This window comes from Phoenix dactylifera, chromosome 13, assembly GCF_051530095.1.
Source record: "Phoenix dactylifera cultivar Ajwa chromosome 13, Ajwa_hap1_PhDact_Kaust_v1.1, whole genome shotgun sequence".
Classification (NCBI taxonomy): Eukaryota; Viridiplantae; Streptophyta; class Magnoliopsida; order Arecales; family Arecaceae; genus Phoenix; species Phoenix dactylifera.
In genome coordinates this window covers 24,568,730-24,623,940 of record NC_143202.1, presented here as the reverse complement: position 1 = coordinate 24,623,940, position 55,211 = coordinate 24,568,730, and the positions used below count along the sequence as shown (strand labels likewise).

The 55,211-nt window shown below is 39.5% G+C and overlaps 1 protein-coding gene across 2 annotated transcripts; it reads left to right on the top strand.

Annotated features, from left to right (window-relative positions):
• The first annotated feature begins 15,491 nt into the window (after positions 1–15,491).
• LOC120112144 (agamous-like MADS-box protein AGL11) lies at positions 15,492–54,565 on the top strand. 2 transcript variants are annotated; one of them, XM_008783757.5, is made up of 8 exons: positions 15,492–15,601; positions 16,860–17,058; positions 50,242–50,323; positions 52,660–52,724; positions 52,904–53,003; positions 53,254–53,295; positions 53,394–53,435; positions 54,229–54,565. In XM_008783757.5, exons 2-8 carry the CDS (start codon positions 16,877–16,879, stop codon positions 54,418–54,420), a joined length of 705 nt encoding a protein of 234 aa, XP_008781979.1. In that variant the 5' UTR covers positions 15,492–15,601; positions 16,860–16,876; the 3' UTR covers positions 54,421–54,565. The 2 variants fall into 2 exon arrangements, with proteins under 2 accessions (XP_008781979.1, XP_008781978.1); XM_008783756.5 differs by having other exon boundaries at positions 15,502–15,638.
• The last annotated feature ends 646 nt before the right edge of the window (positions 54,566–55,211 follow it).

Sequence of the window (55,211 nt, the reverse complement as noted above, 5' to 3'; positions counted from 1 at the left end):
TAACCTAGGATTTGCTATCCTGCAACCAAACGTGGCCTAGAGATGCTTTTTGCCCTTCATTATGCTTCAATTTAATGGACTTTCAACCAAAGGAAAGCATCAGAGAGAGCACTAATTTATGTCTGCTTACCTTTCTGCTTTTTTGCTGAGTTCTCTTTGTTATCATACATGAAGAAATCCTTCTCCCTTCCATGATTCCATCCCATCGACCAGTAGTTGCATTGCTGACACAGATTGCACTTCTTTGTAAATAAACACCTAATTTGTCTGTGATGCGACATTGTGATGGATCCCATGGTAGATAGCTGCAATTCCATGCTGATTTTGTTCAGAAAAATGTTTGGCCACAAAGTCATATTCTCTGGCCAGGAATAAATTTTGTTTTGATATGTCAATGCCTACTTTGAATGATATCTATGCGAAGAACTTTCATGATCCCTGCTGAGGGCAAGCACCAGCATTTAGTATTTTCCCAACCAATGGACCTCCTGAATTAAAGCTGGTAGAAAAGATCCTGCATCAATCGGCTGCTGTTGGTCATCTAATGGCCAACTGATGTGAAATGCAGGTTACCATTCTGGTCCTACAGACTGCTTAATGTAGTCCTGTCATCCTGTGGTCCTTCGAGCTTTAAGCATCAGTAGGAATTATTCTTTTGACATCAGGAATTTGTGGTGTGGATAGTTTTTGAATATATGGAGTACTATTGACCATGCATGCTTCAGCCTTCAGCTGGCAATAGAGAGAGAAACTGGCCTACCAAACGGTGCTGTTTAACACCTTAATTCACTTAGGCATATCCTCGTCTCTTCGGCTGAATCTCAATCCCACAACTTTTCTTCATACTTAAATTCTTTTTTATTTTTATTATTATAATATAATTTTAAAAGCTCGAGCTCGGTGCTTGACTCCTTGTCAAATAAATATACGGATCGACAGGATACGTGGCATGCGAATTTTGATGTGTTTGGTGATGATTATCACCTTAACATATGGTATGGATGAAATATTGTGATGTATGGTTAATAGGTATGCTTGACTTTAGACTTATAGATGATATTTATAATGAATGATTATGGATTCTCCAACATTGTGTATACTTCTATTTGGATGAGCAAATGTATTGTGCAATATGGATATTGGATAGGCTGTGTTGGTTGTACAGAATTTGGAACGAGCCCAAAAATAAATATTAAGCTTATAATTTGAATTGTTAATTAATTACAGGTTAATACTTTCTGCCACCAAAAAATGTTTGTTGCCAATGCATTCCAATACATTCTGCGACCAAACTATTGGTGGGGGAAGATAGACATTCAGTGACCATTTTTTGGTAGCGGAAGACAAACATTCCACGACCAACTATTTAGTCGGCGTTGAAATTAGTGACAACAAATTTGGTCGCTGAAAATTTTCTTCGGCAACCAAACGTTGGTCGTTGTTGGTGTACCTTAGGTGACCACACAATATTGGTCGCCAAAACCTTTCAGTGACTAGGATTCGGCGACGAAGGGTATGCTAGTCGCGAAAAGGTTTCGGCGACCAAATATGGTTATTCGGCAACTAGAATTTTTGTCACTGAATATGTATTTTCTTGTAGTGTATATGTAGATTATTTAGATAGTTTATTTTTTATTGTGAGTGATCCAATTGGGAAGAAGGAAGATTTTCTTCAATCTATCAACTTTTGGATCTTTTAAAAGAAAACTAGAAAAAGATGAAGAAATCTTGAAAATAGGGCTTCAAGTCCCATTTTCTTTCATTGATCCTCTACACCTCTTAAACTGAGGTATATAGCTCCTATTTATAATACTAGTGAGGTCCCTCCTTTCATAATTTGGGTTGGATTCCTCTCCTATTTCGAATAGCACTAGATATCCTAAAATAAATATAATTAATAAAAATATTTTTTAAAAAATAAAATTTTTGAGGAGGTAGATCTCGACTTCTACATCAACTCTGCCTTCTGTTGCTCTGCCTGATTCTTCTCGGATAGAGAGCTATGTCTGGCCAAAGTTTTACCCGAAAAGGAAACTTTTAGTTTGACCAGTCCGTTTCGAGGCCTAAACGATAAAATTTCGGCCTGATTTAACCTTTTAAAAAAATAAAAATAAAAGAAAAAGCTTGTAAGTGACATTTGGTATCACTTTCAAAATTTTATTTCTACTTTTTTTTATTTCTAAAAGTATAAACATGTTCATAAACTTAAATATATAAACACATGTAGTGGTAATAGTAGTGGACGTTGGTGGCAGCAGCAGTCGTATGTAATGAAGGCATTGACAGTGGTGACGGTGTAGCGGAGCGAATAGAAGACAACAACGATGGTGGTGGCGGCAACATCAGCATCAACAGTTGTAGTGATATCACTGAGAGTGGTAAAAATCCATATATTTTTTTAAAAAATATGAAAATAATAATTTTATTAATTTTGAGAAATAATAAAAATATTTTAAAAGATAAAAATAGAATAATAAGATCAATCCAACGTAAACTTTCCTGCCCTTCATTTGTTTTTCTTGAGCTTCAGCTCACACCAAACCAACTAGGAGTTAGGATGGGTTCGAGCTTTTCCTACCCTCCATTTGAACCTGTCACCATCCTGTCTTATCACCGTATTCTTTTGTGGTTTTATATTGAACTCGGCCTTCAGCTTCTGTGCAATTGCTTGGGACCATGACCTCCAGTTTCATTCTTTTGTGCTCTGCCCCCCAAGAAGCTTGTTCAAGGCCCAGATGATGCTTACCTATTCTTAGAAATCGAAGTGACTCTCTCTCTCTCTCTATCACTCTTTTTCTCTCTCTAAACTAACGTAAATATATGCAAACTAATATAATTATATACGTTTATTTTTATATACGTAAATTCCCTCCTCTTGATTTTGATGGTCATTTTATTTTTAGTTCTAGTCCTGTATACATTTAAGTTCATCTATATACAAAACTAATATAATTATGTATAGAAACAGGTTACGTAGAAAGCAGGCGTTACTGCATGCACAAAGCTAGCCTAACCTTGTAAAAGACTCAACATAAATGTAGCTGTGAAACAAAGAATAGGGTATTAATTAAGTTCCTTTACAACTAGAAAGATGTTCCAAGTTTTAATCCCTTATTTGACCACAAAATGTAGCTAATAATGCTTCATGGTAGGCCATGGCCCAAAAGAATCATGGGCCATAATCGTATCACAACCCACCTACTATCATTTAACTAGCACTTTCTGTGTTTCAGGATTACTTCAATTTGCACAAAACATCATGTAACAACGATATAATGGCTGATTTAATTGTCGAATAACAATCGCCACCATTACCATTATTCAATGGGGTTGAAGTATCTTGTGGCCGTTCTACTTATACATGGATCCCTACTGTATAATGGGAAAAGGTTTTGTGGATGAACTCATGTGATGTATAAAACAAAGTCTTTTTATTCATTTTATTAACAATGTAATGACCTTTTAAGTAGTTCAAATGATGGGGACCCGGGCAAGTGGATTGCTTGTAAGAATGGTGTTCATAAGGGGACTAGAAACCAAATATATGCAACCAAGAAGAAAGGGATTCATTAGAGCTTAATAGCTTTTATATGCTTTTCCAAATTGAAAGGCATGCAATATCTTGGAGAGGGTAGTGTTCATAGAAGATTTCCTTCCGAGAAAGATTCTAGAGCTCCTCTCCGACTAAATACGTCAACTTGGACTTGATTTTCCTGAGATGCCAAGAAGTCCAAAGATCTTGAAAATTAGAAGACCATCCTTTAATCTTAAGCTGCGTCTTTAAGATGAGTTTGAGGCTTCTGTCCGTTTCAGCATTATTGTTGCACATAGGGTAGCCTAAAGAAGAACCCCATCCTTTTCGTGCTGAAATCTCTTCTATGTGCAACTTATTTTTTAGAGACAATCATATTGAAACATTGATCTTTTATGGAGCCGCTGCCTTTAAAATGGCCTTATAAAAGGGCCATTGGCCGCATCCACACCTGTATTAATGTGTGAGCTGCCGTTGTACCAAAAAAAAAAGAGGGGCCATAAGATACCTCCTTGGTTAATAAATTTATAGAAAGAGTCCACCGTATATGCTCCACACCATCACATCGGCAATTCTTGATGGTCTAATAGATTCCAACATTTGTGACAAGAGCGCCGGTTCTTTGGTTTCTCCTAGGAATAGAGGACCAAACAGCTTGATACACCATTTCATCTTTTTCCAACTCCATTGAGAGGCCAATGAGGTATTGACTTTCACTAGCTCATCAAATAAGTATGCAAGATTAAGGAACAGCACCCACCCATGCATTTTCCCAAAATGCCTGATATTCTTGTTATTGCCTAGTTTGAAAGAAGTGCAATGCCAAAGTGCATTGAGGTCCCTGCTTATATCCTTCGAAACTGGCGAAATATTCTACAAATACTAAAACAAAAATAACTTTTGGCAGCAAATTGCTTGTGGCATTTCTTATGATAATAATATAAGTTGTAGCTTGGTGGATAAGTGTTTGCTATTCAAACTAGGGATCACTAGTTTCAAAAAAAGCCACAAAAATACAGGCAAAGGGACTTACAACATTCTTTTTTTTGCTTATACTGGCACTTAAAAATGCCACTAATAACTATTTTTGTGATAGCATAGTGCCAAAGTTGTGAAGGCGCTACTTCTCCACTTTGAATGTGTATTAGGCCTAAAGATTAATCTATTGAAGTGCTCTCAGTTTGGAATTGACTTAGACAAGGATGAAGCCGAGTACACTCGCCATGCTTGTGAATCTTATAACCCTATCTTGGTTTGCCTTTTAAGTGATTACAAACTCTCTAAACAATATTGGTTTCTGCTTGTTAAAAAAATTGATAGGAGGCTTGCCTCTTGGAAGGGTCAATTGCTATCGCATGGTGAGAGCCTAGCCGCCATTAATTCAGTGCTAATTGCACTCTTTTTATACTATAATTATAAGTTCGGATCCTCGACAATGCATGTTTTGCACCATGGAGATCTGTGCACGGTTGGATGACGCGCGTCATGTCGCCTATCTCGAAAATGGATGGTTGTTACCTATCATGTTGCTCCTGCCAACCATATCCGATAATGCATTGCCTTCCCCAGTGTAAAGCACGCACTCGGTAATGTTTGTTTTGCCAAAACACTTCTTCTTCTTCTTTTTTTTTTTTTTTTTGTGATACAATGATGACTCACACATAACGGGTGTGGGTGTAGCTCATAAGATCAAGAAGGATAATAGAGTATAATGGAGATGGAACCGAGGAGTGGTCATTCTAGATGAAGCCTCCGAAATGCTGGGCCGCAAAAGATGCTACCCAATTAAAGAGCTTCTTTTGAAAGGCAAAGAGATACCAACCTGCGTGTGCGAGAGCAATGATAAAAAGAGGCGAGCTTTCTTTTGGAAAGGCCGGTGGTTTCCATTGGCCCGTGACCTCGAAGGTAGCCTAAGAGAGAAAGGTGTCCTCGGCAACAAAAACCTCAAGGATTGGAAGAACTCCGTGCATTCCAAATGGGCTTGGAGCCACCTGCTTGAGAAACATTTCCAATGGCGAACCAGTGCTCACTCATTATAGCCGAGAACTCGTCAGTTTGCACGGCCTCTCACCCATCTGGAAGAACATCGGCAGAAATATGAAGCCATTCTGCATGCAGCTGCTTATCTTCCAATATAAGAACCGAGAATATACTAGTTTTGGGAGGATCATTGGTTAGGGTGCACTGTCTTAATTCTTCTTTTCCCAAGCCTCTTTAAGCATGCAAAGGAAATAGATCGAGGGAGTTGAGGTGAAAGCTGGATCATGAAGCTGACAAGGAACATTCACAACTGATTAGATTACTCAACCCTATTCATTAAGACCTTGGAGGGTGGCGGACCAACCTCTCTAGAAGTCAACTTCTGAAAAGGTTACTCGATTTCTTCATTCTATAGCTCCATCAACAATGGTGGTCCATACTACAATTCCTTACAGAAAGTAACAACTGCGAGAAGATCAAAATATTTAACTGGTTAGCTTTGAAGAAGAGAATTCATACCAAGGAATATCTTCTCACCGAGAAGGGTTGGAATGTTAATCCGTAGTCTGTCAATCACCTTCTCATCCCTATTCATTCTCTGCAGAACATATGGTCTACTATCAGAATTGAACATGTTTAAAATAATTAAGGAAATGAAACATCTGAAATGTGTCTTCGATATACATTCAAACACTCTTTATTTTATTTTTATCTTTTGTATATGTTATATCTATCCATAAACTAATATAATGGAGGCATCCCTTGAAGCTAATATATTGGCCATCATATAACTGTATAAATCGTCGCCTAGAATATTAATTATGTGGAACTTTATGTGAATGGCGCCTAATCATTGCATATAACTTCCAGACGCATGAAACAATAACCTCAAAAGCTTATACACAAATTGTTCTATTAGAACCGATCCCCCGGTAAAGCTGCTCGGATGGTCACAACAGAGAGAATTAGGGAAAGCATCGAGGAAGGCCAGATTTAAGTCATACATGCTGCATTCTATTAAATTGGACTGTGCTTTTAGTGTTCCAAGGTGAGGGATCCATCGCTCTCTCTTCTGGTACATATCTATATATCCAAGGGGAGGAAAACAACCACCCTTGTATATTCTCTTACCTTCCACTAGATAAAATTTTTATGTTGCACAAATGGATGCATAATTATATGTATGCAATTCTTTTGCTGATAAGGTATTCCTCTAAAATCGATTCTGCCTTGGGTCCTTTATTAAAGGGTCTTAAATACAAAAGCTAATATTTTAAGCAATTTAATTTCGGTTTCTTTTATTGGAGAGGCGTGTTCAGCTGAAATGGTTGGAAGGAAAGTTGAAATGGAAGTTTAAATGACCTTACGAGGGGAAATGAAACAGTCACAAAACTGGTGAAAGACTGTTCATGGTTAAAGTCCAACTTTTTCATTTCCCCGGTTTGGAAGAATTATCACAGATGTCTCTTAAGCTATCAGATCTTTGAGCACTGCCTGAAATGTTCATGAAGTAGTTGGCTTGTTGACCCTCCTTGCTACGAAGCAAAGGGTGTTTTGAATGCATGAAGTTTGGAGTGTTATCTGGCTTTGTTGAAATCTTGCTCTCATCAGTCATTTAGCATAGACATCACTTGCTTTGAGATAGACTTGGAGAGCCATACTAATTTTCAAGAGAAATAATAGCAATATTAATTTTCTAAGGTTTGGTATCATTTCATGAGGTCCTCTAAAAAGAAATGCAATTTTGCGATATGATAAGCCGATGCACATTGCGAGGACAAGCATGCAATTTTGTGTATGGTCATTTCTCCTTGTTGATCTTTTGTAGAAGAACTAATTGAACTTCTGTTGTTCATGGAAGAGGGAGACCTATACAACTACTTAATTCCATGTTTAAAAATGGAAATTTTGGAGGAATATAGTGTGTATTGTCAGCCAACCGTTGGTATGATCCTGGCCAAATTATGGATCTAGGCCAACTTGGAGAAGGTCCGACTGAATGTGAGATAGGAACTGTGTAATTCATAAATCAAAACACAAGATCACAAGCCAACATCACACCTTCTCTATATTATCTTCTTAATGCGGCAACATAATGGTTTGCATCTGAGATTAGGCCTGTGTGCTTTCTTAAAACCAAAATACAAGATCATAAACCAAAATACACTATCCCTGCTTTAGCTTCTTGATGTGGCAATATTATCTTTTGCATTTGAGCTTAGGCCTGTTTCAATTTGACCTCTTGTCAACTACTTAAAATTCATCTGAAGGAGGACATGCAATAACTTTATTCAGAATTAGGTAGTATATATCAAGTTGTATGTGCACAGGCAAGGTGAATATAAGTTTTTTTTTTTTTTAAAGTCTAGATTACTAGAATTATTTATTTATTTATTAGAATTAGATCACTTAACTCTGTCATTGTCATATGTTCATATATCTAGAAGACCATCATTAAAATTATTACAATCAAGGTATGTTTTGAGAAATTTAGGCTTTCTTCAAATTTAGCAAGTGGATGCAAAGAGCTGGAAGGCATGACTAGGAGATTTTGTTCTTGTGGATTCATAACATGGCATATGCCTATGCAGATATGCCTTAAAAACCTAATCATTAGCATGAATTTTATTTCCATTTCTGGGTTTGGAAATAAATCAGATAATAATCATCCACAGCATTACATACACAAATAGAAAATATTATTTTTTATTTATAAATTTTGCACAGCAACCTTAAATTCAATTTACATTCGGCACACACCTTTGGTGCGCATGCCAGCACACGTGCATGCAAACACACAAACAGCACACGCACGCACGCGCACACACAAACACATGCGCGCATAGAGAGAGAAGATCTAGTACTTTTTTTTATTGGTAACAAGTATTCACTTGTGGCTAGTAGGGTGGATGGACATTTTACCATAGCACTAAAAAAGAAGTGTCCCATGGAGGGAATGTTCTACCTCTACCCTAAGCCCCCACAGAGCAACAAAGGGAGGTCACTAGCACTCAAATAGCATAGTATTGCCACATGTGCAATAAATGAGAGGGGAGGAAGTATTGGAGCCATCCATCTTAATGAATGGGGATATCTTGCATGAAAGTCTTCTCCACATGGGTCATCTCCAAGGCCATGACCCACAAAAAGTAATGGGCTTCCATATGCAATCAAGTGGTAGAAAAGCAACTATAGACATGCATGGGAGAGAAGCAAAAAGAAGTGGTCCATAGAATGAAGCGTAATAAAAGAATGTAGCAGGGTAGTTAAATGGTAGTAAATGGAGAAAAGTAGATGGTATGTGGTCCAAAGCCTCCACCATACATGACACATAGTGTGCGCAGAAAGAGAGAGAGAGAGGAGAAATTATTTCCTACACTGTATGCACCATGTAGCCGTGCACGCCACCAATCACAACTGCTCATTTTTGTGAGCCTTATTCATCAAGCACGTATCTTAGTGCGCTGCTACAAAAATGAGCAATTATGATTGGTGGCATGGGTGGGGGGTGGGTCAAATGACTAAGATGATTTAGATGTGGAAGATTCGTTGTTTGGGTTCACAAATAACAAATCAAAATTGAGCTTTTATTTCTAGGGGTGCAAAAATAAAATAGTGCTAAATTTTGTTGTTGATTTCATGCTCATATCTGAACAACTGGAGTCAAATATGATTAAATGCTTCCAAGAGAGAGAGAGAGAGAGCAGGAGGAAGCCATCTTGTGGTGTCCCACATTATAACTCAGGTCAGTATAAGACTTTATACCCAAATAAATATTGGGACCGCATAGAATCTAATTTGGGATTCAATTCTATATTTGGATTTTTTTCCAATTTAGGAATTCTTACCATGGTAGCAAAGTTTTGGACACATGGACTTGATTAGAGTAATTGGAAGAGAAACAGGCCAGCTCACCTCCAAGAAAGCGGTGGTCCTAACTCCTAACTTTGATAGGGATGTAGCAGCTGTACTTTGAAATTATTTCGTTTTTCAGTAGTAGCATAGGTGCTTGAGAAAACATATTGAAAAACTTTTATCCAAAGAAAAAATTTATTAGAGAAGACAATGACTACTAAACTACACTATCATCAACTAAGAAAGTTAAATGCAAAGATCGATGGTATGAAATTCCAGTAATAATGGTCATTAAATTGGCTTTCAAATATGACTGGACTTAGTTTGATCGCTTTCAATTTGATATCTGATGCCTATGATTTGAGACTTTCATGCCAAAGCATCATTGTTAGCACATAAGAAGTACAAACACAAAGTACTCTCTCTCTCTCTCTCACTCACTCACTCATTCACTCAGTCGCATGCACACATAGGGAAAGAAAGAGAGATTGGAGGTCCAAAGAAGATCAAAATGGGAAGAAGAAAGTAACATCTATCAGCAAAGTAGGGTTTCCCAAGGCAAAACTGATGGTGTAATGGTTGTGCAGTGTTCCACATGCCCATCTCTTTCAGCATCTCATACAATAACATATTAAGCTATATGAGGCAACAAGAAAACTTACAGGAACATAAAGCCATTTTCTGATGATCTAGAGAGCCTAGCTACAACATATTGGATATACTTTTCACTGCCCACAAGCAGCATCTTGGTTTTCTAGACTCCAACTCCGATTAATCCCAGCAGGACAAGCACTCTTGGATGAGTCAAGGATCAAGTCTCTATAGTATCTCTTTATAATATGCCTCACTCATAAGAGGTAGTTGCAGAAATTAAGATGGATATTATTTCCAATATAGTTATATAGAAACTTATCCCTCATTGTAACCATCACAAGCATATCCCATTATCATATCAGAAGCTTGTGTATTCAAATAACAGATTAGCCCTTTGACTTTGACTTTAGTTTAGAGTTTAGGCATTATTTTCTCCCTTTGGTTCCGAAAAAGAATAAAAAAAAACACATGGACAAGTTAGTGCAGACTACATCCGGATGGGCTTAGATTGGATCAAGTCCAACATAACAATCCGATTTAACTTGAGTATGTATGCAAGATTTGGGCATTGGTACGACATCCATCTAAAAGATGACATGTTATGTTAGATCTCTCCTCATATTTGCTCTAAAAAGTTTAAAGTTAATCCAACTTCAACCGTCGTCAAGATTAGGAGCACCTTCACTACTTTTTGTTGGAGCAGCAGTTGCCACTTTTTAATGGCAAGGTTTGGATATACTTGCTAAAGTGAGTGGAATAATCTTCTCAAGACTAATCAAAACTATAAATGCAATACATGATCGTTTGGCTCCATATTTTTGTGTGTGTGTGGTGGGGGGTGGGGTGGGGTGGGTGTGGTGTGTGGGGAGGACTTCTTAAGTGTTTGAATCAACAAGTATAATTCTAAATTACTTTTTAATGAACAATGTCAATGTGATCAATACAATATAATTACATTATAGATTTGTAAAGTATATATCAATTCATAATATGACTATAAATCCTAGAAGCATTCCAAGATTCCCGAAATTCAATGTGATAATATTGGTAGAATGTCCAACTTGGCAACATAAAGAACTTATTTATATGAGAAGGACCTCAGCTCATGCCGGCCTTCAAGAGTTTAGGCTATTCCTAAATTCTCATAATTTAATAGTTTCACAGCAATAAAAAAGTAAAATATCGAGATAGATAGATCTTCTTCTATAATAATTTATTTTTTTGGAAAAGTTAAATTTGTTTTATAGAGAGCTCACTGAGATTGAAAGGTTGGAGAAACATGAAGAAGTTTTGTTGAAGAGTTTTGGGAGTTTCTGTGATGGACGAGTCGACCCCAGGCTATCTCGAGTCGACTTCTAAAGATCATGAGTCAACCCTAGCACAAATGAGTTGACCCCTAAATAGCTGCAGACAGAAAATAGAAAGCAATCAAAAGTAACCCTCTCACGAGTCGACCCTTGAAGATCACGAGTCGACTCGTTTGTACCTAACAACAGTAATGGCTAGTTTTTTGTGAAACCAGAACAACCATATTCATTTCCAATGGCTAGAAACAGCTCTCCAATAACTTTTCAAGCTATAAATAATTTCAAATTAAATTAGAGAAAATGATGGATTAAGGAGATTGAGTGGATGAGGTAAAGAAAAAAGAATACAAGTGAACACTACTTCTTGGTCTTCAGCATGAGGATCAATATGAGAAGTGGCCATTCAAAACCTCTTTCCACTTCAGAGTGAGCGTCCAAAGATCCATAGAGAGAAAGATCTTCAACTGCCAATTACTGAATTCCATCACAAGTTCAAGAGCGAACAAGAAAGAGAAAAAGGAACAAGCTGAATTCTATTCACCAAGATTTCAACTTTCAGAGCATTCAAACTTAAGCTTCAACGATACTAATCCAACCTTTGAAGAGGTTATTTTGTATGTATCTTCTATTTTCTTTTGTGCATAAAATTAGAGAATCTCATATAGGGCTTTTGGTGTAATTGACACCATGAAAAATCAGCTGGCTTATAAGGTTTGGCTGTACCTGTGCAACAGCTAGATTGCGGTTGGCTGCCCTGAAAAATCGATTATGTTTTGTTGAGCTTGAAACTCAGCAAGGAGTTCCTAAATTTTGAAACTTGGGTCGGTCTAGTTGTACCGAAAAAAACAACTTGGTTTTTAGTTGATTTCCGAAAAGAATCAGCTAGGTTTGGTTGTGAGCCTATAAAATAATTAGACTGTAATCTTGGAAGGATTATAGTAGAAATTTCTAAGAAAGGTATCTTGGAGAGTAGATATAGGTGTAGGATTTGCATCAAACCACTATAAAATCTTGGTGTTTGATTTGTTTGTGCTTGTTCTTATTTCTGCACTTATTTTTTACATTCATTTCACTGTGCAAACTAGTGTTTAAATCAGTTTTATTTAATCATTGTCTAAGTTTGTAAAAAATTCTAAAAAACTCAATTCATCCATCCTCTTGGGTTGTCATCTTGGGAACACGGCCCAATCAAAATTCTTGCAAAAAAATATTATCTTTGTGAGGGCCATATTGGATGTTGCAAAAATATTGATTATTTGTGAGGGCAAAATCTAACTCTCATAAAAGATGTGATGCCAACATTTTAGTGAGGTCTGTTTATATATTTGCAAGGGCATCTGATGTTGTCATAAATAATTTTATATTTGACTAACTTTTTACAAGGGCCTTCATTTGACCTTGAGCAAACTAATATTAGTGAGGGCATAGTTTAGCCTTCATAACAAGTTGGTAGCAAAAGGCCCTGCTTCTAGTAGTAGCCTAAGTTGGAGATAAATAGTGGAAGTATTGCTTTCAAAAGAAGAATTACCAATTATTTTCAAATGTAAGTGAGAGAAAAAATGATGTTCAAGTTACGACTCTAGGTTGATTTTTTATTCATCAAGATTTTTCTCAATTATTTTCCTTTTGGATAAGTTGCTTCCCCCTTAATTTCTTCATGAGTTTCTCTAAATTCTTTCCATTTGAAAAAGGTGTTCTCCTCATCAACTTCTTCACAAGTTTTTTTTTTCTCACCAAGTTCATTTGGTAATTTTGTTATGCTTGCTTCTAAAGAGGTGCATGCCTCGATAATTTTGAGAGGAGGTAGGATCATTCATCAGTTTTTTTGTAATTGGCTTGGTGGACACTTTTATATATAATCCTTTTTATTAGAAAAGTTGGAGGTATCACTTTTCTTCTTTTTCTTGGAAAATGGTACGCTACTAAGTTATCTTTCGAAAGTTCATGTGTGTACCAGAGGGAGACTTTGCTACTCAGTTGTTATTAGATTCTAGACAAACCAACCAAATTAATAGGATTAATAGGAGCGAAGAATGGTAATAACTTAGAATAAAAAACAAAAGTAATTTTTGCACATATAGCCTCATAAATATATGAAATAACATGAATATCTTTGTATACTTCATAAATTATTCTTTTTGCATATATACCCTCATCAAAATCCAAAACTACATGTATACCGTTGAAGATTTACTACTTATATGTATACCTTTATAAATTATTTTTTGTGCATATACCCTTATAAATTAGTTTTCAATGTGTGTATACCTTTAACATAATAAAAGAATATGCAAGCATGGTAATTTTAGCCGACCAATCAAATATCTAACCCAACCTAACCCTAATGGTGCAGGTTTTATCTGTCCTATTTAAACTTGGGTGCAGATATAGGTTTTAGATATAATACCTGAAGCAAGTTTAGGCCGGATATAGGTATGCTCTGCCCCAAACTTGACCCGATATAAGATAACCTTAATCCAACCCCTCCACCCCTTGGTTCACTTGATAAATGATAGCCATCACGACCCCGTTCACCTCGGTCGTCCCTCCTCTCTTTACTTACAAAATTATTATTGTTTAAAACTTAGAAAACATATGTATTATATGAAGATCACAATAGTCAATTTTTTTGTTTGTTTTATTTTTAAGCCCTCAATAAATTGGAGTTATATATGAATTATTTTTTATTAGAATATTTTATAGTTATTGATATGCACTAAGATTCTCTCTGTTTGAATCAAAAATTGGGTAATAAGCGACTAAGCTATAAGCTTTTCCCATTTATATAACTGTTATAAGAGCACACATATAAATAGTAAATTTGTATGGATATATAGATAAAAGAGAAATCGTTTATAAGTATATACATACAAATAGTAAATTTGTAAGGATATTCATATAATTTTAGACATTTATAAGAGTATACATGCAAAAAATCTAAAACAAAAATAATGGTAAAAAAAGACGTATACTACAAATGTAACTAATAAATTTTATTGCATTTATTGGGATATTACTTTACTGCTTCTCTTAGTCTTCCTCTAACCTTCTAATTGATTCTCTATTATTTTGTCCTTTAGAACTTAAAAATTATATCTTGAAGTTCAATAGGCCATTTTTAACTACAGTTTGTTCTACCAATCTATCTAATATCAAAATATCATGCAAAAACAAGTCTAAACACAAAAAGTAATAGAAGAAAATTATTATTGCACGAAGTTGTTAGGTTAGGACAAGGGAGTGTATCAAAAATTGGGCAGAAAAAGGTGGAGTTAAGGGTTGCAATTTATGATCCAACTCAGGAACAACTCACTTTAAGCAAGTTCAGACTTAATAAATATAGATTTGGGTCATAATAGGTCAGCCTATCTAAACCTATTTATTAAATGATTTTGATTTTTGTTTAGACCTTTAACTTATTTAACCCATTTAATAATTAAATAGAATCATGACACACCCATTTAGCCTATTTGTGATATGTTTAATTAAGCTGTTAAAAATTTGCTTAACTTGTTTGTCCTATCTATTTCGACCCGTTTAATATGTCTAATTCATTTAAATTCATTTAATCTATTTAAAATCTATTTAACCTCTTTAATTTAACTTAACTTATTTAATAAAAAGGTTTTGGGTTACTTGGTTAATCCAAAAATTAAGGGCACTGAAAATGGTTAAGAACTTGTGGTGCAGGTTTAAGAACATTAACGCAACTTCCCCGTCCAAGTGAAACCCGCAATGGGTGCCACCTTCGCTATGATGGCTGATGTGATATGAGCCAATCCAGGCCGTCCAATCAGTACTCCTTTTCCATTCCCAATGCTGTATACCCATTTTTAACGGAATTCACCCCGAAGCCGGCCGAAGCGGGATGTCCTGGTCTAGCCAAATAGGTCACGAGGCCCAGCTGTACGGCTCTGATGCACCCTCTCATCAGACTTTGATCGGTGCCGGTTAATCCCAACGAAGATCCTGAGGAACACCAGAACATACCATGGCACGTGCTCGCGGTCGTTTTCCGTCTCCGCGCCCCTTTCACGCTTATTAGCTGGTTGGTGTTCCATAGGAACGATCTAACACAACAACCGGATCCAATAAAGACAAATAAAATATCGGATGGAATTGTTTCCATTGGAGGTTAAAAGAGGGTACCGGATAAGTTAAAGCGTGATGGGAGGTATAGGAGAACTGAGGGTGGGGGTGATTAAAAGGAGAACACCGGCCATCTGGTCTGATGGCAGCGGCCATGCAGTGGCTTTTCCTCTCCCACTTCCTCCCCTCGGAATTCACGGAAGTGGAGTTCCCCTGAAAGATCGAAAGAAACCAGAAACAAAGGGTGAGAGTCTCGATTCGGAGGTGGATTCCGGAGTATTGTATGTCAATCCTCCAGTTGTTTTCTTCTTTCTTCTTCCTCCTCTTTGATGTAGAGAAGTCTCAGTTTCTAAAACATCTTGGATTCCGGGTGTAATCTTCAGCCTCTTCTGCTATTTTTCCGACAGAAGACCCTGTCCGATCTTCTTGGTTTTCTTGAAATGGATTCATATCAGCGATCTTTTTAGAGCCGAATGATTTCTTTGTTGTTCCTTGTTTCTTTCTTTCTTTGCAGCTTTCCTTTTCTCATATGTTAGTTCTTTTGAAAAGGTTCGGCTTAGTATTTGTTTCAAGAAGTCGATTTCTTTCTGGGAGAAGGTCGGGAAATTTCAAGAAATCGAAGTCTTTTTCTTGAGTTGATATTTCGAACAGATCCGATTGGTTCTTGAGCATTTCCTTCGTTGTGATCTTTGCTTCATTACTTCTTTCTCTTCGCTGTTTTATCTGTTCTCCCTCTCTCTCTCAGTGTGTGTGTTTTGAATGAAGAAAAAGTTTAAGAAATACAATTATTACCTAATTTAACTTCATTTATTTATTTATTTATTAATAGTCAGGGAAGTTCTTTAATGTAGAATGTTCTGTATGACGCTAGATGGCCGTAATTATAGTCATCATATTTATCACCAGATTGATAACGAGAAGTTTTTTTTTTCTTCTTTTCTGAGAAAGATAACATAGTAGAATTTTTATAAAGTGGTTTTACAAGATTAGCTCTTTTCATTTCCCTTCTCTTATATCAATGCTAAACGTAGGTTCTTGTTCATATACTGAAAAGAGAGAGTCGTTAAAATTATTTTTTGTAACAAATCTTGTTTCATAAGCTTATAAAAGGAAACAAATTTCAGTCGTTACTTATAAAGAATCCAGCAGAATCGCTGCATTCTTCTTACTTGAGAATAATTAAATAATTAATTAATTCATCGTTTAATGTTCACTGTGCTACAGATGATCTGCTCATGAATATGACAGTTTAATCTAGCATGGGTTCAGAAGTTTGTTTTCTCCTTTTTTTTTTTCTTTTCTTTTTTTCTTTGCTTTTTCATGTTTTCTGGCCATGGATTTAGCTAAAAGTGGCTGATGAAGATGCATATATTCTAACGTTAGCTCGTGGATGAGCATAAAGGAGGACAGATTGGTTCTATTTTTGCTTTGGCTTCAGTTTTAATTTGGTTATCAAGATATGTGACAAACCCTAATTCTTCTTCTTGTCATCCTAAACACAGTAAAGAGTAAGGAGGTCATGGGGAGGGGTAAGATTGAGATCAAGAGAATTGAGAACACTACAAACCGCCAAGTGACCTTCTGCAAGCGAAGGAATGGTTTGCTGAAGAAAGCCTATGAACTATCGGTTCTTTGTGATGCGGAGATTGCCCTTATCGTCTTCTCTAGCCGTGGCCGCCTCTATGAGTACTCCAATAACAGGTGCGTTTATGTGGATGTGAGGTGATTTCTCTCATTTTCCATCTATATATTCCTTTTTTCAAAGAGATATCTTATGGTCTAAATTAATATTGAGTGATATAAAACAAAAGGAAATCTAATTAAGGATCACAGTATCAAGTTGAAATATTTTATTTATATTCCTTTTGGTTTTTGTTTTAAAAAATAAAGATTTGGTGAAAATTAATGCCCAACTCCAGGAGTATTTTCTCACTCTTTCCCATAAGTAATGTGGTGATAGATATTCTTCTTAGAGATAATTTAGCCTTTCTGTCAACATCGTTTTCTTATGTATTATTACATGGAAAAGAAAATGAATTGAAGTAGATATGGATCTGAAGTTGAGAAATCTTTCTTAAGGATTTTATGTTGCCAGCTAGTCTTGATTTAGTTTCCAGCCATGTGCATAACATTTACTTTGTGCCTGTTCTGGGGAGAAGAGAAAGGGAAAGCCAGTCATCAATCTTGATCTCATGATTCTTTGCAGGATTTCTTGTGGAAGCAATTGTTAGATAAAGAAGACATGATATGAAGTAAAAGTAGTTTGTTTCTTCTAAAGTAGAAAATATTTGTTTTTTCCCTTCTGTGGTCGTCTTAGACATCTTGCTCAGTTACGTATGCTTGTTTTGGCTGGAGAATTTTCTATATCTTCTGATGAGTGGAACCATTAATTGGTGTTTGTAGAAAAGGATTTTCCTTACCTTTTACCTTGCACAGTTGTTGTGTTTTCTTGATTAAGTTTGCGGCTTCTATGACATTTCCAACCTGTGCTTCAGCCGGCCATTTTAAGGTCTGGAAGTCCTCATACGTTTGGCAGTATCTTAAAGAAAGTTCTCGTTAGCATATGAAGAAAAACTAGCTCACCATTCAGGTCTAGAGCCTGGGCAAAAGAGAGGCTACATAAGGTGACATGTTTAGGGTTATCTTTTTCCCTTTCCTTCCTCTTTGCCCTTTCTCCTCTTGTGTAACTGTTTTAAACTTGGCCTGGTAAACTTTGCTCTCTCTCTCTCCCTCCCCCCTCCTCCCTCTCTCTTCTCCCCTTCCCGTCTTGCATAACTTTGTGTTGGGTTTCAGTGGTTTCACTCATTTTCGCCATTTCCTCTTTTGGAAGTTGAATTCCTTCTGATGACATGGAAATCAAAAGTAGTCCTATAATTTTTTTTTCCTATTTCAACAGGAAGTGATGGATCAGGTGTGATGCTTAGACTAAATTAGTACAGAAGGGCCTTCAGTAGCTAGATCACCCCTTGAATGGACCAGATACTACTTACAATAGCAATTAGTCCCAAGATAGATTCCAAATCAGAAACTTGTAGTTCACCCAATCATTTGGTTACCAACAGGGTTTGCTCACTTTACATTTTTAGCTTACACACTAGATCCTTGCTCTCCCCTTCGTCCAGATGGTTGTTTCAAATGTTGTTCTCACTTCCCAGCATCATTATCTCATCGAAACCTTCAGTAGTTTGGTGCTTCTCCGAAAGCCACTTTCTAGGTTTTCCCTAAAAACTCCTGCAAGGTTAGCTCCAAAACCCACCTTTTCCAACCTCTCCTCCAACTCGTCTTTGAATCATGGAAAACCCTAGACAGTTGTCTCTGAGCATAAACCCTGTTATTTTTGTTCTTAGGGTTTCGCCACTCTTAGCACCAAGATAGAAACTGTGGCCGCCTCCTGCCCGGTTTCTCTTGTGGTGCTAGAGTCTAAAACCTTTCCCATCTCTTCCGGGGACTCTCTTTTTCTCTCTCCATTTCTCTCCCTCCTTGTCCTTTCCTCTGGGGGGGGGGGGGGGATGCATTGCGAGTGACACATCTGGGCTTAGTGATGATGATTGCTTTGAACGGAGAGAGGACTTTGCGCTTTGTGGTTGGGCAAATCACTGGGCGTGGGTTGTTTCTTGGACCCTGCGCCATCACGTCACTTCCGAGCTTGTGGTGCCGTCTGCCCACTTGTATTCTCCGAAGGCCGTACCTTGTCTTGTTTTCCTTTTGGCAAAAACCTTATCCCCGTCGCTGAGTTTTACGAGGGAATTATTGTAAACAAGACGGGTGACGGGTTTCAAGTTTTCTTCCACAGGGGAAGATACACATTGAAATATTTATTCTTCCCTGGTTTTAAGCATACCAATGTTATGTTTCTTTATGGTATATATATACACACGCATGTATTTGGATTATAATTAGTTTTTCTGGCCAGCAATCTTAAATCGACCCGCCATGTCAGTGTTTTTTACAGGCGAAGGTGAGCCCTTGATTTTTTTCGCCCCGCCCTTAGTTTGTGATTCTTTTCAAGGTTTTATTTCTGTCTAAAAACCTCGTCTTCGACTGCTATCTTATCGCTACTCTTCATAGTTTACCTCAAAGTTATCTTCTTTCTTTAAGTTACATCCTTGGCATGAAATCTTTGTAATATATCAAGTTCCGATAAATTTGAGAGATGGAGAATGCATTAAAGAAATAGATTGTATTCTTAGGTGATTCGTGAGTCTTTGGAAATATGTCGTTCTCTTTCGACTTTAAGATATCTGCTGTGAGCGGCTGGGTTAAAGTCTCTAACCAACCTCATGGTCTAGGAAAGTTCAGATGTTGGGCACGATCGTTGGTATAAGAAGGATAGCATATTTCCGTGGAAGTCCACATATAAATGAATTATGATATGCATGGCTCATGACAAGGGTGAATAAGTTTCAAGCTGATATGCCGACAGGTCAAGTGCTTTACATAGATTCTTGCAAAAGAAAACCATTTATGGCTCTGTGAGGTGGTCGTCGGAATTGATTTGTTTGACTTTGTATTGCTTATTGTCTGGATTTAGACTTTGCACTTGGCTGCACGTAAAGTAGTTTGCAGTAGACTATCATGAAAATTTATTTTGCGTATACTGCTATTTCACATACTTTAAACATCTACTCAGGTAGTATGAAATTTAAATTCTTAATTTATTTTTTTTTGTTTTTTCTGATCTGCCTGTCACCTTCATATATAAAGTCATCCGCGTCTCCTTCTCAAATGTCAAAACCCCTTGCACAATTAGTGCTTGGCAGGATATAATTTCATTTGGAGATTGATTTGGACTATTGACAGGAAGAATTATTGAAGATGGCATTCACAATGGATCTCTGGGAAAACTTAAGGATCTATAATGTAGGATGATTCATGATCCTAAAGGTCATCGCTGATATCTTTTTGAGGCTTTTAGTCCCTTAGCCATGATGAAAGATATGACAGGGATATTGATCAAAATTTATTGTGGGAAACAATTTGGAAGTAACTGAAGGATGATGAAATCCATTTAAGCTGCAAAGTCTTAAGTTCTTTCTTTGAATCTTAAGGCTTCTTTATCCCTGGCAGATTCGCTACCTGGACAGTACTGATGGACTAGGGACAATGTGAGATGGAGGAGGTATCGGTGCTTATTATATTTTTTTGATGTCGGCTAGTGTTTATTATATTTTTGTGATGAACTGTTTAGATATTGTGTTTTATAGACTGACTTCATAAAAAATGTGGAGACTTTTATAATAATTGAGAAAGCTTTAGCAGAATCTGACAGAAGGGAAAGGGTGTGGGGGGAGAAGTTATGTAAAGGATTAGCTGAAGAATGACCTAAAATTTGACAACTTTTAGGGCTCGTTTGATTTGCGGAAAAAGAAAGAAGGAAAGTGTGGTCAACGAAAAAGTAAAAAGATACCTCTTACTTGGTTAGAGTTTTCAAAGAAAAAAGATGGAAAAGTTGTATTTCTGTGAGAATATGATTCCCACGTTTCATGAAAAAGTCTTTTTCATGAAAAACATGAAAAGTTACTTTTTCGTGATCCGGAAATCAAAACATTTTTATTTTTTTCCAAAAAGCCCCTTCAACATCAAATCAAGGATTCTTATTTGATCCAAAGCATTAAAGACCTAATTTTTATTAAGGGTATGCTAGGGATTACACATAACTTTGTTAGAAAAGTGGATGGTCAACCAAACATAAGCATTTTGAAAATCTGTCACTTTTTCATAGTCAACCAAATGTGCCAGAAGTACTTTCCTAGGCATCCTTTTTTCAGAAATCAACTTTTCAGGAATCACATTCCTATGAGGAAAAATACTTTCCGCGAACCAAACGAGCCCTTATAGGGTTCTAGATGATGCCAAATGAAAGGTAATGCTAAAAGATCTAGGGACAAGATTTCCACTTATGCACTACAAACCAAATGTAAACCACTTCTTAGATGTCTTTTAAGTCCTAGTGGAATTTTAGATGATTCTAGTGATACTAGAAAGGTAGAAAATTTGAATGTTCATCCAAGAGAGAGGTGGAGGATGATCTGAATTATTCAACCCCAACCTCACTCCCAGTGGATAAGGAACTACAAAACTAAATACAACTAACTCATATCAAGAACATTAAGCCCCTGATCTAAGCAGTGGATCCTGCCAAAGGAGCAATATTTACCACACAGTCAAAATTCGAAAAGCAGTCCTCAAGAAAAGATAATGAATACCGGCCCAAATAAATTATACAACCCAAGTTCGAGGAAATAGATACACCCTTCATAAGTTTTCCCTTGTATTAAGTTATTGGTGGTAATACCTCCCTTCTAATAAAAAAAAAAAAAGTTTTCCCCTCGTATTCAATGGGAGAAGGGTTCTTTCCGCAACAGTTTCATTGCTCTCATATGCCATATATTACATGTCATTGCTCTCACCAAACCTTCATTATGCTAGTGGCTCCAAATAGACAAGTGCAAATTTAGAGAGCTCTTAGGAAGCAATCATGCCAGATCAGGACAATAACATGCAATAGTGAGAATGTAGATTAGAGTTCTTCTTCCATATCTCTTGATTCTTTCTTTCTGACATTCCAAAGCATTACAATTGTCATCTTTCCGCATACACTTTGATCCTAAGATGACCTCATGTTAGAAAATGAAGGGTCGAAAATTGTAGTTGTAAGAAAACTAGAAGGTATTTTAGTGGGGATAGTGTTTGGAAACTAGAGAGGATTTTTTCTTGGAGCACTTCTCTCCAATTTATAGTAAAATAGATTGGTTTTTCTCTCGGATAAAAGACACTACTTATGTAGGATATTTATAGGTAGATTTTACATGAATCTAGAAAACCCATTCGTGAACATATATTAATCTCCACATCTTCCTAGGGTGTCTCCATATCTTTCCAGGGTGTCTCCACATCTTCCTAGGTAGAGTAATACAATGTATAGTCTAGGTACATGATAAGATACAAACATTCATGTATTTAGTATATTCTAGAATTTTTGGAAAAATCCATCAACTTTAATACTCCTCCTTGATGCATATTTTGGAGACTCCAAGCATGCTTCTCAAAAATTGAAACTTGTCCCTTGGAAGTGCCTTTGTGAAGATATCTGCTAGTCGTTCTTCAGTTTCACAATACTCTGAATATGCAATGACTTCTCGTGAAAAGTGATACTTTATTGCAATGACTTTGTCCGGTTGCGGTATACAGGATGTTTTGCCATTGCTATAGCAGACTTATTATCACAATAGATCTTCGTTGAACCTTGTTGTTGCTCTCACATGTCCTCCAATATTCTTTTCAGCCATATAGCTTGATATGCTGCTCCGGCTGCTGCTACGTATTCTACTTCTGTAGATGATTGTGCCACTGTATCTTATTTCTTTGATCCCCAAGAAAAAAATCCTAAGCCAAGGTTGAAGCAATAGCCTGATGTGCTTCTCATGTCATCCACCGATCCAGCCCAATCATTATCAGTAAAGCCAATTAGATTTGAGGCGGAAGTGGACTTGTACCATATGCCAAAGTTCATTATTTCCTGCAAATATCTAAGTAATCTCTTTGCTGCTCCATGGTGAACCTAGCTTGGATTTTACATGAATGTAGATAACAAACTTGTAGTATACATAATGTCCGGTTTTGTGGCAGTCAAATAAAGTAACCTACCAATTAAGCTTCTGTAAGCTGAAGCATCTGCTTACTTGGTCCCATCCTCTTTCTTTAGTTTCTCATTGGGAACTATGGGAGTAGCAACTATTTTGCACCCATACATCTTGAATTTCTTTAACAAATCTTCCATATATTTTCTTTACAATATGAAAATACCCTCTTCTTCTTGGTTAATCTCCATACCAAGAAAACAGTGCATCAATCCCAAGTCACTCATCTCAAAAGTATTCATTATGTCTTTCTTAAATCCTTCAATCATTGCTTGATTATTTTCAGTAAAGAAAAAATTATCAACATATAAAGAAACAATAAGAATATTAGTGTCACCTTGTAATTTGATGTAGAGAGTTGGCTCACTCTCTCCTCTTGAACCCTTGATCAATGAGGTAGCCATCGATTTTGCTATACCATGCTTGGGGTGCTTGCTTGAGCCCATATAAAGCTTTCATCAAGCGTAAAACTTTTCCTTCTTCCGTCATGGTTTCCTCTTGTTGGTCAACATAGACTTGTTCTTTTAGGACTCTATTTAGAAAGGCCATCTTCACATCAAATTGATAATTTTTTTTACTTCTTCTAAGCTGCAAAAGCAATAAGAGCTCGTATAGTATCTAACCAAGCGATTGGGGCAAATATCTCATTGTAGTTAATCCTAGGTTGTTGAGCATAGCCCTTAGCAACGAGCCTTGCTTTGTGCTTTTGTATCGAGCCATCAGGATTAAGCTTCATCTTGTAAACCCATTTGACCCCAATGATCTCCTTGCCAGTAGGATGATCTACTAACTCCCATGTCTTATTTTTTCAATCATTATGATTTCCTCCTCCATGGCTTTTACCCAAACTTCTTCCTTTGATGCAACTTCAAAATTTCCTGGTTCCAAGACAGTGAAATTGTGTGTTTCATATATATCTCTTAGAGCTCTTACCCTTCTAGGTGGAATTTTGGATGAAGAGACATCTTGTCTTGGAGTACTGGATACTGAGGAGGATGCTTGTGATGAGGTTGGAGTCGTCATTGGGCTTTCTGGGTCTTCTCTAGCTTCATCTTGAGCTTCGGGTCTTCTCATTAATTTGAACAACTTCTTCTAGTATAGTGATTGTTCTTCTCTCCACCTTGTCTGCTTCCTAGTTCCAGGCGGCTTGCTCATCAAATTTTGCATCACGATTGGTGGCAAGCTTCTTGGTCATCAAATTGTACACCTGATACCTTTTTGATTGGGAGCTATATCCAAGAAAGATACCTTTCTCTGCCTTTTCTTCCAATTTGAGTCTCTTTTCTGATGGAACATGGATGTAACATATACAGTCGAACACCTTGAGATGGCTGGCTGAAGGCTTTTTGCCACACCAAGCTTCAATTGGAATCTTTGTTGGACATCTGTTGAGCAATAAACAGAAGTATAGACTGCCTTTGCCCAAAGCATCTTCAGCAATTCTTTCTCCATTAGCACCGTTCTCACCATTTTTATGAATATTCTATTCTTCTGCTCTGAAACTCCATTTTACTGTGGAGTGTATGCAACGGTCAACTAACGCTCTACACTTTCATCTTTATAGAATTTGTCAAATTGGTTGGAGTTGTACTCCGTGCCTCGATCACTTCTCAACATCTTGACGTTGTGGCTGCTTTGTTTCTCAACAAAATTTTTAAATCTTTTGAAAATATCAAAAACTTCCGATTTTTTTTTGAAAGAAATAGACCCATGTCATTCTCGTAAAGTCATCAATAAAGAGAATAAAGTACCTATTTTGACTTAGAGAAGGTGTTCGCATTGGGCCACATACATCGGTATGAACAAGCTCCAAAAACTCCTTAGCTCTCCATGCATTTTCCAAAGGAAATGGTTGCCGGTGTTGTTTTCCAAGCATACAACCTTCACAAACTCGAGATTTCTCATCTCAGAGAGGAAGATCTCTCATCATCTTTTTCTGATGTAACAGTCTCAATGCATTAAGATTGAAATGCCTAAACCTTTTATGCCATAAGACTGAAGCATCCACTTGAGCCACCATAACCTTCTCCTTTGGATAAGTCCAATGAATCAGAAAATTTCTATTTCTCCCCATATTACCTTCAGCAATTTCTTGATTATTTTACAAATCTTATATTTTGCAAAAACTTCTCGCAAAATGTACAGAATAACCATTCTCCATCATTTGGCCAACATTTAGTAAATTTTGATCAAGACTGAAAACTAGGAGAACATCCTTGATAAAGCTCGTACCTTTCTTTGTCTCAATTGCAACAGTGCCTTTGCCTTTTCTCTCCACCAATTCGCCATTCTCCATCTTGACTTTTGTCTTGACAGTCATTTCTATATTGTAAAAGATACTTTCATCATTTTTCTCTTCCGTAGCAGCTTGGCATGCTCCTTCTCATCTTTATCTTCTAAATTGTTAGCTTGATGATTAGTTTTATATTGGCAAACTTTCTCTTTATGCTCGAACTTCTTGCAATTTTTGCATTGTGGCTTTCCATCATGCCAGCAATCTTTCTCTAGATGGCTTGTCCTTTTGCATGTGCCGCATGGTGGGTAGTCACCTCTCTTCTCTTTTCCTTTTGAACTGCCTTCCTTTTAAGACTTATCTCCTCCTTTCGAGTTTCCTCAAAATTTTTTCTCGCCGTCCTTTGATTATGGTCTTTCACATTGAGCTTGGACTGAAAGGTGCTCTCAAGTGTGCCTTCATTTCACCTATTCAATCTTTGTTCGTGTGCTTGTAGGGAACCCATCAACTCCGTGATTGACATTGCTAACAAGTCCTTAGATTCTTCGATAGCTGCTACTGCTGGATCATATCTCTTTGTGAGACTGATCAAGATCTTCTGTACTATTCTTTGATAGAGAATATCTTTCCCATAAGCTCGCATCTAATTGACGATCTCTATCATTCTTGAGCAATAATCTTTAGCAATCTCAGAATCTTTCATTCTGAGATTCTCCAGTTCTCTTCTCAAGCCTTGTAATTTGATAACTTGTACTTTGGTGTTGCCTTGAGACTCCTCTTGCAACATCTTCCAGGCTTGCTTTGAGGTTGAAGCTCTCATGATCCTTAGAAAGATTGCAACACTAACTGCTTGTTGGATAATGAAAAGCACCCTCACATCTTTTTGCTTGAGATCTTTTAGCTTTGTTGTTTCTGTTGCTAAAAAAGAAGTACCTTCTGCTGGAACGGCAACTCCTTCCACTATGATATCCCAAAGATCTTGTGATTGAAAAAATGTCTTCATCTTGATACAACAATAATCATAGTTGTCACCACAAAAATGGGAACTGATGGTGAAGATGATCCAAGAGTAGCCATAACGCCCGTTGTAGCCCAACCTGGCTCTGATACTACTTGTTAGAAAATGAAGGGTCGAACATTGTAGTTGTACAAAAACTAGAAGGCATTTTAGTGGGGATAGTGTTTGGGAACTAGAGAGGATTTTTTCTTGGAGCACTTTTCTCCAATTTCTTGTAAAATAGATGATTTTTCTCTTGGATAAAAGACACCACCTATGTAGGGTATTTATAGGTGGATTTTACATGAATCTAGAAAACCCATTCATGAACATATATTAATCTCCACATCTTCCTAGGGTGTCTCCACATCTTCCTAGGTAGACTAATACAATACATAATAAGATACAAACATTCATGTATTTAGTTCTAGAATTTTTGGAAAAATGCATCAACTTTAATACCTCAACTTCTTAGAAACACAACTCATTGCTCAAGATTAATTTTCAAGTGATGTCTAAAGCTTCTTCCTAGCCTTCTCATATTATGGACCCACGTTGGAGAAAGAAATGATCCACCTCAGAGCGATCTTCCATTCAAAAATAACTTCCCCGTAAGCCTCTTTGTAAGTTCTCAATGGCCAAGACTATCTTCTATATCTGCAGAATGCCTTATCCTTCAGCGGTGCAGAACCAGCTTTGGAGACTTGGGTAGCACAAATACTGATCCCACAATATTAAGAGACTTCAGATTACTATACAAGGAAGCACGAGAAGGTCCCCTTCCACATACTACTTCCATTAGTCGAGCACTTTTCGTGTTTTTGCTTCTCACTCATCTAATAAATCCACAAGTAAACTTACTTCTCACCCATCTAATAAAGCCACAAGTAAACTTGTCTAGTCCGTCTTCCACAATGAATCCACAAGTAAACTTGCTTCTCACTCGTCTAATAAATCCACAACTAAACTTGTCTAGTTCGTCTTCCCTAATCCGCTGATCCATCCGAACCAATCTGCACCTCACGTAGAAAACTAATATTACTTGAAATATTTCTCCTTTATGTCATGATCTATCATATGCCCTATCCTTGGAAGTCAGTCCCCCACTAACGTTTTCCAAGAGCAGAATCTCAACCTTTTTTGATTCCTTCTACTAACAATCTTCCACTTCCCTGATGACAAGCTATGACAATATTGGCATTAGCACAAATGTCATCCAGTAACATGGATTTATAGGTGGTGGAAATAACAGAATTCATCTGCGTACAATGACTTGATCAGATCTGTATTATATTGCATGAAATGAGAAATATACTAAACTTGTAATTATCCATGAATTACAAAAATAATCTTAAGTATTTGCAAGTGGAATACGGCTAGATCAAGAATGTAATTATTGTTAAGCTTCATTATCATTGAAGTAGGCATTCAATTATTTAGCGTAATACGTGTAAATTCTGTAAGGAATTTTACTTCTGAAACTGTACTGAATTTCTTGGAGCAATCACTTATTCCACCTAGGTAGACTAGCTACCTTTTCTTATATTACATGCATTTCTATACTTGTGTTCGAGTGAGATATCCAGAATACGTGTCAGATAATGTGACATGGTGACATGAACTGTGATATCCATTCTTATTCCTTCCATCAAAAGAATAGAAAACTCCAACCGTGTCCTATAGAGTCCTCAACCTCATATATCCACTAATAATTTAAACATGATAATGCATCATAAACAGTGAAAAGCATGCCCTAGTACTGAACACCAGGGGAAGAACACAAGCCTGCCATCTGATACTAGCAGATATAAGGAATTCAGTCCTCTTTCTCGAGAATATCTTGCATCAGAAGTTGTTTATCTGATATTCCAATCAGACTGAAGAGATGTCTGCCATGCTGCAAATCTCCCTTCATAAATCTATATAATGGAAATTGATTGCCTTGTTGAGCGAGACTTCTTAACTCCTTTTCAGTATCACTCTTTTGTTTTGATCTGCTCTAAAAAATATTTTAGCACCAGTCCTTGTTATCCTCCTTCTTTATATTTTATATATATATATATATATTACGTAGCGAGCATCCCCAAAAAACATGAGTGAAACTGAAACATTACGTGAAACCATGTGTCACATCAGCCTCAACTTCAGTATCACTCTTTTGTTTTGATCTGCTCTAAAAAATATTTTAGCACCAGTCCTTGTTATCCTCCTTCTTTATATATATATATATATATATATATATATTACGTAGCGAGCATCCCCAAAAAACATGAGTGAAACTGAAACATTACGTGAAACCATGTGTCACATCAGCCTCAACCCTATGGCCCGGCGTAGCAGTCGCGCGTATGCACGTGTGACGTGCTACTCGGCACGTGGCTCGAGGTTGGAAACTGACGTTAGACCTATCGTTTATTATATGGTGATGCACCATCCCTTATTAGTAGTATTACCGTATAGCATCTGGACTTGTACGTACCAGTATTATTCTCTGGTGTTCGTTTTAGGTAGCATGAAGGATAGCCTTTTTTAGGTGTATAAGATTTTGAGAAACTAGAGTCTAAGGTTTCACCAGGATAGGTCCAGCCACATCTGATTAACTTAGACTCCAATAAAAATGTATGCTTATCTAAACTAAAGTCCCGTTGGTGGAATTAAGGAGCTAACAAATTACTTAACCTGGTCGGCAACAACTGTGATCTTAGTTTGTTGGCACCTCAACTGAGAGTTTGTCCTTGTAGAAAATTCGAGCTTCAACTAAAAATTTAAGTTCGAGTGCTAATAATTTCATTTTGCATGCGGTGTACCTCTGCTAATATGAAAACATTTGGTTACCGATGCAGAAATGGTTGTTGCATTGTCCATAATGTTAATATTTTAACTATATGACTAAATTAGATTGAAAGAAACTATGAATATTAGTGTGCTAATAATTTCATCTTGGGTGCGATGTACCTTGCTAGATATGATGACCTGTGGTTCCAAAAGAAGGAAACGGTTGTTGCATTGCTCGTGTTTTAAACTTTTGAACTGCATCCACAAATGGCAATACTAGATATAAGAAATGTTAGATCATAGATGAAATTGATTTAAAGAAACAAGAACTAGGCAGCCAAATGAATCACACCCCTCCTTCTATTAGGGAAGGTTGGTTTTGTGTTTGAATCTCAGCCGATGTATCTCGGATTATCTGGACTTTCTTAATATACCTCGGGAGGATCTTTCTCCCTTTCTCCACCAAAGCATTTTGTCTTCTTGCATTTTTTTTTTCTATTTTTCTTTTTTTTCTTTGTGAAAGATTTATCGTATTACTATCAATTAGTACAAAAGCATTCCTTTTTTGAGAAATTTGGTGGCCCACCAACAGGGTTCAAACCATGTCCCCTTCCCTTGGGAGAGGGACCCCAATAATTAAGATAAAGCTATTGAGACATGCTTGAAATTTTTTTATGTGAGAGATTATTCCTAGCAAGGTTCAAATCCTAAGCCAACTTTTGAAGTAGAAAAAAGAGTTTAACAAAATGCTAGTCAGACTTGTTGCTTGTCACGCTCCGAACCCAAAACAACAATATCTAACCAACAATGATCTTAATTCATACCAAACAACAAAGTTGTTTCAATTATAAAATTTGATCATCCTATCAGTATCAGTAATGCTCTATCTAATCATCGTTCTGCTCGTAATCTCAATAATAGCTATATATTATGCAACTTGCAACTCTGAAAAAGAGAAAGAGAAAGAGAAAGAGATTGTGAGCTTTATAGCCCAATAAAAATATCCACACATCCACACCAACAAAATAATAATATAAATTTGAAAACTACAAGAAATTGTTGCACATATCATGAAATCACAAACCAACTATCAATAATATCCGAATAATAAATATAAGTATGTACATCAAATATCAATAAAAATCCAGCAACTCAAGAATGATATATCATATGATATCTCATAAATCTTCATTAATACTTTCAATATTTTTCATTCCATTTTTGTTTAACTTGATCCGAATCAATTATCTTTTCGACTTTGGGGCAAATTTCGATTACGTTTCCAGCCCGTGACGAGGCAACCAACAGAATCACATTTCCAGCCTATGACGGGGCAACCAATAGTATTACATTTTCAGCCTGTGGCAGGACAACTAGTAGTTTTATATTTCTAGCCAGTGACAGGGCAAATAGTAGGTTTACATTTCTAGCTAGTAATGGGGCAAACAATAGTTTCATATTTCTAGCCTCTGACGGGGCAAACAAGAAAGGAAGAAGAACAATCTGCACCACCCACCTTCAAACTCTTCAAATTGATCCTTTACCGTGGCTATCTTCCCAACCACAGTCACACAAATACAGGGGTCCTCAAGGGCGCCGTAACTCGGCCTTTTTTTGTCGGCTGCTGCCGGCAGAACTCAGAGAAAAAGAGGTCGAACCGCGACAATTCTCGACGATTTGGGTGGAGAAAATCAAAGGAGGAAGAGAGTTAAATAGGCAAGGTCCTTGAGTCCAATTCGAACTCAGACTTCCCTTGGAGAGTCACTATTTCTGCCAGACAAAAAAGGAAGATGAAGACTCTTAGCCGGGGGCTTCTTCCCCGATCGCCCATGTGCCGAGCATTGGTTGAGTTTTGGGCCTAGTCTATTCGGGCCAGCCTACAAGCCCCACAGGTTGGGCCATGCTAGGTTGCTACATTCTCCCCCGTTAAATAATTTCGTCATTGAAATTTACTTACTTAAGGCTCAAAATTTGAAAGTACTCAACCATAATGTCATCCTCGAGCTCCCAAATTGTCTCCTTTTTAGAGTGCCTGCTTACAAGATTTTGAATAGTTATAGAATTCACAATACGTATTGAATTCTCTTGATTTTTACTAAAAGAAGACTAACATCCCAACATTGGATTAAGATGCCATAGTCCTTTGCCCAAGAAATTAATTACTCTTGATTAATTCTACATAGAAATCATAATCGGCTAAACATAAATAGAAGTAAATTTTAGCATCAAATGCTCCTCATAATCTATAATCCTCGTTCTTCTCTTAACTTTGCCCATGATTTAATAATCAACCTTTATCCTAGAAAAACCTCAAACCGTTTCAAATAAATAGATTAACAACGTGAGTAAGAGATCCATATTAAAACATTCCAAGTCTAAGCCTAACCAAAGAATCATCAATCTATTAACGCTAAATTAAAAATGCCCAAGATTCTCCCAAGAATTGTTAACAATGGAAGAACCCACTAGTGAAAATTATATAGCTACCTTCAGATTATTCATAGAATCAACAATGTTCTCCTCTACTATAAAATTAACTCAAGTCTTCCATCCTAATACCTTTTGGATTAAAGTATTCTTGTTTCTAACTAGTTTCAAAATAACTCAAGCCACCACTCTTCCGCTGTGCACTCTGACCTAACCTAGCAGATCCTTTAAAACAGCTAAATAATTTTCGACCAAAATATTATTTCATATTAGGACTAAGAAAATTTAACTTTCAAATTTTCAAGTACAACTAGAGCAAAATCTCTAGATCTCTTTATTTTCAATTATATAAAGTGTACTTACTATAACTAACTCTCAAGCCATTAGTCAAGTTTAATGACACTACATGATCTCCACGACCTTTTTAGAATCCAAAATATCTAAGTTTAATTTAAAGTGGGTTAATCCTAGGTTCTCTTAGCAATTTGATTAGATAAACTATATCGAACTTTCTTCCATCGAATTTACTTCAAATTCAATGGGTTAGGAGTCTTTGAGCCAATATCACTATGAGTAGAAATTAACTCTATTAACCTCTAAATCTTTTTTCACCAAGATTCTTAATATCCATCTTCAAACCTATATATGATAACTCATATAAGCATCTCAAAATTAAAGTCTCCACTCAATATTATATTTTACAATGACAAAGATCCCTAGTCAGATCATAAACTTAGACTTGAAAAAAATCCAATAATCTCCCACAATTATCTCCCACAATTATGAGAAAAATCAAGTAGCCCGATCCAAACATGAAAATTTAAATTACTAGAATTTACCATCAATTTGCATACTCTATGGCCTTAGAAATAAAATTAACCCCACCAAAACAAATTCACCTATTTGCAGTATCCAATTTGTCAATTCTAAATACAATCCACATATAGATTTAACCTCAAAGAAGAATCTGCTCTAATGCTACGAAAAATTTTTCTTAACTCACTCCAATACTATTAAAGATCCATGCACAAATTTCACTCTAATCATTAGCAGCAAAGCTAAAAGTGCTATAACATCTACACCTATATCAAGTTTGAACTTTCAAGTTATTTAACAATATCTGAACAAATAAACATGGTATAGTATAACCTACTAATACGACATACCATAGTTAATCTTTCTATACTTTGGTTAAAATTCTCTTATCACGATTAGAGACATAAATCATCCAACTCTTCTTTACTCATTGTATACCAAACCCAATGCATACATTTTATCACAATGCCTAGTATCTTACACCTAAGCATTGTTTTTTTTTTTTTGCTACTTTTTGCCATGTCCGAAATAATCACAATCTCAAGATCTGATGCATTTCCATCACAATCTCTAGTGATCTTAAATCTATGCTTTGATTCCAATTTTGTCACAATCTCCAATGATCCTAAATCTCAAAATCTGATGCTACTTATGCCAGAGTCTCTAGTGGCATTAAACCTTTAATCTCTGATACTATTCTGTCAGAATCGCAAATGATCTTAAATCTCAAATGCTGATGCCACTTATGCTATAGTCCCTAGTGGTCTTAAACCTTAAGCTCTGATATCATTTCTATCACAATCTCCAATAATTTGAAACCTAAGCTTTGATAGTTTTACTATCATAATCTCCAATGATCTTAAATCTAAGCCCTGATAGTTTTCATATGACAATCCCCAATGTTCTTAACCCGAGCTCTGAAAATTTTTCTATCACAATCCCCAATGATCTTAACCTAAGCTCTAATACCTCTCTGTCACACCCCTAAAGATCATGACCTTTGACTCTGATATCACTCTATCATGACCCGAACCCAAAATTCAGGTTCAGCATGCGACATGGCCGCACCTTCCTTAGGACAGAGCCCTAGAGAATATGCAAGATCTAAAAATATATTATAACCTCAATATTTGTAACCAACAATGATCTCAATTCATACCAAACAGCAAAGTTATTCTAATTACGAAATTTGATCATTCAACCAGTATCAGTGATACTCTATATAATCATCCCACTACCTGTGATCTCTAGTATTGTCACGTATTATACAACCTGCAACTCTGAAAAAGAAAAAGAGAAGAGTTTTGAGCTTTATAATTCAATAAGAATCTTTACACATCCACACCAACATAATAATAATATAAATTTAAAAGCCACAAGAAATCGTTGAACACGTCATGAAATTACAAATCAGCTATTAATAATGCTCGAATAAGCAATAAAAATATGTACATCAAATATTAATAGAAATTTACCCACTCAAGAATCATGTATCATACAATATCTCATAAAACTTCATTAGTATTTTTAATGATTTTCATTTCATTTCTTTTTAACTTGATCCCAATCAATTATCTTTTTGATTTTAGGCCAAATTTCAGTCATATTTCCAACCTGCGATGGGGCAATCAACAGTATCACATTTTTAGCCTATGACGGAGAACCAATAGTATTACATTTTCATCTTATGACAAAGAAATCAATAGTATCACATTTTCAACTTGTGATGGAGCAACCAGTAATTTTATATTTTTAGTCTATGATGAGGGCAAACAGTAGTTTCACATTGCTAGCTTGTGATAGGGCAAACAATAGTTTCACATTTCTAGCCTATGATGGGGCAACAAGCAGTATCACATTTTCGGTCTGTGATGGGGCAACCAATAATAATGAGATAAGCCCAAAGTTCTTGTTCATTTAATCTAGTTCACATTCACACATCAATTTTTTTTATTTTCGGCTTTAGACTAACCACGGTTACATTTTTCTGCCCATAATGGGGCAATCTATATAACATGGTTAGTCTAGAGCACCACATCCATTAGTCGGATTATGTAATATAAGTTATGCTCATATATGCACCCATCATACTATCAATTACATGCAAACATGATCAAAATAAGATTTAATACTAAAATCATCATAAAACTATTCTTTTTTCTTACTTATCTAGATTATAAGCATATCACATATATATATATATATATATATATATATATATATATATATATATATATATATATAGGTACAAAAATATCTATATCATGCAATTCGATGTAAAAGAATTCTTATCTCTTTGCTGATAATCTAGACAGACTAATCACCTGCCCGCATTGCGATCTACAAATTGGGGTGTGCAAATTCTGCTCAATGTCCTCTTGTCCAAAAGATTGTTTTTCTACAGAACCAAATCAACATCCAAAATTATCTGGAGTATCCGACAATCCAAAATTCTCTACTAGTCCACTAAAGAGTCAACCATATATAGTAATCTAGGATTACCCTTTGAGTCCCTTTAACCAATTTTTTTTTGGGATCAAGCTAAAGAAAAAGAAACAGAAAGAGAGAGAAACTAGTGTACAATATCTTGTTGGACTTTTTTCTATCCGGATGACTGTATCTCCATACAAAATTCGGGCCGACCATAAAAATGGATTCATATAGAAAGATATATGAGGCCAACTAAATAACAACACCCAACTGTTCGAACCAGACAGTTCAACGTAATCCAATTCATCTGATCAAGAATCATATATCAAATCAAGAAAATTGATTAAGGATTACCAGTTATGGGTCCAATGGTGGCTGACAACAGTCGGGTGCGGGACCAACAATATTACCTAAGTAGCAATATCTGCCATTCTGGGTCAGTCCGCTCAGGGCCAATCAAGCTAATCAAATCACGAAAGAAGGATCAGATTATGGTTCAGGTAATACATCATGATGATTAAGTCTACTGGTACTTGACGATGGTCGGCGTAAGGCTAGCACAACAGGTGGTCGCAGCGACACTGGTCCAGGACCTTCTACCAGGGTCGATATGGATTCACAATGAAAATATTTGGGACCCTCCTGCTGGATCCATAGAACCACGCAGAGAGAGAGAGAAACAATCCAAGTAGAGAGAAGAACAAGAGAGAGAAAAGAGAGAGGAAGAGAGAGATAGGAGAGAAAAAGAAGAGAGAGCTCTCTCTTCTCCAAAATAGAAGAGAGTCCATCTCTTCCTTTCCTCTTCTCGGACCAGGGTTGGCGCAGCTAAGGTTGGTCGAGTTTTGGTGGTGGCAGCCAAGGGCAGCCATTAGCCGTTGCACCACTAATGATGGTGGTCAGCTGATACGAAAAAAGAAAGAAGATCAATATGCACCACCCACCTTCAAACTCTTCAAATTGACCCTTTACCATGGCTATCTCCCCAACCACAACCACACGGATACAAGGGTTCCCATGGGTGGCGTAACTCGGCCTTTTTTTGGTTGCCGATGGCGGTGGAACTCGGAAAAAGAAGACCGAAACATGGCAGCCCTATTTCGGATGCTCAAATCTACATGGTAGCAACTCTAAAACTAAGGAAAGAAAGAGAGGGCGAAAAGTTCTCACCAGGGTTCAGCGAGGTTTCGACGGCCATTTTCGATGACAAATCAACGAGGAAGTTCGAAAAAGAAGAGCTTGAACCGCGGCAATTCTCGGCGATTTGGGTGGAGAAAATCAAAGGAGGAGGAGAGTTAAATAGGCAAGGTCCTTAAATCCGATTCGAACTCAGACTACCCTTGGAGAGTCACCGTTTCTGCTAGAATCAAGGAAAAAGAAGACTCCCAGCCGGAGGCTTCTTTCCCAATCGCCCATCTACCAAGCACGGGTCGAGTTTCGAGCCTGACCTGGTCGGGCCGGCCCACAAGCTGGGATGTGCCATCCAACGATCAAGTTAGAGTGGAATAAATTTGATCCAGCCAAAAAAGTTCCTTAGAAGTTACCTAATCTGGCTATTTATAATCCTGGTGGCAGAGGCACTGTCCGCCCTCATCATGAGAGGGGGTATGGCTCTAAGCTGAATGGGGCGCAGCTAAGGCTGGCCGGTGGTGTGTGGTGTTGTCCGTTCTCGAGAACGGTAAGATGTTGACAGTCGTAGCAGGATATGGCTGGAGTAGTCATGGTGTTGTCCTTTGACTGTCGAGGACCAGCTATCGAAACATTGCGCGGTGGCGTTGTAATGTACGACCACATAGGAGGGCGTGGGCGCACACATGGGTGCGGTTGTTGGCGAGGCCGAATCTGTTGAGACGTCGCATCATGCGTTTGGCGATGTCGGTTAGACGGGTGCTGAGGATAGCTCGGCTCTCCGGGTTCCGAGATGTGCTCGGTGAAGCGCCCCGACTCAAGGATTGGGGCATACTACTGAAGCGATTGCCTCGAGATCGGTCGGAGCGAGTTGGTGAATATTGGAGGTCGATGGAGCTTTTGGCGGAGTCCGAGGCCGGGATGATTTTGGGCTGGACCGAGGATTCAACCAGTTGGTATTGGTATTTATTAGGCCAAAACTATGCGGCCCTTTTAGCTGTGGGCTGGACGATCCATTTCGCCCCCCATCATTTGCCCTCCACTTCCGAGGTCGAGTTGCCCTTCAGCTTGGGTGAAGGAAGTAACTGGACTATTGATCGTCCAGTGCTTCAGTCAAGTGGTCAAGAAGAGGTGTGTTTACCTCGGCGCATTTTATAGCTGTGAGCTCTGAGTCGGGCTTAGGTGGCTTAAGCCGCCATGTTTTCCTGAGCAGAATCCGCCGTAGGAACTTTTCAGTGTTCCACGTGGGCATTCTTTTTTGAGGGGTTGCTGGAAAGGAATGAGAAGGGGTCGACTATTAATATCTCGTCCCTTGAAGCATCCTGCCTAACGGAATGCGAGAAACCAGCCATTAATGCTCCCTTCTCTGAAGCGTCTCGCCAGATGGAATGCGAGACGCCAGCTATCAACGTTTCGATCTCCGGAGCGCCCTCCATAATGACCAGTATTTAGTGCCGCGATTCGGAAAGATTTGTTGAGGCCGTTTTGAGGCCCACCACGTGGCGGACCCCGGCTCGCTTGATCGCTTGGGCTATCCGATCAGAGCCGTTGTAGCGGGTTATATAAGACTTGAGGAGGGCCCTAGGATCGTTATTTGATCTTTTTCTGCTTCTGGTCCTTTTCTTTCAGCCGCCATTGCCGTGGTGTTCAAGCTTTCCTTCGAGCGCTCCGGGAGCTTTTCGTTGACCTCCACGTCGGGCACTACTTTCACCTTCCGGCGGCCATTCTCCTTCTTTTCTCGATCATTTTCTTCGGCGAGCTTTTAGGTAGGCATTTTATCCCTTCTCTCGGTCGCTCGGAGAGTCTTTTATTTTTCCCTCTTTGTAATCCTGTGACCAAGGCAATGGATTCGCCGACGAGGGCCTCGATGTTCGGTGAAGGTCCGTCCCGAGCCCAGGCCTCTTCTGGTGTGGGGGAGGCCGAGCTCGAGGCAGGCCTGAGCCCGTATGGGACCGGCTCGCTTATGAGTGATGAGGATCTAGGCTCGGTCCAAGCTCGATTCTTCATTCCTTCGGAGTTCATCCTCGATCTTCCGGACCTCGGAGGGCGAGTCACCAACCTGCCTAGTGGTTGGGTCGGAGTGCACGTAGAGACGCTCCGAGCAGGGTTGAGGTTCCCTCTGCACGGATTCGTGGAAGTGCTTTTGAAGGCTTATGGCCTGGTGCCTACACAGCTCGCCCCGAATTTGTGGCGAATAATTATCGGCTTACTCACCCTTTGCCTTGCACAAATCTGTCCCCCTCGGTAAACGTCTTTAGAAGTTGCTTCATATTAAAAGGCAACTTCGTGGACAAAGGATGGGGGTATTTTTTCCCCCCAAGAGGCCGCAAGCTTTTTGGGGCATGCCTACTTCCATCCACGGATGGAAGGATGATTTTTTCTTTATTTCCTCCTAGTGGTCGTGGAGATTTAATCTGACCTGGAGCTTTCTGCTGGCTTCGGCGAATAACAGGCTCCCGCAGTTGTCGCAGTCCGAGCAGGGGATCTTAGATAGTTTGCTCGGACTGAAAGAAACTCCTCGGCTCCCTGACCTGCTCAGCGAGAAGGCTTTAGTGAATCTTGGTCTGAGCCCAGCTCGTCCCGAGGGTAAGAGTAGCTTAGCTTCTTCTTTTTCCTTCTCATGCTAGATTCTGATAAGACCTTCTGTCACCAGACATTGCAGGGATGATCTTTAACACTGAGACATTGATGGCTACGTACAGGAAGAAGAGGGCCGCCCCCGAAGGGGTCCGACCTGAAAGGAGGCTGAAGAAAACTAGAGTTGCCTTTGGCCTCGAGATTGAGTGGGGAGAGCTTGAGATCGCCGCCCCAGTTCGGGTCGAATTCAGCGAGGGCCTTGTGGTAGAGGTTGAGGTGCCCCAGTCGATGGTTGGAAGGGATCCTTCTGACCAAGTAGCGGCCGCACCCACCGATCAAGTCCTGGAGGTCGGAGCAGTCGCCCATCCATTTGGATTGAATCCCGAGCTAGGGAGCATGCCCGGGACTTCAATTCCCTCTATGATCTCGTCGTGTGCTGAGGCTACGACTTTCTCTGAGGTTCCGGCCTTAGCAGGAGTCGAGCCCATGCTTTCCGAGTCCGGTGGGGAGCGACTGCAGCATCAGCGTCGTGCATCTGAGAACAACTCAGCCCTCGAGTCCGAGGACGTTGTTCGCGAGCTCGTGCACAGCATCATGCTCCCGTGCAACCGTGCCTTGATGGAAGAGAAGCTTGGCGACCTCGTCCATCATGTCTACTCGACGAGCGTGCGGGTGAGTAATGTGGCCCTTCCGTTTCTTATTTATTTTCTTTGCGAATGTTCGGCCTTTGTTGACATTTTATCTTTTCATGCCAGTCCCTTCATGTGGTCGACATGCTAATGTCTGGCATACTCGCCGACCGGAAGGAGTTGAGGGTGCTTAGGCCGAGGATGGAGCGTGCTGAGCTCCAGGAGCAGGTGACCAAGGCCTGGGCGGCAACTGCTGCGCAGCGGCAGCGAGAGGCCGCGGAACGGGCGGCAGCCATTGAGCAGCTGCGGTGCGAGGCCGAGGAGAAGGCTACAGTCGCCACACAGTGACTCCGAAAGGCCAAAAAGAAAGTATGGGCTACCGAAGTTCTGATAAAGAATAGGCTCGTCCAGATCCAAGATATGGAGGCCGAGCATTCCCAGGCTCGCTCATCTGCTGCAAGCCGCATCTTTGAGATCGAAGCCGCCCTAATTCGACTACAGGGCGAAGCCGAGGAACGGGAGCTAAAGATTGGGCGTCTCGAGAATCTAGTGGAGTCGTCCGCCTGTGAGGCCGTCGAAAGATTTTGCCAGTCGGAGGAGTACCTCAATGAGCTAGCGGGAGGGGCTACTGCTGCCATGGTCCAGGGCTTCGATAATTGTCGCCTCTAAGTCCAGCAGTTCTTTCTTGAAGTTGATCTTAGCAGCCTTGAGCCAAACCTAGACGAAGTTGCTGAGTGGACAGGGATGCTAAGGAGGCCAGTGCCGAAGTCAGGCCAAAGACACCCCTGAAGCCGCTGCCGGGATGGAATCAGTAGCCATTCCCGATGCCGGCGTTAAAGCTGAGGCCGCCTCCGAGGTTAGTGGGGATGGCACTTTCGAAGTTACGACTAGGACGGAGGCCACACCTGATGCCAATGTAGAAGTCGTCCATATCCATTAACTTTCATTTTTATTTTTGTAAAGTCGGCCGTCTGGGCCTTTTATATTCAACCCAACCTTAAAGTTGGGCACCCTTGTATTTGGCCTTCGGCCTTTATCTGCATTTCAATTAGCATGTTGCGCCTTTGATCAAGTATTTGAGCTTGTCCCGCTTCATGCTCGGATATCAAGATCCGAACAGCGTAACTTAGGTCTGAACCTATCTCGCATAGCAGGAGCCGCATTTGGCATTTGCAGAAGTCTTCGAGCTCGGCATATACCTCAAATTCGAACATAAACCTCCCTTAGGACGAGCTCGCACGGGCCACTTTGAGCCCTGCTCAAGAGGGCGAGATCGGAGGAGGAAGAAACTGACTGGAGATTGGCTTAAGAATAGAAGCCCGCGCAAGGGTCAACGCCAACTCGAGAATTAAAATAAGCTCAGGGATAAGCATCTATCCAAAAGTAGAAATCCGCTCGAGGACTAATGCCAACTCGAGATTAGAAGTCCGTCCGAGGGTCGATACCAACTCAGGAATAAAGATGAGCTCGAGGATAAGCATCTATCCGAGAGTAGAAATCTGCTCTAGGGTTAATGCCGGCTCGAGATTAGAAGTTCGCCTGAGGGTCGACGCCGACTCGAAAATAAAGATGAGCTCGGGGATAAGCATCTACCCAAGAGTAGAAGTCCGCTCGAGGGTTAATGCCAGCTCGAGATTAGAAGTCCGTCCGAGGGTCGATGCCAACTCGGAAATAAAGATGAGCTCGGAGATAAGCATCTACCCGAAAGTAGAACAAACCTTGCAGTTGCGGGGCTCTTTGGCTCCCGGGTGTCCCGAGTCGAGCTCGAAGGAGGCGCCTTTATAGACAAATACTGTGATCGCCGAGCTTTTCAAGTTAAGGCCGCGCGATTCGCTACTTAACGCAGTAGTAATCAGGGGAGATGCCTTCGGTGTGTATTCGACATAAGGTCGGACGTCCCGAATTTAACTCAAGGAATGTTGTAGTAGATTTCTGCGGTCGTGGAAGCTCTGATGCTCGTGATCGACACAACGCAGGGCGTCCCTAGCCTAGCTCAAAGGACGACTTTATAGATGCTCTTTGCTTAGATCAGGTGCGTATTTGTAGAATCCTACGGACGAGTGTGCTCTTCCTTGACTCCCCATTGACACCGCAGGGCATCCCGAGCCGAGCTCGAGAGATGACTTTGCAGATGCCTTCCACTCAGATCAGGAGCGTACTTGTAGAATCCTGCGGACTGGTGTGCTCGTCCATGGCTCCCCATTAACGCTGCAGGGCACCTCGAGCCGAGCTCGAGGAATGACTTTATAGATGCCCCCCATTCAGATCAGGGGTGTGTTGAGATACGCCCCGTTCGATACGACGTTCGCAGCAGAATTTGAATGGAACATCGTTCATCGCATAAACGCGCCTCGGATCGTAGAATTCAAAAATTTCTCTGAATCCAAATCCAGAAGATCTTTGAACTCATTAGGAAGGGGAGAATAGGATCTAAGGAAGGTTGATTAAGATTCATAAAACTAAAACAAAAATCAGAAGTTATAATTTTAAAGATCTCATCTTCAAAAATTCTGCAGGTATAGAACACCGCAGCCTGATGATCTTTCTAGGTTCCTGGTTAAGCCGCATACGTGTCCGGCCTCTACAGGTATTCACACGTGTTCTGCAGCATACCTCTTTGAAGAAGAACACTTTCTTCTTCAACCTTGCTCGCAATTAAGGGAGAGATGGAGGTAGCTTTAATTGTGGATCTTCCTTGCCTTGATGTCGTGGAAGAAGAGGATGTAGAGGATCCTCTTGTTGCCATGGAGAAGAAGGAAGAAGGGGGCTTGGCGTGAGGAAGAACTCCTTCTTCCTTGCTGCCGTGTGGAGTGCTCTTCCTTTGGATCTTCTTCTTCTTTTCTTCCAACGCCTGGAGGAGGAAGAAGATGAACCTTCACCTTGCTGCCGTGAGAGAGGAGAAAGCTCTTCTCTTGCTGCCGTGGGAAGGGAGAAGAGAGGAAGAGAGGAGGCGTGGAGAGGATGAAGCATGAATCCTAAGCACACGCCATCCCTTTAAATAGATGGGTCTAGGATTTTCAAAAGAGTTTATCTAGACTAAGAAATAAACTCTACATAACCATGCATTCTTTGAATGAATGCCAAGTGTCCAATCCATGTGCCCATGGTGCCATCAAATCAATGCATGATAAGTGTCCATGGATCTAGATTAAGCCTAATCTGATTAGGCTTGAACCCTATGGCACCATGTGGACTTTAAAGTCCGCATAGTGTGAACACGACTTAAGTCATATTTATTCTACGATGACATATGGACTTTAAAGTCCGATATGACTTATGACATTTATATCCTACGATGCCATGTGGTCTTTAAAGTCCGCATAGTGTGAACACGACTTAAGTCATATTCATCCTACCACGACATGTGGACTTTAAAATCTGCACAAATCCTAGTTTGTAAAGACTCCAGGAGGTCAACTGTTGATAATGCTATCTTGAAAGAGCTCATTCTGTACCAAATTGACCCAATCATGAATCCAAATCAATTTCGATCGAATCCAATTTGATTTGGCTCATTAAATCAACCCAATTGCAATCTAATTGCAATCAATTCCACGTAATTCTTCTTCCATTAACTCACTAACACTTAGTGGGTTAATTCAATCATCAATCACATTGATAATTGACATGAATTGTGATTCCAAATCATAATTATGATAGTCTGACTAATTAAATCCTCTATGTGTGTGATCCCGTAGGTTCTATTCTGACTGGTAGTGAGACATATTGAGATCTCTATCTTAATATCACTGAAATTTTTTTCAGTGGACTGAAACAATTTCAGTTCTACTCTCAGGGTTTACTGATCACTAAATGAATGCCTTTGAGTCTCACAATCCACTAGTGACACCTAGCAGTATGTGATGGCAACCTAGCAGAATGGAATGTCTGAACCTCTCGGTGCAGTTAGCGTATGATATAGTCCCTCTATCATGGATCCCTACGTGACGGATGTTATGGATATCTCGTCAAACCCCATCGTCCATCATATGTCAAATTTATTCGACTTCCTGTTTGAGATATGGAAAACTTCTTTTCCAAAATACCTGGCCATAAATTTATTGAACTCAGTCTCATAAATCACATAGTGTTGCCTAGATAGACAACCCAAGAGGGGGGGTGAATTGGGTTTTTAAAATAATTTGCAACTAAAATATTTGTGGAAGACTAATTAAGACTTTAGCAAGATGATTAGTTAGTTGCTATGTGCTGTGAGTGAGATGAGAGTAAGAGAAAGGGACAAACAATCACAAACACAAGGTTTTTATAGTGGTTCGGAGCTAACCCTTGCTCCTACGTCCACTCCCTAAGTCTCACTTGGGAATTCACTATAACCCCCTGGATTACAGTCGGTTGTTTTACAAGCTCACAACCAAACTTGTTGTTTTACGAGCTCACAACGAACTCGGTCGGTTTTCCCTGGCTCACCGACTAGAACCACCCCAATTGTTTTTTCGGGATCACAATCGAACCCTTACACGTTGGTTTTAACCTAAGCTCACCAACCAACCTCTACACCCTTGATTCAATCCCTCGATTGAACCAAGCTAAGACAATATGCTAATAATGAGGACAAACAGAAAAACAGAGCTTCTCAAAAGCAAATATACAGCAATATTAATAAAAGCAAAGTTAAGAGCCCTCAAACGCGTTTAAGTTGGAGAAGAGAAAGGGCTTCTTGAACTTCGGATCTCCTCTTGAAATTCTGGACGACTTGAAGGCAGGAGGAGATCTCTTTCAATGTTGGGAAGATGTGGTTGGAAGGAGTTAATGGCGCGCTTCCCTCTTTTCGTTGAAAAATCACTTGCAGAGAATGAATGCTTGATCTTTTTGAATGGAATGGTAGTTCTCTTCCTTGCTACAGTCCTCTGTGGCTATTTAACCCATCCCCCACGGAAACTAGCCGTTAGACACCTTTTTCTGCCCGTTCTGCACACTCTGCACAACCTGACAATATGTTCGTTGGGGGTCGGAGTCGACTCGCGCGATCTGGAGTCGACTCGGCTGTAGCGGGAGTCGACTCATGCTTTTCTGGAGTCGGCTCGGCAACTGTTCCGGATTTGAATTAAAGTGACCTCCTCGACTGGGAGTCGACTCGACTTAACCTGGAGTCGACTCGCCAACTTCTGGAGCTGACTTGGCATTCTCGGAGTCGGCTCATCCCATGAAGTCCATGGAGCTAATTTTCAACTTGGCCCACTCAAGTCGACTCGACAGTCCTGGGAGTCGACTCGGCGCTCAGAGCCCGAACTCCCGATCTTCTGTCATTCGCCTCGTCCAGTCTTGGAGTCGACTCGGACTGTTCCGGAGTCGACTCGGCTCTCAGTTTCCGAAACATACCCTTCTGCCTTGGAGTCGACTCGAGCTGTCTGGGAGTCGACTCGGCTCTCAGAGACAATAATTTGGTCTTCTGTCTTTTTGGGATCGCGCTGTCTCGGAGTCGACTCGCGCATTGCGGGAGTCGACTCGAATCTCAGAGTCCGAAAACTGCTCTCTGACTTTTGCCTTGTGAACCACTGAGAGTCGACTCTCGCTTTCTTTGGAGTCGACCTGCCAACCATCGGAGTCGACTCGCGTTCCACAGGAGTCGACTCGAATCTCAGGGTCGAAAATCGCTCTCTGACTTTTCTGTCTGTAACTCCTTGGAGTCGATTCATATTACTCCGGAGTCGACTCGGTAAGCATCGGAGTCGACTCGCGCACTTCAGGAGTCGACTCGCTGACAGGTTTTGAGTTGATGCTTTCTGTTCGTCTGTCTGTTCTCAGTCGGAGTCGACTCGTAATGATCCGGAGTCGACTCGAGCCCGTGCCAGTGATTCTGATACGCTTGGAGTCGACTCGTAATATTCTGGAGTCGACTCGAATCTCAGACTTTGGTTCAAACTGACTTCTTAACTTATCCAAACTATCTTGAACCAAATCTAGAGACACTTAGACAAGATTTTCACTGAAACACTCAATTGAATTCATTAGTAAACAAAAGATATACTCAAATACTTTGAGCTCATCAAAATCAAATAGGGTTTTAATCAATCACTCCACACATAGGATCACTCCTAATCTACCAAGATCGATAGATCCCATCTAGATGCAACCCTATTTCAAAATGAACCTACTGCAACCAATCCGCATCATAAGGATCCGAATGGCTAGAGCCCAAGTTCACATGCTCGTTAAACTACAGCAACCTCACAGTGAATAGCTGAGGCATTGCAGATCAAAGGACCAGTCATACAACTGCAGCATAAGTAGTCACTGACGAGTGGATAGACATCCATGTGACTACTTTTTTTGATCATGCTCAGTACCTTGTTCTTAACAAGTACTCACACAATCACTTCAGTGTCTCTTCACCGTAGATTTGAGACTCGCCCATGTGACTAAGTGATCTATGCACTAATCTCATCGGATCAATCACCATCCCTCGTGATGGATCCATCGATCATAAGCATTTAGAAATTAATACCTAATGACACATGCCTCAAATTCTCAACTCCTTGAGAATATGTATCATCATCTATTAATTTCTTGGACGATTCATGGACACATAGAAACATGAATGAAAAATAAATTGCCCAATCTTATTTATTAATAAGTGTCAAATTACAAATTTATGCCCCATATTACAAATATGCGTCAGCCACATTGGCTTCTAGGGCATACTTCTAACAGGGCGTACTTATAGAATCCTGCAAATGGTGGTGCTCTTTCTTGTCTCCCTGTTTACGCCGCAGGGCATCCCGAGCCGAGCTCGTGGAATGACTTTGTAGATGCCCCCCACTCAGATTAGGAGCGTACTTGTAGAATCCTGCGGATGGAGGTGCTCTTCCTTGGCTCCCTGTTGACGCTATAGGGCATCCCGAGCCGAGCTTGAGGGATGACTTTGTAAATGGAACCTGCAGTTGCATGGCCCTCGGCCTCTCGCTAAGTCCTGCAGAGCGCCCCAAGGCGAGCTCAAGGGGCGACTTTATAGATAGAACCTATAGTTACAAGGCCCTCAGGCTCTTGCTAAGTCCTGCAGGGCGCCCCGAGGCGAGCTCAAGGGGCGACTTTATAGATAGAACCTGCATTTGCAAGACCCTCGGGCTTTTGCTAAGTCCTGCAAGATGCCCTGAGGTGAGCTCAAAAGGCGACTTTATAGATAGAACCTGCAGTTGCGAGGCTCTCGGGCTCTCGCTAAGTCGTGCAGGGCGCTCTGAAGCAAGCTCAAGGGACGACTTTATAGATAGAATCTACATTTGCAAGGCCCTCGGACTCTCGCTAAGTCCTGTAGGGCACCCCGAGGCGAGCTCAATGGATGATTTTATAGATAGAACCTAATAGTTGCGAGGCCCTCGGGCTCTCGCTAAGTCCTGCAGGACGCCCTGAGGCGAGCTCAATGGGCAATTTTATAGATAGAACCTAGAGTTGCGAGGCCCTCGGACTCTCGCTAAGTCCTGCAAGGCACCCTGAGGCGAGCTCAGAGGGCGACTTTATAGATAGAACCTACAGTTGCGAGGCCCTCAGACTTTTGCTAGGTCCTGCAGGGCGCCCCGAGGTGAGCTCAAGGGACGACATTATAGAGAGAACCTGTAGTTGCAAGGCCCTCGGACTCTCGCTAGGTCCTGCAGGACGCCCCGAGGCGAGCTTAAGGGGCGACTTTATAGATAGAACCTATATTTGCGAGGCCCCGAGGCGAACTCAAGGGGCGACTCTATAGATTTATCGGCATATAACTCGTGCCGCCAGGGCATCCAAAGTGCGTCGAGCCCACTAGGGCATTTTAGAGATGCCTTGGAAAAGTTTGGAAGGATAACTTCATTAATTTACACAGTCTGGAAAAAGAAAGCGCTAACCTAGACAGGCTAAGGTCCTTTCTTGGAGAAGTAATTTACATCTCGAGTCGCCAGTCCCGGGCCGATGAGAGTGCGGTCTCTTCCCGACCCCTTGGAGCCAGTGTGGTGTTAACGCATAGGATGCGCAGATGGGGCATTGATGGTGTCCACGCTGGGACGACTATCGTCGGGCCCATCAGATGGCTTCGAAGTCTGTCCGTCGAGCTCTACCCTGTCGGTCGGTCCACCGACGAACCGGCTTAGCAGGCCTTGGCGGATGATCACTCAATCTAATCATGGAGCTGGTAATAATCCTCCGTGTCGTGATCGTGGTCCCTATGGAAGCGGCAGTATTTATCCAAACGCTTCTGTGACTTGGACGGTCGCATCTTCGGCGGAGATCGGAGGTAGTCGCAACCCTCAATTTCCATGAGGATCTCGGTCCGGAAGAACATGAGAGGAGTATACTCCTTAAAACTTCGAAGGAAGACATGCCTTTCGGACCTTCGAGAGGACCTGCTCCTCGATCGATAGCGCTCCTCGCAGAGTTCCGCGGCCCGATCCCGAAGCATCTGGATTTGCCGCCCCGCTTCCTCGACTTTTCTGTTGAGTTCGACGATTGATGAAGCTCCAGCCGGATGAAGGGTTTGAATAACCACGGAAAGAGCTTAGATTTGCTGAGCGAGCAGATAAAACTGCTTTAGCTGGATCTGAGAAATTTGGTCTGTTGGTACATGCGGTGCAGGGAATGGACTTTGGAGGGAGCAGTCGGGAGTTGGTTTCGGGCTGCTCGATGCGTTTGAGGCTCTCTGGCTCATTATCCTCATGGTCACGACTCAGGCCCTTCCTTTAGCGCCAGAAATGTTGTAGTTCAAATTTGGCCCGAAGGTGACCACGCCAGTGGAGTCGAGGGAGCCACCGATGGTTGGAGAAAGAAGATGGGGGCCACCTCCTACGCGGCGGTGACGACGGACCTGCACAAAGCCTCATCGGTGTTTCCGGTGAGGACCCTCCGACGATCAAGTTAGAATAGGGTAAATTTGATCCAGCCAAAAAAGTCCCTTAGAAGTTACCTGACCAGGCTATTTATAGCCCCGATGGAGAGGTTCAGGTGGCAGAGGTACTGTCTGCCCTTATCATTTGAGAGGGCGTGGCTCTGAGCTGAATGGCGTGCAACTAAGGCTGGTCAGCAGCATGTGGTGCTGTCCGTTCTCGAGAATGGTAAGGTATTGACAGTCGTCGCAGGGTATAGCCGGAGTAGTCATGGTGCTATTGAAGGCTAGCTATCGAAACGTGGCACGGTAGCGTTGTAATGTACGGCCACATAGGAGGGCGTGGGTGCACACATGGGTGCAGTTGTTGGCAAGGCCGTACCCATTGAGAGGTCGCATCATGCGTTTGGCGAGGTCGGCTAGACGAGTGTTGAGGGTAGCTCGGTTCTCCGAATTCTGAGGTGTGCTCGGTGGAGCGTCCCGAGCTCAAGGGTCGGGGCATATTACTGAAGCGGTCGCCCCAATCTTGGTCGGGGCGAGTCAGCGAATATTGGAGGTCGATGCAGCTTTTGGCAGAGTCCGAGGCCGGGATGATTCTGAGCTGGACCGAGGATTCAACCGGTCAGTGTTGGCATTTATTGGGCCAAAACTGGGCAGCCCTTTTAGCTCAGAGCTGGATGATCCATTTCGCCCCCCATCACTAATGAGTTAGGATGGTCTCTACTTGGGCCTACTTGAGCCATATGTACTCAATTTGGGCCTCTTGATTTTTCTAATCGGAACAATTTGTCAAATATGCCAATCTAAAATTGTTTGGGAATATTAGACATAATATGAATACTTGCCGATCTAAAATTGCTTGGCTTGCCTTTCTGCCCCTGCATGACAAAAAATATTAATCATCTTCTCGTTCATTGTCGAATGCTTGCTTGCCGATTCAAAGCACAACTGACTTTATAAAAGCAATAAATCTTCAAGAAGGCACTTTAAGCTTTAGACAAACATGGAGGATAAGGGTTATAAAAGGTGTTATGCACCTGTGTTTTCCACTTTTGATGTACTTTTGTTAACCAAAACTGCAAGTTTGGGGGTAGGATGTTAATATCCTTTAGACACGGTTTATGAGGTTATGTATGGTGTTTTAAGATTACCATTGCTTGCAAATAGTTATAAATAACTGATTCAATCGGAGAGAAAGAAGATTTTTTTCAACCCATTCAACTCGAATCTCTCAAAAAAAAATAGAAGAAGGTGGAAGGAATTGCGAAAGTAGATTCAAGTCCTTGTTTCTTTCATTGATCATCCACACCCTAAAACTGAGATGTATAGCTCCTATTTATAATACTAGCGAGGATCATCCTTTTCACAATTGGAATTAGATTCCTCTACTATTTCAAATGGGACCAAGTATCCTACAATAAATATGACTAATAGAAAAATTCTCGAAAAAGTTAAAATTTAAAAGTATTTAAAAAAAAGCTAAAATTTTTGAGGATGTACATCTCAACTTTTACATCAACTTTGCTTTTTGTCACTCCACTTAATTTTTCTCGGATAGAGAGCTACGTCGGTAAAAGTTTTACCCAAAAAGAAATCTTTCGGTTTGATTGGTCCATTTTGGGGCCGATGGAATTTCAACCCGATTCAACATATATTAGGAGGGATTTTTGGCTGGACCTTCTAAGCTCCATTCTAACTTGATCGCCGGAGGGCTTTTACCAGAAATATTGGTGAGGCTTTGTGCAAGTACACCATCGGCCGTGAGAGGTGGTCCCCTTTTGTCTTCCTTCGCACTCCGGTAGCTCCCCCGACGTGGTCACCCTCGGGCCAGATTTGAACCACAACACTCTTAGTGTTATGCAGGGCGTAATGTCCAATAGTGCAAAGGTTTTCTTCCCCATTATGACATGCACATGAAAGAAACTTCATGTTTCAGTCAGTTATATGTACAAATATACTTACATCAATAAACGAAGTTGTTTTTAAAATAAAAAGAGTAAAATTAATGGAGTGATAAGATAATCACAATTAGAGAGCAACATTATGAAATTGTATATCAGATTTTATTGCATAGAATTGTAATCCACAAAATAGTAACCCTCTAAGAAACATTTACTCAGGCCTGTTATCGAGAAAGTGATGTTGTTTTAGTGGTGTGTCGGCACAAAGATGTTTTAAGTAATTTGAAAAGTTTGGGTGCCTAAAGATTCCTTATCCTTAATCACCTATTATGGTTTGTTGGCCTTTCTCCTCTAGGTTTCTTTGGTTATATCATTTATCACCTCTAACTTCATCATATGATACTTACTAAAAGCATTGGCTGCATAAAAATTTGCATAATAAGTGATGTTTTATTTAATTTTTCAGTTGAATTGTGTTACACAGAGAATTCTTTGTTACATGTGGGTTAAAAGTATATGCTTTTTCAGCATAAAATCAACCATTGAGAGATACAAGAAGGCATGTGCTGATACTTCAAATTCAGGTTCTCTTGTAGAGGTTAATTCTCAAGTAAGCAAAATTTTTCCCTTCTGATCTTATTTTTATCAATTCTTCTGCACCGTTATATGTTAACCGCTTTGCATCATAGAATTGGTAGGTGAGTTTGCCCATCTTCTGCATCAAGAAACAGCATTATCATTGGTAGACATTAATGTTTATAATTCTCTATTTTTTTCATCTTCAAATCTCTTTGTCAAATATCTTCAATTATATATCAAAATAACATGTTCATATCTATTTCTCTTTGATGGATTTGTCATCTTAGATAAGATTATTGGAATTGAACCAACAAACTTATCATATACGTATTTAATTTTCGATGTTTTTAAGAATAAATTATAGACAAAGTATGAGATGGCCTTGGTGGTTCACAAAGATTATAAGCAATGTTGTAACTATAACTTACGACTGATAAGAGTCCAGTTACGTTGGCTGATTTTTCACTCGGCAATTAGAACGCACTACTTTCTAGATTCTAGTTGATGTTTTGTTTGTGAGCAATGTGATACACTATATGACCTTATGGTTGCAAATATCCTTGATAACCATTCAATTAAGGTTCATATAAAACTTGTATTGAAAGTTGTGTATAAGGTGCATAGATGCCTATATTTTGGTGGAGGCATTATAAGGATCATAGTTTGTAAGAATATGGAAAGCTTGGTCCCTTCTGCAAATAGTCGAAGCCTTAACAAAAAAACCAAAGTGTAAAATAAGATTATATTTCAATGATTCTTTGTGACACATCACTTCACAAATAAATGCTTTCATGGGGTATTAACAGTCTAGTATGATGAACCTTAACTAAGGTAGATGGGAATGAGGGCTAGGGAGTTAAAATTTAGGATAAATTGGGCAAAGATAGGCATGATCTAAGGTTTTGGTTAAAATTGAAAGGTGAGGATGAGGTAGGTGGGGGAATCCTTGTTTCTTAGGCAGGAAGAGCTTACCAGGTCTAATAGAAAAAACTAGGGGGGTGCCTGTGCATGCCTACAGCCTGTTATGGATGTATCAACATCACGAAATGCATACTAGAGAACATAAAAATATTGGTATCATTGGTGAGATAAAATTTATGAGGGAAAAAAAAATTGAGGTCATGGCCTTGTAAAAAAAAAAAAGATGGTAGGACAAGGTTAAAATTTCAGTTTGCAGACAGCCTTGTTCTGATCTTGTATTTACTGCTAAACTGCAATGGCTGATGACAAGCATGCTTTATTAAAAGAAAATGTAAGATATGAAGGATGATGTAGAACCCTTCAGATATTGGTTATGTTATTGACCAACTAAAAAGAAATTGTACTGAACTAACAAACAATTGAAAAAAGAAAAGAAATTCTACTGAAAGGTGTCATAATATCCATGAGATTATATATTGTTCAGACAAAGTTAACAAGCTGAATTCCTAGTTCCCTACCCGGGCCAGCAGCAGTCTGAAATCCATCGATCTCAACAAAAAATCTTGTTATTATGTTGTGATTGACAAAAATATCCATTTATGGCTTCATAATTTGGTTCTTGTTTTCTTATTATTCAATTACCCCTATTGGATTTTTCTTTTAATCCTTAGACTATGAAGGACATGCCACCACGGTTTGAATCCAGGATCTCCCTGCAGTGCAAACATTAGGAGAGCGGTGCCAACCAATGGATCCAAGTCTTGTTGGCTGAGATGTGGCATTATAAATGCAAGAAATGCAACTATCTCTGGGCAGTCATCAACAGTATATTTGTGTTAGCTGTTGGAATCTATACCCCTTGTTTTTGTTTGGCATTAGGAGGTTCCTTGCAGCTTAACATCATATGGATGGCAAGTTCGATGATTTTCTTGCATTGCATCAAGCTCTTTAATTGAAGTTTGTGCTTTTAAGAAGCTAATAGTCCTTGTATCATCGAAGAAAATAGTAGATAGCTAGAGATAAATTAATGATGTAAATCAATGAATTGCAACATTGGAAATCAATAGCAGTTCACCCACATGCCTAGTTTTAAAATAAAGAGAAATGTCAACATTCAAGTTGGAAAATTTAGAGACGAACTAAGCAGAATACTGATTCCTAATTCTCTCCCACTTTCATCTCAGAATACTCACTAATAATTCAGGTAAATATTTTCTTTATACTATATAGTCCCAGAAGAAAATAAACAAGGCATGGCTAGAGGTTTGCATGTCTACTATTTCTTATGATTTCTAGTTGCACTTCATTACAAGTACGCAAGAAAGAGAAATGAGTACATAAACACTAGCAATCCTTCTTCTTGAACAATGACCAGCTTTTATATAAAAAAAATGAAATGACTTTTAAGGTTCATCTGACTTTCTGTCCTTGGTGATGTGAATGCAGCAATATTATCAGCAAGAATCAGCAAAACTGCGCCACCAGATCCAGATATTACAAAATGCAAATCGGTAAGCACATTATCTTATAACCAATTTGAGTTATATATAAGTGGGAAAAAACTCCCCTGTTTTCTAAAGTGGAAGAAGAAAATCTCTGTCCAAACTAACGAGTGAATAAAAATAAGGTTGTTTCTAAGCAGTCGAGATGATATGGCACACGACTGCTAATTGTACACTAATTTTTCTAGGCACTTAATGGGTGATTCTCTGGGTTCTTTGACCGTGAAGGAGCTTAAGCAACTTGAAAACCGACTTGAAAGAGGCATCACAAGGATCAGATCGAAGAAGGTATTCTACATAAGATATGTTGGACCTTTCCATTCAGAAAGTATAAAGAGTATCTATAAGGAATCCATCTAAGCAACCAAAGCATGCATAATGATGCTATTAAACTATCAGTCAATTTGTTTGTGCATCGGTCGCGCAATTCTTTGAGTTATTCTGCAATCAGAAAACATTAAATTTGTTTAGAAAGATTACATGTGTGTTTATGTCTTCTCATATATTGGTCCTAACTGATCTTGTTGGATCTTACCAGCATGAGCTGTTGTTTGCAGAAATTGAGTACATGCAAAAGAGGGTAAAACTCTATACTCATCACTTCCCCATAAAAGATGGCTGTTTTCTTTTGTTTTCAGCTGTTCCCTCCTGAGTAATTTTCTTCTTTTGTTACTTCAGGAAGTGGAGCTTCAAAATGATAATATGTATCTTAGAGCTAAGGTAAGAGCAAAGGGAAGCCTTTTCTAAACGGAATGAACACAAGATTTTACATTAGCATTTGCTTTATCTTATCTAAATAAAAGAAGGGTTTAAACAAGCCTGAGATAAATGAACATTTATCTTTTTTCTTTTACATGCATGATATTCAATGCAATACTTCACTTTTATGTTTGAATCAATACTGACAGACAATGGCACATGAATTTGAATTCTTCTAATCAATTAACATAACACTTTGGTATGGCCTCAACCGCACAGCCAAAAAAAAACAATAAAAGAAAACAGCTGAAAGTGTAAAAGTTATGAATGAGATAGCAGAGGATTTCATACTTTTTCTCTGAATGAACTTGAGTTCTTCCAGCCATTAGCTGTTGCTTCACCAAACGCGGTGATCAATGTTCATGCTAGATGGTCAAGCACCCAAGGCATCATCCTATCTTGACTGGTGCAAGAACTGACTTCACTACTTTCCGGTCTTCAGCATGAAGTCATTATTGAAATATTGGAGCCTTAAGGAAAGTGTATGTTTTCTTCAGATAGTTCCAAGGATCCACAGAAATTTTTTCTTTTCCAGTTTTCAGATCATGGAGAGTGTTCTAAGTAGAAGGCATAAGTAAGTAGAAGGCATAAGTAGTAATAAGTGATCTTCTATAGCCCTCAAATCTAACTATTTTGCTGTTTTATGAGCAAAAGCTAAAGTGAAGCCCTCTGAATCTTGTTAAGAGCATTAAACTCCAAGCATTGTTCACACTCCAAAAATTTAGCCCTTTTTCTAATCCTCTAATCTCTTCAGATTGCAGAGAATGAGCGAGCACAGCAACTAAGCATCATGCAAGCAGGACCTGAGTTCGATGCTCTTCCGGCATTTGATTCTAGGAACTACTACCATGTCAATATGTTGGAGGCAGAGCCCCACTACTCACACCAACAAGATCAGACAGCCCTTCATCTTGGGTATGAAGCAAAAGCTGATCCAGCAGCATAAAAAAATACTAAACTGTGTTTCCTGGCTAATGATGCTGTGTGTTTTGATCATATGATCATCACTTAAGACTACCTATGGAGGGGTATCAGAACAGTCTTTTGGTAAACTGTCTTTGATGAAATCATATTTCATGACTTTCATCGCATGAGTTGATTGAATTACCATTATCAACCATATTAAATGCATCTTCTTGCCAAGCCACTGAGCCTTGGCAATGGGAAGAGGGTGTCCGTAAGGCAAGAGGGTGTCCATGGAGAGTATGCCCAGGACTGCGTCCGCGAAATGCACAGACTGAAGGGCAAAAGTCCCAGCACGTCAGATGAGCAATATAAGACACCCCAAGAAGTAGATAAAAATTGCATTGCCCTGAAGATGAATGGGAAAAAAAAAATCCAAACAGTAAAGGAACAAGCAGAGATAGAAAACAATCTTGTTCTGCAATTTAATAATTAGAGTACACACACAGTCATCTCTCAAAAGATATCTGCATAATACGCAATGAATCTATAGACATAAACTTCGAAGTAAGAAAACAGATACATGGATATGAAATGGGCATGTTCTTCACGAAAGATGACCAAACAGGGGATCCAAACGATAAAAGCTTCAATGTGACAAATGAAAAATATGGAAAACTAAATATATGGAACAAGAAACTGTCATCAGCATATGAATCTGTTTTGTATGAATGAGGGATTGCTTTATGAATCCACCTTCCTGTAACGAAGAGAATGCAACCAAGGTGTCCAAGCCACCAAACAAATGACTGTTTGACTTGTGGAAAAACTTTT

Coding starts and splice junctions, on each gene's coding strand:
- LOC120112144 (XM_008783757.5), top strand. CDS start 16,877: ATGGGGAGGGGTAAGATTGAGATCAAGAGAATTGAGAACACTACAAAC. Junction 50,324..52,659: donor TTGTAGAGGTTAATTCTCAA/GTAAGCAAAATT, acceptor ATGTGAATGCAG/CAATATTATCAGCAAGAATC. Junction 53,436..54,228: donor ATATGTATCTTAGAGCTAAG/GTAAGAGCAAAG, acceptor TAATCTCTTCAG/ATTGCAGAGAATGAGCGAGC.